Genomic DNA, 72,089 nt, shown 5'->3' with positions numbered 1-72,089 from the left:
TGTTGAGTTTCTTTATGTAGTAGCTAATACTGAGGTTTCCATTGGCCTCAACAATCCTCCATCCTTTCAAAGAAACAGAACTGACCCACACGGAAATATAGATCTTCCCATGACCATGCTTTGGTCAAGCGTGAAAGCCGAGATCTGCACTTGCATCTCCTTGCCCCACAGTTGACAGCCCAAGTAGTCTCCATCCCTGATTTGCTCAATGACACATTAAAGCACATCCCTGGACACATGGATAGACAGCTAATCTTTGCAATTACAAGTTTGCACTAATTTATTGTTAAATTCCTACAGTAAGTTGACAGACTCATAGTGCCAACTCCTAGCTTACCAATTTGCTCGGACTGATGGACTATTAGTCCAGGCTAATAGTAAAATTTACAAAAAACATACCTCCTACACAACCCAGAAAGTGCATATCTAAACCAAAGAAACTGCCAGATAAATATAGTATTCCAGTTCAGGGCAAAAGTCCAGCCGGCAGGAGTAAAGTCTGTAGCCAATTTGTCTGAGATATTTCCCACTGATTGCAAAAATATACCTAAGGAAGAGATAAACATAGTAACAATGAATGTCAATCAATTAACTTCCAAAGCAGATTCGGTTATTATCTGCAAGTTAAATTATACAATATACATGAATGGATTTAGACTCTCCCATGCAAGCCTAGAAAATCAAATACAATAAGTAGGCAGATTTGAGTCAAACACATTGTGTGCAACATACAAACAGATTTAGACACTGGCGGACCGAGTACCATCTTTTAGGGTGGCAAAGGACTTAAAGTTCACCAATCGTGAGGAACAGTAGTATGTCCTATTTAGACATGACCACTGGCCCAGGGGTCATCTATGTACGCTGAAAAGAACTGCAATTATTACAGTTCCCTTCAAGGTACATTATGTTTGGTGGATGGCTGCTGTCGGTTTTGACAACCGAGCTCCAAATTTAAGATTTTTAATTTTTCTCCCAAAATGGAACTTTATTAGTAACAAAAACCAAATGACCCCACACCCTGAGAGTTTTCTTTCATGATGTGGGTGCGGGGGTAACAATTTTTTTCCTGTGCCCCATCGCCAGGTATTCCCTGGCGATGATGGACAAACAAAAGACCCATCACACCGTACACTCTAAACAGAGTGGGATTTGTGATGACTTTAGTCTGACATACTATACTGTAGGGCCACCAGACATATCTTTCAGTCGACAGATTTCCCCCCTCCCCGTAAGGAGCTGACTGTCTCAACATTTAGTGGGGAGGACAAACTGTCAGTTTGGTGGACAGGGTAAGCTGTCATGTTTGCAATGGAGGACCTCCTGTCAAACTCTAAATTACCCACACAGTGCTCTTTCATGATAGTCTAGAAGGCACTGCAAAGAAGCAAAGCGTTTCTTAAAACCTACAAATCCTTTATTCTTCTACACTGGTTAACTGCAAAAGCTTGAATCAAAGTCATGTACAATGACCCATTGGTGTTGCCATCCGAACTGCTTACATTCTTAGGTTAGGATAGCAAACTGTGCTAGTCCTCTGAGACATCTATGGCTGAGGGTATATTGAGGACCACAAGTCCATGAAGCGCATTTTTACTGCTGACAAGTCACCGCGAGCTGCCATTTTAAACTTTTTATGGGTACAGATGAACTTAAGTGAAGGTGGTTTATTACTATTTCTTTTTTGTGTTTAGGCTACATTAGAATACCAGTTCCACATTGTTACAGAACCTGAAGTTTTAATTATTGGTTAGTTAGATGAGCACACTGCCCATCGGCTATGAATGGAAAAGAACGAACCATGAACGCTCACTGACTTCTTGTGGCTCCTTCCATCACTGGAGAATGGGTGCATTTAGTCAAGTTAAACTACGGCATGAACACCATTTTGAAATAGGACAACTAGTGGTTGCTGCTATAAACAGGAAGGCTTGGCAGACTCCCAGATGAGGTTCCAGCAGGTTACAGATGAGGACGTCCTGTAACCTAATGAATTTGCCTCTATGTTTTCTGTCTGCTCGTTGTGCAGCAAAGTCTCCTTACACTGAAAGACCCAATGTTTTGGATGCAGAAGTATCTGGGTGCCACTTTGTGTAACTATTTCAGGCCACGGTTCATGTCTGCATGTCCCATCGAGCAAACGGATTAAATTTGGCCATATGTGTACAATAATTATTTTTAATGGCAAGCAAAATCTAGCTTGCTTATTTTCAATCCTCTAAAATGCCTACAGTTCTCTTGCTGAGCATCACAGGCTGAATGTTCGGGCCCTGGTTGACAGCCTTACCTACAGAGCAGAGAGGTGTGTGTAGAATATTCTGCTCCACACCTAGCATTACCTACATGCGTAAAACATAATGCTCATGGACGTAAGTATTTGAAAATGGTTTGCAAAGTGACATAAAGGCTTATGGTGACTGAGGGTATGTAGTTACTCTTCATATGTCCAAAGATGAGGATCTCTGCAGAGGCCGAAGTCCTCAAACCAGAAGTATATCAGTTTGAAACTCTTTGTAATCTGTCTGCAAGCTGGTTCACCAGTCAGTGAGGAAGTTAAAATCCCCTGAGCCAGGGAACTGTCTAAATGGTAAGGAGAATCTGCAGCTAGACTATGCAAGAAAGAGGCCCCATCAGCACCTCTGTTTCCTGCATCCCTTCATGAAGACAGCTCCTTCTCCGCTCTCATTAGACCATGATAAGATACCCTTTCTCAGCAGTTCAACAGTAAGCGTAAAGGCAAAATAGCAATTGTAAGCCAATCTCCCTTTATTAGCATAAATATGCTGCAGTACATCAAACTAAATAATACAATAATAAATATGCAACCATTAAAAGATATTTAAAAACAAATAGCAGCCCACCCATCCCTTTAAAATACCAGTTTGCATATTTCACACTACATATTCAGCCCCATATAAAGACTGTAAACTACAAAGAGACAAAGTTTTCATTGGTTAGGTGACAAACTATGGGACAATTGTCCTATACTTAGGCCAACAATGCTTTGTTATACCAAAAGAGCAACAACACTGATGATTATACAAAGGAACACCAACAGAAGTAATCGTTAGCTTGACCCTGGGCTATCAAGAACCTTCTTGTAATATAACTGGCCACTGCCATACAGACTGCTGGATTAACCGTTCTGTAGAAAAGTGCAAGTGCTTTAGTCAAGTTACAGTTGAGAACTGCTTAAACAGTGGCACAAGCCATTTGGAGCGTAAGTGCTTGGTTTTAGCGCAAAACAGCAAAAGGTGAGTGTGTCTCCCATTCTTCAAACTTACAATCATAGCAATCGTTCCCAAAACGGTCAATAGCAAACTTGGCCAAATACACTCTGGTAGGTAGGGTACCCAAGCGGAATTTTAAATACCAAGTGCAGCGTGCAACAGTGGCAATTTCAGTTACCTATTTTTCCATGCCTAATGTATGTTTTACTTCTAAATAGTTAAAAGGCAAATGTGAGTACCAGGCCTGTGCAGGGCAAGATTTCAGGTTCCAGCTCATGAAGATGTCGTTTGCCAAGCCAACCACAGCGTGAACTATAAGAACAGGACTGGCCCAAAGATGACAGAGTCCAAGTTCTTCCAGACATCTCTTAACATAGATTAGCCAGGGATTGTACTGGAAATTTCCTAGGGTAGATGCTTCCATGACCAGTCTAAGATATGATGCCCCATGGCAGTTGCGATTTAATATGCAATGGCAGCGTTGTGATTGGTGGGGACACCGCCCGGCCAGGGGATTACAGGGAAGCCATGTTCTCCATGCAGACTGCATTGCAGCCTGCATGGAGAAAGGGCAGAGTGTGCATGACTGGTTTGGGCGGCCCCAGAGGGCCGAACAAACAGTCATGTTGCCCTCAGGAGTGGACACACCACTCCACCCCTTCCCTGGCTGCTCGCAGAGCAGCCCCGCCCGCCGGCAACCAAACATAAAATGGAAATAACGGAAAGTTAGTACCATTTTATGTTTCTGCTTCTCACACTGGAGAAAGCAATGGGGCGACGCTCCTATGCCCTAGTGGATGAGCAGCCCCTGGTCACTGTATCCAAGAGTAGCTGCTGCTGCCGTTTTTTGTCTGTAAACTTGTAAGATAAGGCTCAGGACGTGGCAATCAATTTTTATTTAGTCCAAAAGATTGTGTTTGCTTGATGCTGTAAGACATTGGTTGCTTTTTCAATATGGTCACGCCAGTTCAGTTTGTAATTGAAGCGAATGCCCAAGTAGTCATAGCTCTTAATGATTTTAGCACCTGACCCATTACCCTTGTAGAGTTCCTTCAAGTTATAGGCATTGAAATTGACATTATTTTTCTTTTTTGTGTATTAATGCAAAGATCTTTCTGGCTACAGATGCTCTCAAAGTTCTCCAAAGATTTATCCATTTCGTTTTGTCTACACATCAATAGCATCAATAGAAGGGTTGTATGCAAAAAGAAGGCCAATTTCTTTTTATTGCACAACTTCAGGGCATCCAAGGCTCTCTCTGCAAAGAAATTATTTGCATTCATTTAAAAATAAAACAACAGCGGGGCAAGTAGACAGCCTTGATGTACACCAGAGCAGATTGTAAAATGAGCAGTGTATTCCACAGAGCTTCCATAGTGAACAGAAGCGCTTGTTTCTGTGTGCAGGGTTTTAAGAGCTTGAAGGAGGGTTGTTTTTCCACCCCCATTTTTTCTATTGATTGCCATATTTGGATCTGTTAATCAGATCAAACGCCCATTTTAAATCTATGAATGATAGGTATAGAGGCGATTTGAGCACCCTTCTGTATTTGGCACACACCATATATGGTTTGACAGCTTGATCAATGGCGCTGATGATTTTACAGAATCCAGCCTATGCATCCATCGATTAGTACCTTATTTTTGTCAACCCATTCCTGCAGCCCATTTAAAAAAACATGGCCAAAGATTTTCCAGGTGTTTTCTGATAATGAAATAGGCCTGTAATTACTGGGAAACATCTTACTTCGTTTTTTGAGGAAGGGCACTATGATAGCAGTTTGTCATGAAGAGGGGATGCATTTTTCCCCAAAGCTACATTAAACAACTTAGACAGGACTATTGACCAGACCTTAGGGTCAGAGCGAAAGATGTTCACTGGGATATGATCAGAGCCAGGGGCTTTATTGACCTTTTTCTCTATGATTGCTCTTTCTTCCTCAGGGCGTAAAATGCTTAGTTCTCCAGTTGGTCTATGGTTGGCAAGTTCTCCCAAATGTGTAACGCCACCACTGCTATTATATACTGCCTTTTAGTGGTCCACCTAGGTCTCCATTTTCTGCAGCTTAAATATTCAGAAGATATTCCTCTATGGATGCCATCAGCATGTTCTTGTCTGCTGAGTAGGTATTCGCAATCCATTTTACATCTCTCCTACTGTTATCTAGGACGATGCTAGCGATACAAAATGGAGGACTTTCAAACCCTGTCACTATTCCATCCTTGAAGCACAGAGGGTCGTGATCACTCTTAGGCCACTGAATTACTTGCATTTCCATCACCAGTTTCCATTGGTTGATTGGAAATAGGATACTACTTCTCTTATTGCTTTAGAACATAGGAGCCGCATGGCTATCCGTGGTGGTTCAGCCATTTAGGAAGCTTAGCTTTAGATTGGAGGGGAAGTTAGTGGAGGATGTCCTTTTCCTATGTCTGCTGAATAGATTAGAGCAGGCAATACTAGACAAAGGGATATCCCAGCTTGCTTCCTCTTTGTTCGCTGCCTCGTCCCATATACAATTGGGCGGGTGAATATTAAAATCTCCACAGACTATCAGATAATGCTTGTCGCCGGGGTTCACATTGGCCTTTATTCCATGGATGACTTTGTGTAGTATTGCTAATTGGCCCTCAGGGTTACCACACTGGTTGGGCTTCAAATAGACATTAACAACATCTATTATGGCGTGTCGTTTCTTTGGGGCATTGGTAAGTCTTACATGCAACAAACATAGAGTTGTGGATAAAGAAACCTTTTATACTATATAAGCTAGTTTTGTTGAGATCCAGGAGGAGAACCCCCACCCCCAACACTCTTTTTCAACTGGATCTATTTACTTTTGTGGCAAAATCCATGTAGCCTGGCGGCACCAATTCAGCTACAGTACCAGCCACAGCCCAAGTCTCCTGAAACCAGCAAATCTACTTGGAACTAACAAATGCCATTTAGTCCTCATCCTCAAACGTTGATTGTAGGCCGCCTATTTTCATGGTCATAATGGTTATCCCACTGGTTTTATGCTGTAGAATCTTCTCCAAATCAAGTGGTACAATTTTTTATGGGAAACTGGAAGCCCTTTTAGTTAAAATGACGAGGTACAGGTGAAATACCTTTTATAATCTGCCTTGTTAGGGATGTTCAGAACTGCTGGCAGCCAGTGCCAATTAATGCCACCACCTACTGCAGATTTTAGGCTCCTCTTCTGCTTGATAATAACAGCTCTATTGTTGTTGTCTGCCCTGGTAACTGTCATATTTTTGCCTCCATTAGGACATCTGAAATCAGTTTGTAAAGTGCCTCCATTCTTCTGAGGGGGGACTTGCTTATATTATTGCTCCGAGCTCTCCTGGCTCAACTCCATCTGGCATTTTCGTGAATGCTGTGGTCCAAACCCTACTTTGGGGGACCAAAACTATGCTCCTCACAGGCAGATGATCCATGTTATCATTGATCAGATTCGGAGTAACTGGTGTATAAAATTCAACGTCAATCCTGCAAGGCTATCAGGCTAATGGCATGAATAGCCCGACACACTTTTAGTAGGCACGCTCAAATTAATGGTAGTGCACATACTGGATCAGGGAATAGATCAATAAAAATAAATTTCTCTAGTGCTTGGGGAGACAACACATTGCAATTCTCAAGTATCCCTGGAGGTTTAGTTCCCACTACTGTGCTAGTTGCTTCAGGCAGAAATACCCTCACACATGGGTTTAATGGCACAGAGCTCCTAGCATTTGCACCAATTTGCTCTTCACCATAAATTCCAGTGTTGTTATCTTCGAGTACACTTGAGGGCGTCACTGCCTGGATGGCTGTGTCTCCACAAACATTTCCTGCATCTGCATTGCTCTCCTTATCTTTTTTGTGTGCTTCAGAGCCAATCTAATTTCTTAATTCTCTTAACTTTCTTCTTCTTTTGCTCTTTACTTTTGGTTGGGAGGTGGACTTGGCACACGGCTCTGCAACGAAGGGGTGCATTTGGGGAACCAGGGCTTTTTCCTAAAAATTGGATACAGTTGCATATAGTCTTTGTTGTGTTTCTCTTGCTCTCCAAATAGCTCTCCCACTACTACTGTTGCGCCATTTTGATTTGATGATTTTCCTTCCCTTCTGGCTGGTTTACTTCTACTATGGCTTCCTTTTGTTCCCATGTCAGTGGCCAGCACTGTGCTATTTAGTAATACCTTGTCATTTGCATCAGGCTGTGTGACAATCCCATTTTCTGCTACTACGCTGTTATCCCCATTTAGTGATGTAGGTTTCATTACACCAAGCAGCCGCTACACATACTGCGCAGATGCTGAGTGGTTTCAGTTTAAGGTTGCCAGCACTGGTGGACTTCTCCAGAGTTGCACGCAGCTTATACTCATTTGGTAGCGCAAGTCTGTGGTTGGGGCATCTAATGTTGACAAATCTAGGATGGATTGCAGTGATCCATTGTGTGGGTGCACTGCCCTAAGCAGTGGGGGAGTGATAAGGAGTGGTGCTCCCTGTTTGATAATGGTTATTGGTCAATGGTCCTATCTGTTATTTACAGGCTCTTTCTTGCCCTTGACCATTGTGCAACTACCTTTGGTTTTCCAATCCCCTCCAGCTTGGGTGCTTCAGCCCCTGCTCCATTACGCATTGTTATGAAACTAGGATGGCAATTTACTAGGGCACATTGCCAGCATCACACATTCCTATACACAGATTCTAAGGACACATAACACACGCTTTCTCCATTACAGAAACATAACAAAAGGAACACACATGCGGAACACCTATCATAAAAAAGAAGGGAAAGAAATCTAAAGCTACCACAACCTAAACCTCTAAAACATATTGTAATTCATAAACTTGGCAGAAAGTTCCCTAGCTTTACTTTTAGCCTAACTCCACCATCTCCCAAACCTACTCCTTTTGGACATAGGAACAGAAAGCACCATCATCCGTAAGCAAACATGGCAAGACATTCCCAGGAACAGGGGAAACAGTATCAAATTACTCCTGCCCTCTATACTCAGATATCTTACTCGTATTCCACACATTATACTCTTCAACCTAAACTGCTCATTTTTATTGACTGAGACAGGATTAGACAGTTTAGATTGTGATTTATTATAACTCCTATAATGTCTGCTTCATACATAATTGAAGTAGGTACATTCGATCCGTTAGAAGCTGACTGAGACAATTTCAGACTTTTAACTATAGAAATAGTCTGATGGATTCTTTAACTTTAACAACTTTTCTTGTACTTTTTTGTCTCTGCAATGAGCAACAATCTGATCCCTTATAAGTTGTGACATGAACTGTTCAAACTCATATTCAGATGCAAGAATATGTAAAGCAGCGACATAGGACACAATACTTTCATCTGTTTCTTGTTGTCTAGTAAAAAATGTATGTCTTGCTACAACAAGACTACCTTCTACATCAAATTGTTTCTCTAGCATATTTACCGCTTGATCATACTCATGGAGTGGTTCCTCTCCTTCAGGAACTTCCAAAGGAGGTAAGTGTTCTAAAACTGCTTGTCCCTCTAAGCCTAGGTTGTGTTCTAGAATATATCCTCTTCGTTCTGCACTAAATCTAATATCACCAATAGCTCCTAAATACTTTGTGAATGCTCTATACCAAACCTTCCTCTTCACCGGAGGGTCTCCTGGGAGCTGTAGAAATGGAGGAGGCGCCTGAACACTCTGCATGCTTAAATAAGATTGTACTATAAATTCCGAATCACACAAAATAACAGTGCTAGATAAACACAATCAGCAATGTGGAAAAGGCAAACATAGTGCAAATATGCAGTTAAAAAAAATAGTACAGAGTGAAAGAAAATGTCCACAAAAATCACAATGTCACTGTTTGTAAATAAATAAAGATGGTAAAGATAAATACTCTGACTAAAAATAGTCACATAGTGTGTACTTCCAAAAAGAAACAGATGCCTTGAATCAAAACCACAAGTACCCAAGAACGTAATACATAAATGATAACTCTGAAATACTTGTGTTCCTGTTGTTGACCACTCTCACAATTCTTCTGGAATGATATCAGTCCGTCACCACCTCAGCAGTTTATATTCCCACAAACCTTCCCAGTGCACAGGAGAAAAAAAAAAACTCTGACAGCAACGCTGGATATTGAGCATGAGATTATGAAAATGCTGGTTGCACAGGAAACACAACACACTGCAGGGAGAACGCTGACAGCGCGTCAGACGATGAAGACGCTGGTTGTCAAGAAAACATACTACGCTGCAGGGAGAACGCTGACAACGCATCAGACGATGAAGACGCTGGTTGTCAAGGAAACACACCACGCTGCAGGGAGAACGCTGACAGCGCGTCAGACGATGAAGATGCTGGTTGTCAAGGAAACGCACCATGCTGCCGGAAGAATGCTGACAGCGCGTCAGACGTTGATCACGCACAACAGGCACAACAAAGTCAACAGTTGCCAGTGAAACATTCCACTCGGTATGACACCGGCTACACGTCACGACAATCAACATTCCAAAGCCTCATCATATGGAGCTGGTTGCCGACAGAGAAAGATCTATGCCGGACAGCAAACGGCATACAATCCACAAATATGAAAGAAGAGTACCTCAGCAACGTGCCAAGTTCTCTTCGCTCCTCTTCATGAAAACAGCGCCCAGGACAATAAAGAAGCGCCATACAACAGGATTCAAGACTCTTCTGACACACACAGAGAACGGAGTCTTACGAGGTTTTCACAGCTGCGCAGCACAAATCCACGGATTCACAACAATGAAAAGGGTTCATCTATAGGTCACCAGGATCGACATCCCACTGATGCCTAACAGCAAATGAATGCAAACACAACAATTGATGGACAGAATGCAGAACAATGTCATACATTCACCCCAGTACAGAGATCTGGGCCTAAATCCATCGTTTTTTTGCTCACCATGCCATTCCAGTTTGAACCCAGCCATATGCAAATCAGTCTTGACCCTGTGCCCCATGGGAACAGTCCAGCCCGAACTGCCAAGCCAGGTCCTCCCTGGACTGGAAACAAGCATCCTAGGACCGGTTTCGGGCTTTCAGCCCTCGTCAGCCAGGATAGCTTGATTCCAGTGGCATGGAGAGCAAGGGACTCACGTCTGAGCATACCCTTCCCACTCGGGGTGACAAATGCAAACACAACAATTGATGGACAGAATGCAGAACAATGTCATACATTCACCCCAGTACAGAGATCTGGGCCTAAATCCATCGTTTTTTTGCTCACCATGCCATTCCAGTTTGAACCCAGCCATATGCAAATCAGTCTTGACCCTGTGCCCCATGGGAACAGTCCAGCCCGAACTGCCAAGCCAGGTCCTCCCTGGACTGGAAACAAGCATCCTAGGACCGGTTTCGGGCTTTCAGCCCTCGTCAGCCAGGATAGCTTGATTCCAGTGGCATGGAGAGCAAGGGACTCACGTCTGAGCATACCCTTCCCACTCGGGGTGACAAATGCAAACACAACAATTGATGGACAGAATGCAGAACAATGTCATACATTCACCCCAGTACAGAGATCTGGGCCTAAATCCATCGTTTTTTTGCTCACCATGCCATTCCAGTTTGAACCCAGCCATATGCAAATCAGTCTTGACCCTGTGCCCCATGGGAACAGTCCAGCCCGAACTGCCAAGCCAGGTCCTCCCTGGACTGGAAACAAGCATCCTAGGACCGGTTTCGGGCTTTCAGCCCTCGTCAGCCAGGATAGCTTGATTCCAGTGGCATGGAGAGCAAGGGACTCACGTCTGAGCATACCCTTCCCACTCGGGGTGACAAATGCAAACACAACAATTGATGGACAGAAGTCAGCATTCCGTCCATCATTTGTTTGTTGTAACGCTTTTCGCCCTAAGTGGGATGGGTATTCCCAGACGTGGGACCCGTGCTCACTACGCCACTGGAGTCAAGCTATCCTGGCTGATGACGGCTGATAGCCAGAAACCGGTCCTAGGATGCTTGATTCCGGTCCAGGGAAGACATGGCTTGGCAGTTCGGGCTGGACTGTTCCCATGAGGCACAGGGTCAAGACTGATTTGCATATGGCCATGTCTGAACTGGGGTGGCGTAGTGGGCAAAAGAACGATGGATTTAACCCAGATCTCTTGACTGGGGGAGAATGTCTGCATTGTCAGCATTCCGTCCATCATTTGTTTGTTGTAACGCTTTTCGCCCTAAGTGGGATGGGTATTCCCAGACGTGGGACCCGTGCTCACTACGCCACTGGAGTCAAGCTATCCTGGCTGATGACGGCTGATAGCCAGAAACCGGTCCTAGGATGCTTGATTCCGGTCCAGGGAAGACATGGCTTGGCAGTTCGGGCTGGACTGTTCCCATGAGGCACAGGGTCAAGACTGATTTGCATATGGCCATGTCTGAACTGGGGTGGCGTAGTGGGCAAAAGAACGATGGATTTAACCCAGATCTCTTGACTGGGGGAGAATGTCTGCATTGTCAGCATTCCGTCCATCATTTGTTTGTTGTAACGCTTTTCGCCCTAAGTGGGATGGGTATTCCCAGACGTGGGACCCGTGCTCACTACGCCACTGGAGTCAAGCTATCCTGGCTGATGACGGCTGATAGCCAGAAACCGGTCCTAGGATGCTTGATTCCGGTCCAGGGAAGACATGGCTTGGCAGTTCGGGCTGGACTGTTCCCATGAGGCACAGGGTCAAGACTGATTTGCATATGGCCATGTCTGAACTGGGGTGGCGTAGTGGGCAAAAGAACGATGGATTTAACCCAGATCTCTTGACTGGGGGAGAATGTCTGCATTGTCAGCATTCCGTCCATCATTTGTTTGTTGTAACGCTTTTCGCCCTAAGTGGGATGGGTATTCCCAGACGTGGGACCCGTGCTCACTACGCCACTGGAGTCAAGCTATCCTGGCTGATGACGGCTGATAGCCAGAAACCGGTACTAGGATGCTTGATTCCGGTCCAGGGAAGACATGGCTTGGCAGTTCGGGCTGGACTGTTCCCATGAGGCACAGGGTCAAGACTGATTTGCATATGGCCATGTCTGAACTGGGGTGACGTAGTGGGCAAAAGAACGATGGATTTAACCCAGATCTCTTGACTGGGGGAGAATGTCTGCATTGTCAGCATTCCGTCCATCATTTGTTTGTTGTAACGCTTTTCGCCCTAAGTGGGATGGGTATTCCCAGACGTGGGACCCGTGCTCACTACGCCACTGGAGTCAAGCTATCCTGGCTGATGACGGCTGATAGCCAGAAACCGGTCCTAGGATGCTTGATTCCGGTCCAGGGAAGACATGGCTTGGCAGTTCGGGCTGGACTGTTCCCATGAGGCACAGGGTCAAGACTGATTTGCATATGGCCATGCCTGAACTGGGGTGGCGTAGTGGGCAAAAGAACGATGGATTTAACCCAGATCTCTTGACTGGGGGAGAATGTCTGCATTGTCAGCATTCCGTCCATCATTTGTTTGTTGTAACGCTTTTCGCCCTAAGTGGGATGGGTATTCCCAGACGTGGGACCCGTGCTCACTACGCCACTGGAGTCAAGCTATCCTGGCTGATGACGGCTGATAGCCAGAAACCGGTCCTAGGATGCTTGATTCCGGTCCAGGGAAAACATGGCTTGGCAGTTCGGGCTGGACTGTTCCCATGAGGCACAGGGTCAAGACTGATTTGCATATGGCCATGTCTGAACTGGGGTGGCGTAGTGGGCAAAAGAACGATGGATTTAACCCAGATCTCTTGACTGGGGGAGAATGTCTGCATTGTCAGCATTCCGTCCATCATTTGTTTGTTGTAACAGCAAATGAAGGCACCTCGAATAAGAATAACGAAGAGGCTTCTGAGACGATGATCCTCACACCACCGAATAAAAATGTTGCACCACTGGATCAAACAGGAATGCTGCACATGTGGATGGAGATCTTAAATGGTCAGACCAATTTGTCGCCAAATTTGAAGTAGGTACACACAGACAGGTAAGTGTACAAGCACCAGGTTTAATGACCGTTCGTCTCCACAGCCTCCAGGGAACTGACACAGCAGACCCTGGATTTCAAATATCAACATTCCATAGCTGATGAGATGGCACCACAGCTATGACAGGCAGGTTATCAGATTACTTCAATAATCATACACTCCAGGTATATTCTCAGATGGGTGCCCTCTCTTTCCATCCAAATAAACTATATCTCTCTTTTTAAATTTTTCAAATCTATGTATTACCCCCAAAAATTATCTTCTTGTGTAGGATCCTTGACATTCTCCTTCAACCACCATGGTGCTAGACGAGACCTTGTTTCCATCGCTCTACAATGCAAATGGTGAAACCCATAACGGAATTAAGTGTAGCCATGTGAGCAATGTAGATTGGAATGCTCTATTCCCATTTATTTCACCACTTGCTGCAAGTTGGACAGCTTCCTTAACGACACAAGTGAAATGCTCAACTTGCCCATTGGATAAAGGTGGTAAGAAGTAATCCTTGTATGCTCCCCACCACACCTGACAAGAGAATCTAAAACCCTAATACAGGTCAACCCGTGGCCTATTATCAGTAACCAAGTACTCAGTAACGCCCTCTTTACAAAAGGCATCCTATAAAAATTGATTACAGTGCTCAAAGTCACACTTCCATCAACATTCAACTCTGGACATTTATCATAATAATTTATAACCACAATAACCTAAACCTCCCTCCTTATCAGAGCCTGGAAGGATCCATTCAGATCAATCCCTCATTTCCACCAACACCCTTCAGAAAGATCCACAGGCAAGGACTGAACCACACAAAATGTTGCCAAAATATCACTTCCACCACATAATTTGCCTTGCCTCAGCCAACGATCCACTACTTTATCCACCATTTGCCAGCGAACATATGAAGATTGATACCACAACCATGGTCAGCATAATATCAGGAGGGGAGGGAATTAAATGTGGCCTGCTAAAAGCCCGCTCTTTTGGTGAAACATGCCATTGAACTTAATGTCCGACTGAAATCAAATGAATGGGAGATCCTTATTATCACTGAAACCTGGATTCCCCCCGACTCGGAGGTGGAAATAGGAATAACTTGCTAATCCATCAACCGAGGACTGAGAAGATAGCATGGGGGAATGGCTGTTATCTTTTTTTTAAAAGGGAGTAAAACACCATACAAATGGATAAAATCCAGTAGGTGGAACTAGTGAGCTTCACCCTCAAAAAGAAAGGTGGGACTGGTAGCTATGGGCCTCATTAAGCCCTTGATGGGCAGAGGACCGGCCCACCAGGCCAGCAGAGGTTATGGTTCTCCTCCCTGCCCCCAGAGACGGACCCCCCTTCCCATATTTAGAGATTCTCTCATGACTGGCAAGGATCTCTAAGTCTACAGGGGAGATACCACACAGGTGGCTACACTGTAGGCCGAGGGATATGTTAAGAGGCTGCCATGTTGTTTTGGGGCAGCTCAGAGCCTCTGTTTCTTTTATCATACACAACCTTACACGTGTAAATGTGTTATTGAAGAACAATCAATCATCCTGATGTGCAGGGTTGTCCTCCCTTGTGTGCTGGGTTATAATTTATTTCCCTGCCCAAGGCTGCCCTGCACAGTGATGGACAGTCCGCAAGTCATGGGCTTGTGGCAACAGAGCTAGCTGAGAGGCTGGCAGGTTGGGGCAGAAAAGCAAGTTTGGTTGGGGAGGTAAACTGCCAATTTATGGTAGCTGACTCGCTCTGCCAATCTATAAATGACCACCCCTAAGTCTGCTTCACAGTGTGAAGGGGAACAGAAGTGAGAACGGGCAATGGTGGACAGGAGAGAATGAGAGGGAATATAATGTTATGTTGGTTACTTGTATAGCGCACTTGCCACCCCAAACGTTTGAGGGGTCAGAAGAGGGAAGTATGTGACTTTAAAGGTGAGGGATACTAGGAAAGAAAGAAAGAAAGATAAAATTATTGCCTGAGACAGAGGAGATGGTACAACTTCACTTTAATGCATTGCTGTCTAGGATGCGGGAGATGGCACTACTGCTCAGAAGAAGGGATACCACCACATTAATGCAGTGCTGAAGACGGCACAGGGAAGGCTCTCTATGCCATGAAGATGAATGAACACTGTGTAATGCCTTGTTCACCAAGGACTGGGAGAACCCACACAAATCATTTAATACAGAACACTAAAGATGTCTCATCACCAGTTCAATGGTCTAATGTCCCAGTTTATGGCATACAAACTGCTTAATGCAGTCCTTTCAAGTCACGTTGGTTGCTAGTAACACACACACACACACACTGAAACTTCTATAAGCATTGATCTCAGGAGAGGATAGAGAGCAAAGGGTGAGGGTGTACTACAAAGCAGTTGGTCGCAGGGCAGATCCAGGTCTTAGATAGAAATCAGGGATAGGAGGGATCAGTGGCATAGCTAGCCCTTTCTGCCACCCATGGCGGTCTCTGAGTTTCCCGCCCGGGGGCTGCATGTGTGAGCGGGGGTTGAGTGCTGGCTGGTGAATGCTGCAATGCCCCCAAAACTCGTGACACCCGGGGTGGACAGCCTCTCTCGCCCTCCCCCTTGCTACGCCACTGAGAGGGATCATGGTATGACAGTGAGTTAGAGATAAGTGAGAACAGTGGGTAAGAAAAGCACTTGGACCTGACAAAGATTCCAGGAAAACAGTTGACTCTACTTTTCACGTTCTCTTTGTCAATGTTTGATGGCAGATACAGATCTTACTTCATCTCTACAATCCTAATTGAGACTTTGATGTCCAGAGGAAGCACTTGAAGATTGAGTAGGAAGGAGAACTACGGAGTAGAAGGGCTTCAGAGAGATCAGAGACATCAGGAGTCAAGTCAGATATATTTTCTAGGGGTGGTGAAGGGCAGGCCCTGGCACTCTCCTAGCCCAGGGCTACTGATTGGCGTAAGCTTACAGAGTTTCAAGAATGACCCAAGACAGCCTTAGCAGCTGCTCCGATAGGCGTTATTGGTGTTTAATCTAAGATGACTCGGGTAGTGTTTAGGAACATTCAGGGCCCATGTAAGACTTGGAGCTTATTTCAAACCAGGATTTCAGGAGCATAGTTGGTGATGATGTAAAGCTTCTAATTGCTGAGGACTAGAGCCAAAACAGCCCCAGCTGTGTAAGTGGAGGGAAGAAAAAAGGCTGACTGAACCAAAGTCTTACAGCTGGAGGACAAGAGGCGAAAAATTTGAGTCTGCTTCAAAAGATATATTTTGCCAATCACTGCATATCCCAAGCACCATCTTAAAGAGAACAAGCCCAGCACTCCAGCCCGGCTTACTTTTTTCCCACAGACCCCAAGTTCCAAAATATCTTTTAACTTCATCTCTGAGACCAAGATTCTCCTGAATCTGCATTTGATGGGAGTCTGCCAATACCAACGTCCATAACTGGAGTATAATAGAGTGGGTGGCAAGAGGGGTGGCGGGACGGGTCTGGGGTCTATCCTGTGTGTGTGGAGTTGAAGGTGGTTAAGCACTCCGGGTTGGTGTTTGAGGGCCATGAGATGGGGCTTGGAGCACCTCAGATGGCCATGACACCTGCTAAGGAGTTTATTATCCAAGTGGCACTGGATGCTACAGACTATCGATCAAATTCAGAGATATCAGAGTCTTACAGAATAATGGTTTCTTGTACATCGTTTGTTACATGAAAAAGCTGCTTCAAAGCTCTGAGGAAGACAAGATGGAAGGAACAGGTATGAGAGAGGGTGCCATCAGGAAAGAGGGAAGACGAGAAAACGAGAATCTGCCGTCATGTTGGTTTCTGGAGCAGCTTCTATCACGCCATAAATTTGCCTAAAATCAGTGAGTGGGACAGTTGGGGGAAGGAGGCAAAGTGAGAAAGAAGGGACGACACAGGAGAGCCTTAAGAAGGGTGAGCTGCTGAGTAAATAGAACAGCACTGTTTCACATAGTTTGTGCAAGAAAGTATTGGATGCAAGATATTCGCTTTAAAATATAGCCTCGCTGTTAAGTGTTTGCTTAATCTGAAGTCTTGCAAAAGGTCCAGTAAATGCTGGACCAAATTGGACAGAAAGGCAAGCTTTATTGTCTATCATGCAATGAAGAAGAAATTTAAAACTGAGCTGGGCTAATGACTAGAACTAACCACATGGTGCTCCACTAAGTGGGAAAACATCTATGCAATTAGATATTAAGAAAGGAAGGGATGTTTTAACATTTTTCCTTCAAGTATTAGTTCATTCACCCTCTGCTGTTGTGCCCATTCATACACACGCCACTAAAAAATACATAAATACCTGAATAGTTCAAGGTATGGGTATATTTAATAAAAATGTAAAAGATCACTGCAGTCTGATAATCTGTGAAAATTGCACCTGTCTTGCCACACAACATTTTTATTTTGTGGGCGTTCAATATTGCTGCCTTTAAATCAGATGCCTTTTCCTTTTTAAATAAGACTGACTGCTGACTCTGAAACGGAAGTCACATTCAGTTCTCAATCACTGCTGTTGGTCGTATTGTAATGTACAAGCGTTGAGAAATCAAATGGAACGCCTTTATTATTTATTATTATTAATCGGACTTATAAAGCGCCTGGTTACACTACACAGTGTGTCCCCGCGCTACCGTGCAAGTCGCTCTGGTGATCCCATGGACCTACCCAGGCGGGAATAGATGAGTCTTCAGTTTCTTCCTAAACATGCCCTCAGAGGGTTCCAACCGAAGGCTCTCTGGGAGTTTGTTCCAGAGTTGGGCCACCAAAAAACGGAAGGAGCGACCACCCATCCTGGCTCTCTTTACAGCCTGTACGCAGACCAATCCCCTCCCCTCAGACCTCAGGCGGCGAGTTGGGACGTAAGGGGTAAGGAGGTTCAGCAAGTAGGCAGGCGAAGTCCCCTGAATAATGCGGTGACACACACACAACGCCTTAAACCAGACTCGTTACTGAATAGATAACCAGTGGAGAGAAGCAAGAGCCGGTTTAGAGGCAGTTCTCCTCGGACGCATCAGGATCAAGCTTTAATTAGGTATAAACAATAAACCATCTCCTACTGGTTCAAAAAAGGCCTTCCAAATGTATTTCTTCTCTCATAGACGTGGTTCGGAGGTCATTGTGTATTCAGTTATATTCTTTTATTCCTTTCTGGGGATGCGCTGAGTGAGTATCAGGTTTGTAGATTGCACCAAATAAATAAATAAACAAATAAAACATGTAAGTAAATAACATAATTTGAAGTATAGCCGCGATCCAGAAAAAGGGGTTTCATTTAAGTTAATTGTATACCTCGTGTCTCTGTCCGAGGAATGATTTCCAGTTACCATATATTGTTTGTTTAGGTCTCGCCTGACCCAGCGCATGCGCTGGTCTGGAGAGACTTATTGAGAGGGCTCCAAAAAGTGCTACCAGGCCAGCCTAGAGCTACAGTGCATGTGCGCGGGCGCGCGGGCCACTTTTACCGCGATTACTTTCACTTTCGCGGCCGCACGGCCGCTTTGATGTTTGATCGCGATCACTTTCACTTTTGCGGCTGCACGGCCGCTTGGCATAGCCAATAGGTCTCGCTTTTGGGACCTTATAAGTGTTTAGTTATGCAACCGTTGCATGGCTAAACACTTATAAGGTCCCAAATGCGAGACCTATTGGCTATGCCAATGCTTGTTTAAATTGTATGTTCCAGTCTTCGGTCGTTCACCTTGACAGCCAGCATTCTTATCTGCGGTTTGCCAGGGAGATGGACCGAAGTGGTGTGCTCTATCGATGTCCTTTACTTGGAATGAATCCTTAAATCTTACTTGGATTATGGTGTTCTTTACATAACACAGAGCATATGTTGAAACTGAAAGGTGACCTGTGAGCTCCCCCTCTCCACCCATTCAGAATGTTTACTAAATTGTCGTAGAGACTGGGGTCAAAGTACAGTAATACACCGATTAGTTGATCTCGGAGAAGGCAAAATGCTAACCCTTTTATGGATTTTGCATATCTCCATAGCCTCAGCATAAACCCCTGATGACATCACACCATCTGCACTATGATGTCACAAGGCGCGGGGAACATGAAAACAATTTACTCGAACTGGGAGAACTCCGCTGTAGCAGAAGCAAGGAGAGAACATCGTAAAATCAGCAATCACCTCAGAGACTACACGGCGATCTGTCCACGTTACTGGTTAAATGAATTAAACAGGTAGAACGATTACTTGGCAAGCACAATTGCTGCTGTGATTTTCCGTTTCACCCCCACAGCCTCGAGGCACATGGTCTTTCCCAATCGTGATGAGGAACACATTGTGACATATTCTGGGTGTATATAAGGCTCAGTTTCCAGGGAGCCGTCGCACTGAAGAACCTGACATGGTCACGAGGCAACCTCTGCTGGAGCCTAGGGACCAACGAGAAGAGGGAGTCCATGGCTGAGTTACACGGACTCCCTCAATGGAAGAGCAGAGGGTTACGCTGCCTGCCACAAAGAGAGAATGTGAGTCAGTGAAGCAATAACGCTCAAATAAGACTTGAAACCCGATTTGATAATCCACCTTAACCCCAATTTTCGAAATATTTTCACACACCTATACCCCCTCTAAATCGTTATAGGCAAATCCTCCCTTCTTAAACCACTTCATGGGGCATTCTACACCCGAATTATGCGAAGCCACATATTTTTCTTATAATCTTCTCAATCATGCCCTAATCTGTGTCCATTTCCAAAACCTGCCTTATTACAAATCTGCTTTCCTTGTTCCAATTTACACGTCCCCGACTCCCATACCTTACTCTTCAATCACCATACCTTACTCTCTTTACCTTCAATCACCTCAACTTGTCACACATGCTGCCCAAATCATATTTAAGTCCCTCCCTTAAATCCAGTCTGTTTGATTCCACTCCCCTACATTACGTCAATCAGCCCTATTACTCGTACCCTATTTCTAGAGGATGGAGCCTCAAGGCTAGAGCGGGTGACCTCGGAGCTGGGCAGCCGAGTTCGAGTTTTGGCAATGACGCTCAACATACTGTGATTCTGGGCAAATCACTTAATCTCCCCGCGCCTAACAAAAATGAACGTGTTCATCTGTAACGAAACCGGTGCTCATCATGTAAAGCGCTCTGATACCTGATTTCTTCGGGTGTAGTTTGCGCTATACAAAACTCTATGGGGCAGATTTATATTGGACTTGCGCCACTTTTACGCCGCCGTTGAGTCACTTTTGTGACGCAGCGGCGGCGTAAACCCTGCGCCATGTTGCGCCCCATTTACATCGTGACGCATCTATGGAGATGCGACAAGGTGTAAAGCCCTGCGCCACATGAAACCTGCGTCAGGTTTCATGTGGGCGTTTCAACTCAGGGGGGCGGTCCGTCGCAGGAACGCCCCTGAAAAGTGACTCAGTGAAATCTATAAGATTTCACTGAGTCACTTTCCCAACGCTGATGCGTCAAAACCCTTCGCCTGCTTGAAGCAGGCGTAAGGCTTGACGCACCATGTTAGGGATAGGAAAGGTTGGAACAGTGCTGGAGTTGCGTCGCGCTTGCAACGCAACTTCAGCACTGCGCCAACCTTACGCCGGCAGATGCGTCACGTATCTGCTTGCCCTTGCTCCACGATGTGCCGCATTGTAAAAGCGGCGCATCTGCGGTGGCGCAAGGGCAAACTTGTGTGACGCATCTTCCCTGGCGCATCCATGCTGATTTGCAGGGATGCGCCAGGGAACATAAATCTGCCCCTATTTGTCTCCCATTTTGCACACTCCATCCTCCATTATTTGCCAATCACACCTCGACTCCTTACTTCCAAGCACTTCACTTGTCCCAAACCTTTATGTACCCAAACCTCACTTGAGCCCAATTTTCCACAATTCCACTTCTCCATTATCATTACAAGTGTGGGTTACATCGGATATATTTTTCTTAATGGTTATGTTGTTTATGGAAGTGTTGTATGCTTTTATGGCTTATTGACGAATACAGATGGTTTTGACTGGATGCATCGGGTATTGGGCATAAGCACTGTTTGAGCCTAATCTCGAATTCGGAGTAGTGTGAAATTGCTGCACTTTCGGTTGTCAGGCATAACAGATTGTAAGGAGGAAAAAGTGCAGATTTTGGGTGTGGCAAACCGGCATTTGCACCTCATTTCCTACTCCGACCTCATTTACTCTGAATGCGGAAGTGAAATCGTCGGGGCAAACACTGTTAATCGAGTTACCCTGGGGAGATTTTTACTACGCCGTAATTCTGTGGCATTTGTAACGACGCCATTGATTTCAAACACATTTTTTGATAAAACAGAGACTGTAAAACCCCCGTCACCCAAATGTTGGTCTTACATGAACGTGTCTGCAAAAACATTGCATTTATCCTTTATCGAGCACCAGCGCGATATTATGTCACGTCTGGAGCTCAAACAGTAAATTTACCCACTAATATTGGTAGGGAGTTTGGCTGAATTTAGAGATTAAATACAAATTGAAATTTTTGCAGGGAGATATTTAAGTATGGTCGGGATTAAGCCAATCCATATTATGGAGTTTATCTCTCTGCAAATGATGTTTTTGGAGTTTTTGTTTCCATGCGGAACCACCGTGTGAGAAGAAGGATGGAAAAGCTACTTGGGGAGGATGGAGGGTTGTCTGGTAAAATTGTGGGAGTTCCCTGGAGCCTTGGCTGAAAAAGGTAACCTTATTTCTTCCAGTTTCGAGCCTCTCAATGCTTTGGCTTCTAGTATTGCAGTGAACACCAAGCTAGGTATGCAGGGCACGAGTCGAGGGCACACGCGGGTGGACGGCGTCGACCCATTAATTTCACTGGGTGAACGCCGTCCACCCTGCCAAGAAGTTGGGCCCCACTGAATAATGTGCTGAACTGGTCCCAATGTAATTCCCACACCGGGACACTTTCAGCAGCGCCTGCACATTGTCTGCTTTCCGTCTGCAACAAGCAACAATGTGCAGGCTGGGATAGGGCTTTCATATTTTACACTCCTACTGGTCCCATAACAAAGGCCAATTTTGATGTATCATCTGGCCTCCTTTTGTTCAAGTCTATTGGCTGGGAGCAGTCAATAGTCTCACACCTGATGCAAATGAAGTAGAGGGAAAACAAAGGCTCACACCTTGTTAGCACTGCACACATACTTAAGGGAGGCAGCTTTTCACTTTGTTCACTCTGTTTATGGGATATGCATGCACTGTCAGAATGTTAGATGTGTTGGTCTTTCCCAAGTATTTACTATTTACACAAAACAAATTGTATTTATATAGAGCTTACTTTCCCTGAGGAGGATTTGAAATAATTTAAGTACCACTATTTTTTATAGTATAACCCTACTCATTCCAATGCACATTGTCAGAGCTCTTTACATCAACATGAGCATATTACATGTACAATAAATTATATAAGTTTGTAAATTAATGTACAAAATGTGTTACATAAAACTGGGGGATTGCAAGGTGTAGAAGTCACATATCGTCTTCAATAGCTCACTGTGCTATTATCCTCCCAATGCCCTCAAACGTACACATGATAGACCTGCTAAACATATATGTGAGGGCTTTAGATCTGATGTCACTTCTTGTGATACCACTTCCTGTAAAGTCGCGACTTGTGATGCCACTTTCTATGATGTCCATTCCTGTGATGCCATGTGTGATGTTGCGTGCCGTGATGTTGCGCACCGTGATGTCACTTGCATACTGCCTAAATAGGTTAGCCCCCGACTTCTTTTTTTAGGACTTGTGCCCTGCAGGTATGCCTCCTGTAACTGATTTGTAGTGGGTGCAGCAGGTCTTGACAGAAAGGCAAGCTATATTATCTCCCATGCAATGAAGAAGAAATTTAAGACTGGGCTGGGCTGAATGACTAGAATTAATCACACAGGGTTTGAGTGCTCCACTAAGTAGAAAAACATTCATGCAATTAGATATTACGAAAATAAGCGACGTTTTAACATATTTCCTTCAAATATTAGTTAATGCCCCCCCTGTTGACATGCCCATTCGTACATACGTCACTAGAAAAATACATAAATACCTGAATAGTTCAAGGCATGGGTATATTTAAAGAAAATGTAAAAAGATCACTGCAGTCTGATAATCTGTTAAAATTGCACCTTTCTTGCCACACAGCAATTTTATTTTGTGGGCCTTCAATGTTGCTGCCTTTAAATCAGATGCCTTTCCTTTTTAAATAAGACAGACTGCTGACTCTGAAACAGAAGTCACATTCAGTTCTCGATCACTGCTATTGGTCGTATTGTAATGTACATGCATGGAAAAATCAAATGGAACGCCTTTAATTAGGTATAAACAATAAACCATCTCCTACTGGTTTAAAAAGGCCATCCAAAAGTATTTCTTCTCTCATAGACGTGGTTCGGAGGTCATTGTGTATTCAGTCATATTCTTTTATTCCTTTCCGGGGATGCGCTGAGTGATTATCATATTTTTAAATTGCTCCAAATAAATACATGAATGAAAAATGTAAGTAAATAATATAGTTCGAAGTTTAACTGCGATCCAGAAAAAGCGGTCTCGGAGCATATGTTGAAACTAAAAGGTGATCTGTGACCCTCTCCACCCTTTCCGAATGTTTACTAAATTGTCGTAGAGACTGGGGTCAAAGTACAGGAATACACCGATGAGTTGATCTCGGAGAAGGCAAAATGCTAACCCTATTATGGATTGTGCATATCTCCATAGCATCAGCATAAACCCCTGATGACATCACACCATCTGCACTATGATGCCACAAGGCGCGGGGAACATGAAAACAACTTACTCGAACGGGGACAACTCCGCTGTAGCAGAAGCAAGGCCTGAGCATTGTTAAATCATCAATCACCTCAAAGACTACACGGCGATCTGTCCGCGTTACTGGTTAAATTAGTTAAACAGGTAGAACGATTACTTGGCAAGCACAATTGCTGATGTGATTTTCCGTTTCACCCCCACAGCCACGAGGCACATGGTCTTTCCCAATCGTGATGAGAAACACATTGTGACATATTCTGGGTGTATATAAAGGTCAGTTACTAGGGAGCCGTCGCACTGAAGAGCCCTGACATGGTCACGAGGCAACCTCTGCTGGAGTCTAGGGACCAACGAGAAAACGAGAAGAGGTAGTCCATGGCTGAGTTACACGGACTCCCTCAATGGAAGAGGAGAGGGTTACGCTGCCTGACACAAAGAGAGAATGTGAGTCAGTGAAGCAATAACGCTCAAATCAGACTTGAAACCCGATTTGATAATCCATCTTAACCCCAATTTTTGAAATATCTTCACACCTATACCCCCTCTAAATCATTCTAGACAAGTCCACCCTACTTACACCACTTCATGAGGCCTTCTATACCCCATGCAGGAAGACAACACAAGCTGTATGACAGACAATAAGTATAGGAATATGCGCACCAATGTACGAGATGTGACAAAAAATTGTAACCATATAATCCAGAATCCCGCTGCTAGCCTATACTTGTAGAATTAGATATCATTATTGCTTAGAAACAAATGTAAGTATACATGTGTTAAGAAAAAATGCAATAAAGTTTGTGTTAAAAATGAGGCCTTCTATACCCGAAATCTGCAAAGCCACTTATTTTTCTTCCAATCTTTTCAATCCTTCCCTAATCTGTCCATTTCCAAAATTGCCTTATTACAAATCTGTTTTCCTTGTTCCAATTTATACCTCCCCGACTCCCATACCTTACTCTCTTCAATCACCATACCTTACTCTCGTTACCTTTGATCACCTCAACTTGTCACACATTCTGCCCAAATCATATTTCAGTCCCTCTCTTAAACCTTGTCTGTTTAATTCTACTTCCCTATATTAGTGGCCATCACTCCTATTACTCGAACGCCATTCCTAGAGGATGTAGCCTTAAGGCTAGGAGCTGGCGACCTCGCAGCTGGGGCACCGGGTTCGAGTCTCGGCAACAACGCTCAACATCCTGTGATTCTGGGCAAATAACTTAATCTCCCCGTGTCTAACAAAAATGAATGTGTTCATCTGTACGAAACGGGTGCTATGTAACTCGCTCTAATATCGGATATCTTCGGGTCTAGTTCGCGCTATATAAAACTAAAAAAAAAAAGAAAAATCCTCCTGACTGCCACCCACTTCAATTTGCACACTCCACCCTCCATTATCTGCCAAACATCCACACCCAAATTCATTACTTCCAAGCACTTCACTTGTCCCAAACCTTTACTTGCCCAAACCTCACTTGAGCCCAATTTTCCACAATTCCACTTCTCCATTATCATTACAAGTGTGGGTTACATCGGATATATTTTTCTTAATGGTTATGTTGTTTATGGAAGTGTTGTATGCTTTTATAGCTTATTGACGAATACAGATGGTTTTGACTGGATGCATCGGGTATTGGGCATAAGCACTGTTTGAGCCTAATCTCGAATTCGGAGTAGTGTGAAATTGCTGCACTTTCGGATTGTCAGGCATAACAGACTGTAATGAGGAAAAAGTACAGATTTTGGGTGTGGCAAACCGACATTTGCACCTCATTTCCTACTCCGACCTCATTTACTCTGAATGCGGAAGTGACATCGTCAGGGCAAACACTGTTAATTGAGTTACCCTGGGGAGATTTTTACAATGCCATTGATTTTCCCAAATATGTTTGTAACCCCCAATCAGCCAAATTTTGGTCTTACATGAACGTGTCTACAATAAAATTGTATTTATTCTTTATCGAGCACCAGCGCGGAATATGTCACGTCTGGAGCTCAAACAGTAAATGTACCCACTAAAATTGGTAGGGAGTTTGGCTGAATTTAGAGATTAAATACAAATTGACATTTTTGCAGGGAGATATTTAAGTATGGTCGAGATTAGGCCAATCCATTTTATGGAGTTTATCTCTCTGCAAATTATGTTTTTGGAGTTTTTGTTTCAATGCGGTTCCACCTTTTGAGAAGAAGGATGGAAAAGCTACTTGGGGAGGATGGAGGGTTGTCTGGTAAAATTGTGGGTGTTCTTTATCCCTGGAGCCTCGACTGAAGAGGGTAACATTATTTTTCCTCTCCCAGGTTCGAGCCTCTCAATGCTTTGGCTTCTGGTATTGCAGTGACCACCAAAGATGGACTCTTTTCTGCTAGGTATGATAATCAGCCTTCTGTAACTGATGTGTAGTTGATGCAGCAGGTCTTGAAGATAAAACAGGGCCACTACAAACAATAATGGTTCCCAAGGATATCAACTGCAAACAGAGCAATATTTTTCTAATAGTGCAAAAGTAATTCAACCAATCATCATAGGGCCAATGAAAGTGGTTTCTAACAATAGTAGCTCCACACAATATTCAGGCAGTCTCCATCTTCTTTGTGATAAGTTGGTTGAAAGAATGGTTTCTGTTTAATGCATAAGCAAATGCTTGTTTGAAAACATTTAGAAAATGGGAAATGATTGAATTTATAAATGTAACTAATTATTACATTAGGATATAGTCACTTTCTTGAATAATCACTCTATAATAAATTTCATTTATATTAGAAATTTTCAGTCCTATTTGCTAGGAAGTGGTGGAGCGCAGCGTTAGCCACCTTGGCCTAACGACGCCCTCCAACACTTCCAAAACTCTGGGCTGCACTGTATGTACAAGGATACGGTGTAGCCCTGCATTTCCCCCTGCACTGGTGCTATTTTTTGCTGCCTAGTGCCAACGCAGACACCCTTGCACCATAGTGCAAGGGTGCCTGCGTTATAGGGAAAGACTGTGTATGTGCAGGGAGGTGTCCCTTCCTGCACATGAAGGTGTCCCTTCCAATTTTTTTAATTGAATGTTTATGTGCAGGAAGGGTCACTTTCCTGCACATAAACAATCAGTGGTCTTTTGCTGTTTCTATGTGTGCTGCACAACGCAGCACACATAGAAACAGCAAAAACGAGGAGAAATGAAAAATTTCTCCTTGGTGTGCCTGTTTAAGACCAGGTTTTCCCTGGTCTTAATTTTGGTGCTGTCCCATATTTACGCTGCCCTTGTAAATAACGGGCAGCGTCAAAACCAATGGCTGTTGCGGAGGAACACCCACCACAACACCCATTGCCCGCCCCTTTCATGCTAAGTATAGTGTGAAATGGAGCTAATTTACAAGACAGCATTAAGACACGTTAAGTGGCTTAACGATGCCTTGTAACTAAGGCGAAGTCGATATAGCCACAGGAACGTCACTAAAAGTGGCGTTTCTGTGGCGATAGGGGCTTGTAAATATGCCCCATAGATTATTGAGTGTTTAAAGACTGGTGAAAAATTACAAAATACTTTGGGGGTTATTCAGTGCTTGGTGGATGTGGGACATCTGCAAATAACTAATGGATTACTGTCAATACTGGTTAGAGTTTAATCCTGGAAATGCTCTCTTAATAGTGCACAGAGAACATTCATTTTTTGGTAGATCTCCCACATCCACCAAACTCTAAATAATCCCTTTTGCCATGTTTCTAATTTTACATGGAAGCCAACTGAGCTAATCCTTTGCTTAAAATGGTGGGGAATGTATGTCTGCCCATAAATTTGTTTTTTATTTGACCTCATCTTATCCAGTTTAAAATGGGGTGTGACCGGTCCATTGGGGCTGAGGGGCCCCGCCCCTCATGAACAGTGTCTGTCAGGCTGCACAAAGGTCACCTGACTGACACTGTTCACTTTCAGTTCAAGATGCCAGGAGCCAGACATGCGCATTTAGCGCAGGCTCCTGGCTGCCTGAGCTGAAATTTGCTGGGCTGAGGAAGTCACAGCTCCTGTGGGTCTGACGTCCTCAGCTTAGCAAAGGTCCCTGAGGCCCTCCCCTCAGTGAAGAGGGGCAGTGTCACTGATTGCCTCACACCTGGGCGCTTCAGTTTTAAGCGCCAAAGTGACCAGGGTCGGTTGTCAATCAGTGACACTTCATCACAGAGTAGGGTGGGGTCAGCAGTCTCACTGACCCCATCCCACTCTGTGATGATGTTGGGACTGGTGCCTTCCCTCATTGGCTGACCTTAATGAGGGAAGGCAGCAGTCCCAAGCCTTCTGGAACCTCCGAGGCAGAGCTGGCTGCAGGTAAGTGTTTGTTTTAGTTTTAAACTGTTTGGTGCTTGCGTGCGTGTGTGTATGTATGTATGAATGTTTGGTGAAGAGTGTTGTGAATGAATGTCAATATGCTCTGCTATATTGTTTTATTTTCTTCATTTTTATCTATAGATTCAATTGCTTTGTACTTTTATGGTTGTTTGTCTTCAACCGAATAAAGTTTGATTTGATTTGATTTGATTTGAATGTGTTTGTGTGTGCGTGTGTGTGGGCGAATACATTGCTTTAATTGTTCTGTGTATGTGTGCATGAGAGGGTGTCCCGTCCACCCCCTCCATCCAAAACGTAGCTCAAAAATAAGATTTAAGCACACCATGAAACAGAGACTAGACAATCTGTTCCTTATAACTTCCATAGTAATCTCTTGTGTGAAGAATCGAATCAACTGCTGACATTTATTTTTATTTTTTCCCCTGCAGAAACGCTGGAGCTGTGCTCCCATCTTGTAAAACATGAATATATTCATCTCATGGACTGCCTTATGCTTTACCCTCACTTGACAGACTTCAGGACAAAGGTGTAAATGTCCATTTCAGGTAACACCGCATTTGATGCCTCTTTCGTGGGGTTTCAAACTGAGGTCCATGAAAAAAAGGACACCCGCTCCAGAGGTTTTCATATGTGTCCGTGAGTGTGATACTTGCAACTTATCTACAACATCAAGAATTAAGCTGAAGTGTTGAAGAACAGTCGAGAGAATGAAGTCCATGGATCCCAGGAATCCTCACTAATGTGGGGAGTGATGAGCTGAGATGAGGGGCCTTGTGCAGTTTTCTTAAAGAGCAGCTAGAATTTGGCAAGTGAGCATTGCATGCGGAAATTATGTAAGCAGTTAGGCTCTAAACAAGAAGATCTCAAAAGCAGCAAAAGATGGAGGTACAGTCCATCAAAGCATAAAGTGCCTAGAAGGAAGAGCATAGTGCTGGTGCAACCCTCAAGAAAGAACTGATCCACAATGGAAAATCAGAACGTCTGAACAGAGTAGAACAATCAAAGTACATATTTCCAGAACCTGATTAACTGAAATCAACTTCGCCTGAATAGACTAGGGTGCAAACTAGAACTGTATTCTCTCCCCCAAGAAAACACCAACCCATTCCAAATGTACTGCCTTAGAAGTTGAACCTTCTTACCCAAAATCTCTACTATTAGATCATCCTTTGCTATTCTAAGTGGTTTGGTTTAAGCAGTTACAATGTAAAATTCCACCCTAACAACAGATTACACCCTCATAATGCTTGCCGTCACCATACACCTATCATCGTTGCCTTTCAGACATTCATCCCTTTCATGCCACATACCTTTGCACTCATTTTAATTTTGGTTCCTTGTTTGAGTTACTTACACCCACAATTGTACTAATATATGCCACTCCACTTTACGCCACTCCACTCTAAGCCACTCCACACCACTCCACACAATTGAATTCTACCGCACTCTACACCACTCCACTCCAGACAACCCCACTCCGTGCCACTCTACTCTACAGCACAACACTCTTTACCACTCTACTCTAACCCACTCTACACCACTCCTCTACCCCATTCCACTCTTCTCCATGCCACTCTACGCCACTCCATTCTATACCACGCCACTCTACACCACTCCATTCCACTCTACTCCGCATCAGTTCACTGTATGCCACTCTATGCAATCCTACTCTACTTCACCCAACTGTACACCATTCTACTCTACAGCACTCCACTCTACTCTATGCCACTCTACTGCACACCACTCCATTTAACGCTACACAAGTCTATGCCACTCTACTCTACACCTCTCCACTCATTGCTACTCCACTCGACTTTAACCACTCCACTCTATGCCACTCCACTCCATTCATTCAACTCCACTCCAATCTATGCCACTATACTCTACCACTTCACTCTACATCCACTCTACACTATGCCACACCACTCCTCTCCACTCAACACCACTCCACTCTACTCAACGTCACTCCACTCTAAGGCATGCCACTCTATGCCATGCCACTAACTTTTAGCCATGCTGAACAACTGCCATGCCGCTGATCAATATGGCTGAAAGACTGGCAAAACCAACAGGTCTTGCATAGGCAAGAGCTATTGACTTTGTCCATGGTTGTTTGTGACTGCTGCTGCCTCAGAGCTTTTCAGGTGCATCCTGCTTGGGCAGCAGTGTCAGCCTCATTTAGCTACTGATTAGTTTTTGTGCCATTCACATTTCACTTCCACCTTGCACATTATACAACACAGGGCAGTGGGACAGCCCATTTCAACTACTGATCAGTTAGCCAGCTATTCATGTTTTTGCTTGCCCACAGTATTTAGGACAACACTAAAGTATACAAAACTGTGATGGATAGAATTCTTGAATTAATCTCAGCCACTGGTAATTACTCATGCCGCATCCCAATCCATTATTTTGCACACCATGCCATCTTAGTTTGGACCTAGCCATATGAAAATCTGTTCTGACCCTGCTCCAATGGAAACAGTCCAACTTGAACTACCAGGCCAGGTCCTTCATGAGATGAAGTAGGTTTAGTGCCATCAATGTGTTCTCGGATCTTCTGCATTTTTTTCACTGAAGAAGAGGTTGATGGCATTGCACTTTTCTGTGGAGTGAGAAATAGGTGAATCTGGCAGGAGGGATGCAGTTCTTGATTGTCTTGAAGAACGTTCTGCTGGTTCTTTTGGTGGATTTATTGATCGTGATTGTATAGTACTGTACTTAGCCTGATGTGGTGACCTGTCTGCATGTTGCACTGAGGACCTTCACTATCAAGAGCTCCTCAGGAGTTCTGTTTTTCTTACCTGTATCATATGGATTGTATATTGTCAGGAATGTTTTTAGAATGCAAGGGCGCTAAAGGCTTTGGCTTGCACTTGCATTTTGTAATTTGGGTGTGGGTGTTTGTAGGAAGCTGGCTCTGTATATACTGTACCAAAAAGAGGTATAGTGTGCACAGAGTCCAGTGAGTCCCCAAAGGTATGGCAGAGGTTAATGTAGATAATACCTTACTCTCAATTTGGTGGTAACTGGGCTGAGAAGCTAGGCTTTTCAGAGGGTAGTGTTAAGCATTTATTGTACACTCTCAGGCAAGAACTTATGTCTCACACTCAAAGACTGAATCCAGACCAATGAGTTGTACAAAAAGTTGTTACTTTGTAGTTTTATTTCTCAAACTAAGAATCATTTACTGTAGGTAGGTTTCACAGTGGTTTAAAAGTAGCAATACTTTTCAAGAATGCAGTAATGTTTTCTAAATGCAGTTATATACTTTACAGTATTAAGAATGTTTTCAGTAGATGTCAATCAAGTACAGTTGTATGCTTTTGCAGTGATAAAGTTTGACAGTTCAATGCAATAGATAGAACTACAATGTAAATCTATGGAGGAAAACAATGTTAAAGTTTGCAGGTAAGTACTAAAATTACTTCCCCAGGCTTTGGGGGTTTAGGACAACACAAGGCAAGGTTCAAGACCAGGTAGGTACTGCACCACGAGCGACACTGGGGCGGCAGAGTGCAGAGGTCACTGGGTCCAATGTTATCCAATTGAGCCCTGGGGTACTTCGAAGAGGCACGGGTTGCAGGTAGGTACCCATGGTCCTAGGGCAAATGCCCTGGGGGATGAAGTGGACAAAGGAAGGGGCCACAATGCAGCACCAAAGCTACACCACCAGCGACACAGGGCAGTCACATGCAGGGTGCAAATCAGCATCTGAAGCCCAATGTTCTCCAATGGAGGTTGTCGGTTTCGGAAAGAGGCTGCAGCCTTGGAACATGAAGCTGCACGAAGGCGATCAACGACTGGGAAGGTAAGTTGGATAGCTGGGGGACACCTGGGCACCGTCAGCTGAGCTCTCAAAAGTAGGCGACAGAGGGTGCAGGGGTGCCTTTTGGTGTCAGGGTTTTCTCATCTGGTTCTTGATCCGATCGGGGGGACCCTTCGAACAGGAGCCAGTTGCTGATAGCAGCAGGGGTAGAAAAAAAGGCAGATGGTCCTTTAAGCTTCCCCTTCGTGGATCCTGCCCATCCGCGGGGAGCAGGCAAGACACCTCTGCCCAGGATGTTCTTTGTTTCAGGACCCAGAGAACAGAGGCTCTCTACGCAAGGGCCAAAAACCTGTCTAGAGGTGGTAGGTGGTGGATAGCCATTCAGGAACCATGCAAGGGGCTTGTCGTTTTCCAGGGGGCATCTCTAAGAAGCCCTATGAGTGCATTTTACAGTAAATCCAACACTATCATCAGTCTGGGTTTAATGTGCTGAGAGGTTTGGTATCAAACTTCTCAGTCTTCAGTAAAGCCATCATGGAGCTGTGGTGTTCGCTCTGACAAACTACCAGCCTATTTACTCAAAATGGCTTCACTGCACTTACATTGTCTGTGAATGGCACAGGCACTGTAGGGGCATATTGCCCATGCAGCTATGCCCTCACCTGTGGTATGGTATACCTGCCTTTAGGGCTGTAATGCCTGCTAGAGGGGTGACTTACCCATGCTGCAGGCAGTGTGGGTGGGCATTACACACAGTGATGTGGGCCATGTCAACTCTTTAGTTTGGTGTGCACCAAAACATGCAGCCTACAGTAGCAGTGTGTGGGTGTTAAGGTGAGGGGCCTCCAAGGGTGGTATGCCCTCAGAGGCCCTCTCTGGTCACAAGGCATTTGGTACCTGGGTTACCGTTTACAAGGTACTTGCATGTGGCCCAGAGGTGTGCCAATTGAGGAGACAAAGGTACCGTTTTGGGAAAGAACACAGGCCCTGTAAGCCCGATTGGCAGGTACCCTGGGCACACTCAGTCAAGTTGGCATCATGTATCTGGCAAAAAGGTAAGGGGGTAACCATGCAAAAGGGGCACTCACAGACTGAATTCAGACCATTAGGTTGTACAAAACGTTGTTATTTTATTTCTAGAACCAAAAATCACTTAGCTCAGGTAAGTTTCACAGTGGTTTAAAAGTAGCAATACTTTTCAAGAATGCAGTAATGTTTTGTAAATGCAGTTATATACTTTATCATATTAAGAATGTTTTCTGTAGATGTCAATCAAGTATAGTTGTATGCTTTTGCAGTGATAAGGTTTGACAGTTCAATGCAATAGATAGAATTACAATGCAAATCTATTGAGGAAAACAGTGTTAAACAGTTTGCAGGTAAGTACCTAAACTTATTTCCCCAGGCTTTGGGGTTTTAGGACAACACAAGGCAAGGTTTAAGACCAGATAGGTACTGAACTAACAGCGGCACTGGGGCTGCTGATTGCAGAGGTCACTGGGTCTAATGTTATCCAATTTAGCCGGGGGGTACCTTGAAGAGGCACGGTTTGAAGGTAGGTACCCACAATGTTAAACAGTTTGCAGGTAAGTACTCAACATACTTCCCCAGGCTTTGGGGGTTTAGGACAATACAAGGCAAGGTTTAAGACCAGGTAGATACTGAACTAACAGCAGCCCTTGGGCATCTGAGTGCAGAGGTCACTGGGCCTTATATTATCCAATGGAGCCAGGGGGTACCTCGAAGAGGCACAGTTTGAAAGTAAGTACCCACAATGTTAAACAGTTTGCACGTAAGTACTCAACTTACTTCCCCAGGCTTTGGGGATTTAGGACAACACAGGGTAAGGTTCAAGACCAGGTAGGTACTGCACCAACAGCAGCACTAGGGTGGCCGGATGCAGAGGTCGCTGAGCACAATGTTATCCAATAGAGCCTGGAGGTACTTTCGAAGAGGCACGGTTTGCAGGTAGGTACCCACGGTATTAGGGCAAATGCCCCGGGGAATAAAGTGAGCACAGGGTGGCCACAAAGCAGCACCAAAGCTATGCCACCAGCGGCACAGGGGTGGCTGGGTGTAGGGTTCAAATCAGTGTCGGGCAACCAATGCTTTTCAACGGAGGTTGTCATTTTTGGGAAGAGGCTGCAGGCTTGGACCAGGAGGCTGGACGAAGGCAACCTATAGCTATGGAGGTAGGTTGGATAGCTGGGGGACACCATCAACTGGGCTTCATAAAGTCAGGGGGCCGAAGATGCTGGGGTGCCTTTTGGTAATGAGGTTTTGCAACTGGTTCCAGTCGTAGTCAGGCTGCAGTCATCGAGGGGGAGAGATGTTCCTGCATAGGTCAGCCACTGATACAGACGAGGTCAGGATTGCCAGGGAGACTTCACAGGATAGGTGAGCCACTCAAAACCGGGCCGTGGGTGTCTGGTGCAGAGTGTGCTGGGGACACGGATCTGCCTGTATCGGGAGTCCTTGAAGTTGGAGTTTCTTTGTTGGACAATTTGTGTCCTCGGAAGATGAGTCTTTTTGGAAGGCAGGACAGGTCTCCAGGGTTCTTGGAAGCTGCTTAGCTGCAGGACTTGCTGGTTTGAGCTCACAGGTTATCTGAAGCAGAAGACAGGCCGGTAGTGATGGGGCCAAAGCAGTTGTTGTTGTCATCTTCACTGTAGCACGGCTCTTTGGTTCTTCTTCTTAGGTTTTCGTATCTAAGGGTTAAGCTTCAGGGGTGCCCCTAAATACCTAGATTTATGGGTGTTACAGGGGGGTGAAGGTTGGGACCAATGGGTCCCTTACCTGGGGTCACTTCTCCTCCTCTTATGCCACCCTCCAGTGGGGAGGGCATATGCCTCTTCCTCATTGGGGGAGTCCCCTCATCTTTCACACCTCCCTTTCTCTGTAGGTTTTTCCGCCGATTCTCCTGCCCCAAGAGGGGTCAGAACCGGCGGGAGCCAACTCCTGATAGCAGCAGAGGCTTGGGGCTAGCTAACAAAGGCAGCAAGCCTTTGAAGCTTCCCGTTCGTGGAACCTGCCCATCCTGGGGGAGGAGGCATGACACCTCTGCCCACGATGTGCTTTGTTTCAAGACCCAGAGAGGTGGCAGATGGCGAGTAGCCATTCAGGAACCACTCCAGGGATGGTAGTTTTCCAGCAGGCCTCTCTAAGATGCCCTCTTAGTGCATTTTACATTAAATGCAACACTGGCATCAGTGTGGGTTTAATGTGCTGTGAAGTTTGGTACCAAACTTCTCAGTCTTCAGTAAAGCCATGATGGAGTAGGGGAGTTTGTGCTGACAAACTCCCAGCCCATGTGCTCAATAGGGCTTCACTGCACTTAAAATATCTGTGAATGGCACGGACACTGTAGGGGCATATTGTTCATGCAGCTATGCCCTCTCCTGGGGTATGGTGCACCCTGCCTTTAGGGCTGTAATGCCTGCTAGAGGGGTGACTTCCCCATGCCACAGGCAGTGTGGGTGGGCATTGCACATAGGGATGTGGGCCATGTCGACTCTTTAGTTGGGCTGTACCAAAACACACAGCCTGCAGTGGCAGTGTATGGGTGATAAGGTGAGGGGTCTCGGAGAGTGGCATGCCCTCAGAGTCCCTCTCTGGTTACAAGGCCCTATGTACCAGGGGTACCATTTACAAGGGACTTGCATGTGGCCCAGAGGTGTGCCAGTTGTGGATTCAAAGGTACAGTTTTGAGAAAGAATATAGGCCGGGTAAACCTGATTGACAGGGACCCAGGGCACGCTCAGTCAAGTTGGCATAATGTATCTGACAAAAAGGTAAGGAGTAACCATGTAAAAAGGGGCACTCAAAGACTGAATTCAGACCATTAGGTTTACAAAACGTTGTTATTTTGTTATTTTATTTCTAGAACCAAGAATCACTTAGTGCAGGTAAGTTTCACAGTGGTTTAAAAGTAGCAATACTTTTCAAGAATGCACTAATGGTTTGTCAATGCAGTTATATGCTTTACAGTATTAATAATGTTTTCTGTAGATGTCAATCAAGTACAGTTGTATGCTTTTGCAGTGATAAGGCTAGGCAGTTCAGTGCACTAGGTAAAACTACAATGCAATCCTACAGAGGAAAACAATGTTAAACAGTTTGCAGGTAAGTACTCAACTTACTTACCTAGGCTTTGAGGGTTTAGGACAACACAGGGCAAGGTTCAAGACCAGGTAGGTACTGCACCACCAGTGACAGTAGGGGCAGCCGGATGCAGAGGTAACTGGGCACAATGTTATCCAATAGAGCCTGGGGGTACCTTGAAGAGGCACAGGTTGCAGGTAGGTACCCGCGGTCTTATGGCAAATGCCCTGGGGGTTGAAGTGAGCACAGGGAGGGGCCACAATGCAGCACCAAAGCTACACCACCAGCGGGTCAGGGAAGTTGGTTGCAGGGTGAAAATCAGCGTCTGACATCCACTATTTTCCGCTGGAGGTCATCGGTTTCAGAAAGAGGCTGCAGCCTTGGACCATGAAGCTGCACGAAGGCGATCAACGGCTGGGCAGGTAAGTTGGATAGCTGCGGGACACCTTGGCACAGTCAGCTGTGGTCTCCAAAGTTGGGGACGGAGGATGCAGGGGTGCCTTTTGGTGTCGGGGTTTTCTCCTCTGGTTCTTGCGCGGTCAGGGGGAACCTTCGAACAGAGGCTGCAGGCGTTGTGGGGTGTCCTGGATTGGTCATCCACTGATGCAGACGAGGTCAGGATTAACCCTGGGCGTAGTTCGCGAAGTAGCACTACGCGAAGCTACGCAAAGTGCAGTTCGCACTACGCGAGCTACGCGTAGCACTTCGCGAACTGCGTAGTACCCTGTTCGCACTGTGCAAGATGTCGTTTTCAATGATTGCACAGTGCGGACAAGCAACCAGCACTGTGCAATCATTGAAAACAGCATCTTGCACAGTGCGAGCTGTAGTTTTCTGCCGCTAGATTTTTACTCGAGCGGCAGCTTTCTCAACGCGAACTGGTAGTTTCTCATCGCGAGCAGTCACGAGCATACGCGACCACTCGCAATGAGAAACCTGACCTTCTCGCGTTGAGAATCTCGCTGGGAGGTTTATTTTCCACGCTCGCGATCGCCAACTTGATGTTGCTGATCGCGAACGAGGAAAAAGTCTCACCGGGATGTCATTTTGCTTGCTCGCGGTCGCCAACTTGACGTTGAGGACCGCGAGCAAGCAAAAAATGACCGCTGCTCTACGCAACACTACGCTACGCGTGTTTGCACTGTGCTACGTGCAATTTGCATAGTGCGAAGTAGCGCAAACTTCGCGAGCGTAGCATAGTGCTTTGCCCAGGCTTAGTCAGGATTGCCGTGGAGACTTCACAGGATAGGTGAGTCATTCGAATTCGGGCAGTGGGCGTTGAGTGCAGTGTGCTGGGGACGCGGATCCGCCTGGATCCAGAGTCCTTGATTTTGGACTTTCTTTGTTGGACAATCAATGTCCTCGAAAGACAAGATTCTTTTTCGAAGGCATGGCAGGTCTCCAGGGTTCTTGGAGGCTGCTTAGCTGCAGGACTTGCTGGTTTTAGCTCACAGGTTCTCTGAAGCAGAAGACAGGCTGGTAGGGATGGGGCCAAAGCAGTTGTTGTCGTCATCATTACTGCAGTACGGCTCTTTGGTTCTTCTTCTTAGGTTTTCGTATCTACGGATTAAGGTTCAGGGGTGCCCCTAAATACCTAGATTGAGGGGTGTTACAGGGGGTGAAGGTTGGGACCAATGGGTCCCTTACCTGGGGTCTCTTCTCCCCCTCTTATGCCACCCTCCAGTGGGGGGGCATATGCCTCTTCCTCAGTGGGTGAGTCCCCTCATCTTTCAAGATGGAGGGGACTGAGATGTGTGCTTCACTTCGCCTCCCTCACCTGAGGGTTAGGGTTGGCAAAGATGGGTACACCTCCCTTTCTATGTAGGTTTTTCTGCTGATTCTCCTGCTCCAAGAGGGGTCAGAACTGGCGGGAGCCAACTCCTGATAGCAGCAGAGGCTTGGGTCTAGCTAACAAAGGCAGCAAGCCTTTGAAGCTTTCCGTTTGGGGAACCTGCCCATCGTGGTGGAGGAGGCATGACACCTCTGCCCAGGATGTGCTTTGTTTCAGGACCCAGAGAGGTGGCAGATGGCGGGTAGCCATTCAGGAACCACTCCAGGGATGGTAGTTTTCCAGCAGGCATCTCTAAGATGCCCTCTTAGTGCATTTTACATTAAATGCAACACTGGCATCAGTGTGGTTTAATGTGCTGTGAAGTTTGGTACCAAACTTCTCAGTCTTCAGTAAAGCCATCATGGAGTAGTGGAGTTTGTGCTGACAAACTCCCAGCCCATGTGCTCAAAAGGGCTTCACTGCACTTACAATATCTGTGAATGGCACGGACACTGTAGGGGCATATTGTTCATGCAGCTATGCCCTCCCCTGTGTTACGGTGCACCCTGCCTTTCGGGCTGTAATGCCTGCTAGAGGGGTGACTTACCCATGCCACAGGCAGTGTGGGTGGGCATTGCTCACAGGGATGTGGGCCATGTCGACTCTTTAGTTTGGGCTGTACCAAAACACGCAGCCTGCACTGGCAGTGTGTGGGTGTTTAGGTGAGTGGTCTCCGAGAGTGGCATGCCCTCAGAGGCCCTCTCTGGTTATAAGGCCCTATGTACCAGGGGTACCATTTACAAGGGACTTGCATTTGTCCCAGAGGTGTGCCAGTTGTAGATTCAAAGGTACAATTTTGGGAAAGAATATAGGCCCAGTAAGCCTGATTGGCAGGGACCCAGTTGGCATCATGTATCTGGCAAAAAGGTAATTAGTAACCATGCAAAAAGGGGCACTCAAAGACTGAATTCAGACCATTAGGTTGTACAAAACATTATTTTGTTAATTTATTTCTAGAACCAAAAATCACTTAGTGCAGGTAAGTTTCACAGTGGTTTAAAAGTAGCAATACTTTTCAAGAATGCACTAATGGTTTTTTTAATGCAGTTATTTACTTTACAGTATTAAGAATGTTTTCTGTAGATGTCAATCAAGTACAGTTGTGTGCTTTTGCAGTGATAAGGTTAGACAGTTCAGTGCAATAGATAAAACTACAATGCAATCCTACAGAGGAAAACAATGTTAAACAGTTTGCAGGTAAGTACTCAAATTACTTCCCCAGGCTTTGGGGGTTTAGGACAACATAGGGCAAGGTTCAAGACCAGGTAGGTACTGCATCACCAGTGACACTAGGGGCGGCCGGATGCAGAGGTAACTGGGCACAATGTTATCCAATAGAGCCTGGGGGTACCCCGAAGAGGCACAGGTTTGCAGGTAGGTACCCGTGGTCTTATGGCAAATGCCCTGGGGGTTGAATTGAGCACAGAGAGGGGCCACAATGCAGCACCAAAGCTACACCACCAGCGGGACAGGGCAGTTGGTTGCAGGGTGCAAATCAGCGTCTGACGTTAACTATGTTTCACTGGAGGTCGTCGGTTTCGGAAAGAGGCTGCAGCCTTGGACCATAGCTGCGGGACACCTTGGCACAGTCAGCTGTGGTCTCCAAAGTCGGGGATGGAGGATGCAGGGGTGCCTTTTGGTGTCAGGGTTTTCTCATCTGGCTCTTGTAGCAGTCAGGGGGAACCTTCTAATAGAATCTGCAGACCTTAAGGAGGGTCCTGGATACGTCCGCCACTGATGCAGACAGGGTCAGGATCACCGCATAGACTTCACAGGATAGGTGAGTCACTTGAATTCGGACAGTGAGAATCGAGTGCAGTGTGCTGGGGACGCGGATTAGCCTGGATCCAGAGTCCTTGAAGTTGAACTTTCTTTGTTGGTCAATCCATGTCCTCGGAAGACAAGAGTCTTTTTCGAAGGCATGGCAGGTCTCCAGGGTTCTTGGGGGCTGCTTAGCTGCAGGACCTGCTGGTTTCAGCTCGCAGGATATCTTAAGCCGAAGACAGGATGGTAGGGATGGGGCCAAAGCAGTTGTCGTCGTCATCTTCTCTGCAGCACAGCTCTTCAATTCTTCTTCTTCTTAGGTTGTCGTATCTAAGGAGCAAGGTTCAGGGGTGCCCCTAAATACCTACATTTAGCGCTGTTACAGGGGGGTGCAGGTTAGGACTAATGGGTCCCTTCCTTGGGGTGTCTAAGACGCCCCCTCTTCTGCTACCCTCCAGTGGGGAGGGGGCATATGCCTCGTCCTCATTGTGGGAGTCCTCCCATCTTCAAGATGGAGGGGACAGAGATGTGTGCGTCACTTCGTCTCCCACATCTGAGTGGAGGGGTTGGCAAAGGTGGGCACACCTCCCTTTCTCTCTAGGTTTTCCCGCCAATTCTCCTGCCCAAAGTGGGAGTCAGAACCGAACCGGTGGGAGCCAGCTGCCGATAGCAGCAGAGGCTGGGGTTAGTTAACAAAGGCAGCAAGCCTTTGAACCTTCCCCTTCATAGAACCTGCCCATCCTGGGAGTGGAGGGCATGACACCCCTGCCCTGGATGTGCTTTGTTGCAGGAACCAGAGAGGTGGCAGATGGTGGGTAGCCATTCAGGAACCACTCCAGGGATCCTGGTTTTTCCAGGGCGAATCTCAAAGATGTTCTATGAGTGCATTATTACATTATTGAGAGGTTTGGAGCCGAACTTCTCAGTCTTCAGTAAAGCCATCATGGAGTTGTGGAGATCGTGCTCACAAACACGCAGCCCATGTGCTCAAAATGGCTTTACTGCACTTACAATGTCTGTGAATGGCACAAACACCGTAGGGGCATATTGCTCATGCAGCTATGCCCTCACCTGTGGTAAAGTGCACCCTGCCTTTAGGGCTGTAATGTCTGCTAGAGGGGTGACTTACCCATGCTGCAGGCAGTGTGGGTGGGCATTGCACACAGGGATGTGGGCCATGTCAACTCTTTAGTTTGGTATGCACCAAAACACACAGCCTGCAGTGGCAGTGTGTGGGTGTTAAGGCGAGGGGTCTCCGAGGGTGGTATGCCCTCAGAGGCCCTAACTGGTCACAAGGCCCTTGGTACCAGGGATACCGTTTAGAAGGGACTTGCATGTGGCCCAGAGGTGTGCCAATTTGGGAGACAATGGTACATGGCAGGGACCCAGAACACACTCAGTCAAGTTGGCATCATGTATCTGGCAACACCCAGACTTTCAAGAATCTAGAACAACATCCTAGATAAACTAAACCCCTTTGTCTCTGGTTATATTTAGAGACTACTCAACAAAAGAACCACAAAAGAAACACACTCTTCTTACAACTGCTTGTTGACCGTATGCTAAACATTACATATTCCATTCAATAACACAGCAATCCTCTTGACTGCATACAGATCTCTCAGCACATCACCCACTCTCAAATCTCCTTGTGTTTATCCTCCTTTGCATCTGCTTGTTCCTCACAGTACCTCCACCCAGTAATCATCTAATTCACCCATCTCCAGACATCCCTGAATCACCACAACACAGTGCACAACAATCTCATTATTTCACCTGATCCCAACTCCTTCAGTAACCTCACAACATACTACACTTGACATTATAATCACACTTCCCTTTGTGAACTATGACGTTACAAGCACACTACCCTGGGTCTTTCCTGGCATTGAATCTTTAAAAACTAAAGAGCGATCCCAGATGCGCCGCTGGAAAAAATATTAAAGTTATGAAATCTTAAAAACACCTGCTTTTTGCCCGTAACACTGCTCACCTAAAATATAATCATACTACTTCTGGAATCTCATTTTCATTCCCGCCTTATCAAAACCTTTATCTCTTACCTTAACATTACTGCTCCCTAACTACACGTATCTGTCACACCCTCTGCACTTTTTGCTAGTGAAGCAGTTGAATAATTTCACTCAAAAATGTGCATGACGTCCACACTGCTACATTCAACAATCTACTTCACCCTGAGATGAGCCAGTCACCAGCTTTTTGATCAATTCTCTTCAAACAAAATCAACCTGTCATAGTTATTCTTATATTTCTCTTGACTTCTTTATGTGGGATACTTTACTGCACTCGTGCCCACACATCCCTTTCCTCCAATACCTAACCACATAGACATAATTTTGCAGGCAGCCTCTCTATCTTTTAGTGACTTAAACGGGATAAACCAGTAATAGTATGTATTGATATTCCACCTAAATCCAAACATATTTTTCACAAGACATACCCGGGGGTAAGGATATCCAAAGCTAACTTCAACCATTATTTCCCAATAACTTCTGTTAGCGACAAAGGTGGTCGACTTACAGTTTTTACCGCCATTACTGGCACATGCACAGCACTCTTTCAATTTTTATTTTATTTGTGTGATGAAATCAGAATCATTGGCTCATGCTCCTGTAAGCCATACAACACTAAGGATGCCTTTACAGTTGCACTTTTTATAACCAAAGCAATCAATACACATAAAAGTATTGTTTTATGATGTCATGATGAATTTTATGGGTACTGGACGGAAGTCCTCCAAATATTTTGTCATTTACTTTTGCTACTGTTATTGATAAATAAAGCTATTTGTAAGTGCTTTTGTTTTTACTCTTGGTGTAATCATGTATTATTATTTTATTGTCAACTACTTTTATGGTTGTTTACATACCGAATAAAGTTTTTGAGTCGAATCACCTTTACAGTATTATTCAGTTTCTTACGACTAGAAGTGGTACAATCGGCGTCCTCTTCAGAAGTTTACTCTCATGCAAACATAAAACAGAAACTTCTTCGCTTCTGGGAATTGATCTCCATCAGTAAATCTATTCACTAATTTATTTTTTATGTAATTCATGAAGGGTCCTTCTTTATCATTTCATCTCATTTTCCATTACTCTGGACTAGTCCCTCTCCCACCATCATGACCAACTGTTACTCTGTTTTTGTCCTCCATTGTATCTCCTCCTTGGATGCTCAGGAAACACAATAGGCAGTAAGCTACTAAATGTTGCAAACTTTTCACTTATTGTACCTCAAAAGTATACTCCATGATCCACACTTGGATTTCTGGGAGCTACACATCCATCAAATACTCAAAGATATATGAAAAAGGTTTGTGGTCAGCTTAGCTTTAAATTGAGTGACTGACACAGTAATATTCAAATACCTCCATCTCCACTGCAGAATACTGTAAGTCACTACTTGCCCCCTTAGTGACAAATGCAACATTTCTTTTATTCTTCCATTATTGTACACATATATGGGGATGATGCACAAATCGTCTCTTTACCCTCTTTCACCATAAAGGTAAATTCCTACATCTCTACCTTTTACTAACCTGTTTCCTAACTATCTGCTACTATGTCACCATTGACTTTCTTCTACTTAATGCTATAAAATCGGAAATCTCCACCACCCTTCTCATCTCCTTCCTATCTCAGAGACCATCATTCCGTCCTGCACAAGGAGAAATGAGGGATTGATTATTGAGGATATTGATTCACAATTGAGGAATCATCTCTTCCACAAGATAGGGACAGAGCATCAGCTCCCAAGCATTAGAAAATCCAGCATCACCTCCCTTTCCATCCCACTACAAATCTCCTTTGTACATCTGTCATAAGTAATCTAGATTACTGCAACAGCTTGTTCATGGAACTCAACAAGTATGCATTCTCTCCCATTGACAATGTTATAAGCTTTTCAACCTAACATTCTTCTCCTTTTCACTTAAAAAACATTTCACCTACTAAAAATTGAATATGAGATGGCAGATACTGAGTCTTTTCGTTACCTGCATCTGCACCATGCCCTAAAACATTTGTGGGCCTTGAGAATGAGGCATATGACACTTCCCTATAAAGTATTATAGCCTTATAGCCCACCGTAGCGGGCTATACCAGCTATTAAAGGCCCGCTCCAGCGTTAAACAAGCGTTTAACAAGGGAGCTGGGTTTTAATAGCCGGTATAGCTCGCTACAGCAGGCTATAAGGCTATTAGAACATTCTGCCACTAGAGGGCAGAATGTTCTAACAAATAAAACAAAGGCGTCTCGGAGCCTGAGGGGGTTAAAATGCCCTTGAGCTTCGAGAGGCCTTTGTTCACAGCAAAAGCTGTGAACAAAAGAAACATTGGAATGTTGCTCTGCGGGCCTTTACCGGCCCGTAGAAGCACGGGGCACTCCATTGTCTGCAATGGAGCTCCCAACGTTCCAATGTTCCTCCCAATGTTCTAAAAAGTGTTAAATTCATCTTTTCATACAAAATGGTATTCATGATCTACACACCTCTGTACAACAACCATGTAGTATGAAATGTCTCCAGGCTCGATGGCTGGCGATCTAGGTCATATTGAGAAAGCTGTTGAGGAATAAATGATGTAACCTAAAGAGGTGAGGAATCGCCAAGCTTCAGGCAGGTACAATATAAAATTTGACATAGAGGCCCTTATTACGAGTAATTGGTGCAACATTTATTCCTCCAAATAAAATCCAACTCCACTGAGTTGCAATTTGTTGTGTAACAAAAATACCACCCAATTATGAGTCTTTCCCCGATAATAGGGAATAATATGCAGATTTAGTCTTTACTACATCAAAATCAGCATGTTATGGTATTTACCAGGATTCACCCCCTTCCAAGTGATATTCACAGTTTTGACCTGCTGAAATGTATCCAGAGAATGTGATTTTTATTTCACTACTTAATACTACTGCTACATATCTGTGCAGGATTTGGAGTTACTGTAAATATTGAAATTTTAAGGCCAGCTCATAATGAGGACCTGTAGCTACTATACTCAAATACAGATGTTATGGTTTGGTAAAACTAATAACCATACATGTTTGAGAGGACGCAGCCAACCACATACTTTTTTCCTTATTTGGAATGCCATAGTTACGCGTGTTTTGGAAGGAGGTTGTGGAATGCCTCAGTAGCGTCATTGACGTCTCTGTGCCTTTACATACTGGGGTAATGTTGTTTGGGATGTCGAATGCTTAGAATCCTGCCTTGATATATGTCAAGCCTCTACTTCTTTACACTAATCGCCACAGGATATCACAGGCTCTTGTTTTTGATCTCTGCAATGCCTCGAGCATCCGATGTGGACCGTGCAAAGGGAATTTGCTGATTTCCCTCTATTCCCTGCCACTGTAGGAGAAGACGTGGGAGGGGGGCTCCACTCTATGAGCATGGCAGTGCTGAGAAAAGATAGATGGTCTCTCTGAGGCCCTTGTAAAAGAGTCTTGTTGGGTGACAGAAGGCTCTAAGCTGCCACGGGCTACTGCTACTTTTTTTTGGACCCTTACCAACCCATACCCCTATCGACCGATAAACCTTAAAGACACCCTTACCATTCAATACCCTCACCCACTCCTAAACCCTAAAATCACCTTTACCACCTAGTAATCCTACCCACCCCTAAACCCTAAAAACACTCTTACCACCCACCAGCCTTACCCGCCCCTAAACCCTAAACTCACCCTTTGCCTCTATACCCCTGCCCACCCCTAAACCCTAAAAACACCCTTACCACCCAATAACCTTACCTACTCCTAAACCCTAAAACACCCAATACCGCTCTCCACCCCAACCCATACATTATATATCTATATATATATACACACACACACACACATATAATACATCGTTATAGTTAGGTCGGATTTTCCATAGGAAGAGTGTCTAATATTTTCCAAATAACTTTTGTGCCATTAGATGGGTCTTCAACAACCTCAACTCCTTCCTGGAAAGTTTCAGGGTGAACCATCAAGCTGCAGCTGAGAAAGACAATTTGCCCATGTAATTGCCAATTAGATAATTAGACAACGATACTGAAAAAGAAGCTGAACCAAATTAAGCCAAATTGTGTTTTATAAATCTCTTTATTGATTTTAATTAAAAACATTTAAAAAAATTACAAAATCATCAAAAGTTGTGTTGTAAATACATTTTGAGTTCAGTGTCAGCATCTCACCATGACTCTCTGCCCCCCCACATCTCCAATGAATAAAACCTCTCCTCCAATCTAATCATAATGAAGTCAAAAATATTTAATTACATTTTAAAAGACTGGGAACATCACATAGAATAATACAAATTCATTCAGCGATTGGAAGGCATCTGATATACATATATGTCTAAGAGACAATATGTAAAACAAATCTTCAGTACTCTCAGGGGCCGCTGTCTGCACTAATCCACTGACTCCACCCCAGCGTCGTTCAATGGGTTATGCAGAAGCAAATAACTATGCAGTGGATCCCAATTCTCGAGGTCTACACGTGGGAGGCAACACTTCAGTGTATAAGGACAATTGTTCATTACAATAAGTAAGGTCAGATAGCCAATCCTCGAATTCCTGCGCCCTCCCACACCCCAATCGACAGGAGACTCTACGCTTTGCCAATAAAAGAGCCAGGGCCATATATTTCCTGAACTTAACTCTGATCTCACCTGTATGACTCAAGCGAATTATGCCAAATTTAGCAGAAAACTAGATCTTTACCCAGAAAGCATGCATTTGGTGTAAATCCCTTCAGTAAGTTGGGGAGAAATTAAGGTTTGAAAAATTGAGGTATGCTGAAAGTTGGTCCTTGGGATAGTCCCTGAGAAGTCCTATGGGGCTGGGAATTAAAACAAATAAAGGGCCACATGAAGAAACCTTTTTGCCGATTGCAAACGAGTCAATTCACAGAATCGGCCCGTTTGCGAAGGCAAAAAGGCTTTTAAGCATGTATGGAGCCCAAATGGCGATTTGGTAACTTGTTACTGAATGGCAATTTGGGTTTTGCAATTCAGTATTAGGAAGGGCCTTGTTAAGGGTATCCCTTCCTACTAGCAACTCGCGGTGCCATGTACAAATGGTTTGGGACCGAAATGCAGTCACAAAACATTTGCTATTTTACTACCAAATTGATGTTGATGGTAACTCATTCGCAAACAGGAAGGGGTCCCCAGCGGACCCCTTCCCCTTTGTGAATGTATGTGGAAAAATATTTCAGGAGCAGACAGTGGTCCCACGGACCACTGCCTACTTTAAAAAAATGAAACTGAAACATTTCATTTTTCTTTTTTAAATGCATCCCATTCATTTTCCTTTAAGGAAAACCACCAGCATTAAGAAAAAAATGTTGCTTTATTTAAAAGCAAATACAGACATGGTGGTCTGCTGTGCCCAGCAGGTCACCATCTCTGTGTTTTTAGCTATTCCAGTGGGTTGCAAATTGTGACTTACCTCATGAATATTATTGAGTTAGGTCTATTTGCGACACACTGGGAATCGCACATGAAATTCAATAGAGTTTCATACATTTGAAATTGCGATTGCCTAATTGTGATTCGCATGGAATCGCAATGAGGAACTAACAATTTCCAATGTACGTACATGTGGCCCAAAGTTTTGTGTTTGCCAGAGGAGGTTCCTTCTAATGTTGGTCATTTACTCAGTAGAACATAGATTGGTTGTGTGGGAGAAAGCTCTCATATTGGTGGACTGCAACATCTGTGCTCATTATGCTTTTCTGGGGAACCTCATAGATAGCATCACTCAAAAATATTTTAATGGCGTAATTGATGACATCACTGATAACATCTCAAGTGTCATTAATAATGACAACACTTGCTATGGTAGGGGCACAAGTTCTAGGTACCTCTGTAAACTATAACTGGTGAATTTCAGTATTTATTTTAGTTTAAAATGTTAAGTTTTAACCGACATTTTCACCTACCCAACTATAACGTTACATAACCTTTGGTTTAGATATATATATATTTATATATATAATATTTACATTCTGGCAGTCTACAGGAAGGATGTTTTTTATTTTGCTATCGCCTTTGCCACAGACAAATCTGCATGAAATTGTCCAAAAGAATTGAGCTTGGCTCTTTCAATTAAAGTTTTGTGCTGATATGTCAGGCACGGGTCAAGAAAAAAGTGGGGTTTTACACGGGAAAAAAACAGTTTTATGCAGAATTACCCCACATTTGGTGGCAAGTTATAACTTTGGGCGTAAATCGTGTCTTTTGTGATTTTTTTGTAAGTTCGCTCAGCTGGTTTTGAGAAATTAGCATTTTAAGAGGATCTCAGTTGGTCATAAAGGGGTTAAAAAGCTATGTGTTAGTAAATAATTGGTACTGCAGAGCCCCATGATCCTGAAAATGACTAAAATAGTTTCTTCTGATTAGCTGATGGAGCTTTTTCTAGTCTGTCATTTTAGTGCTGTGGTGCCTTGGTAGTGAGTAATTTCATTGGCTGACCTCAAGTCTGAAAATAATGCTACAGCCGCCATTAAATGATTCAGGTACTCTGTCCCTGTGTCCTGAAAAAGTTTTTTAAAAAGAGCATAAGGCGCAGGGTAAGGGCACTCTGATCCCAAAACCCATGTGTGGGGGCACAGAAGAACCCTCTCAGAGGATAAAATAAAAATACATTTTGGGCAATGGGAACCATGGTACTTACTTACTGTAAGGAATTATGGTACCTCTTTGGGAGCCGCTATACAAGCTTTCACCCCATAACACAGAGGCACAATACAAGTTCTCTCAGGGAAGCTTCTATGGTATTGTGGTACCATGGGGTGGAATCTTGTAGGGTTGGGACCATAGGAGTACGGCAACACATTAAAAAATGTAAATTAAAAAAGAAGTAAATGTGGGTTTGGTGCCCATAGGGTTTTGGGAAAAGCAGCCAGCGGTTTGCCACCCACGGGGGTTTGACACTTGTTGCATGGTTGGGTGCAGGACCTTGTTGGGAGACCAAGCTCTGCAGTCAACTCCCGGCTGCAAATTTCTGAAAGCTGTGCACATCGGGGGGTTTGGACGGCACAGTGGGGTTTATGCTGCAGTGCTACATGCATTTAAATAAATATGGTAAGATCATGTGGTGAGCATTGACTCCACGTTGCTTTAATTGACTCCATATTGAATGTACAACATAAGTTTGTGCTCTTGCATGATTTCATTTGGTGCTTTCTTGCAGCCTCGGAGAGGGGTGTTTTTCTTTATTCACAGCACATAGCAAAACAGCCTTGCTTGGAACAGAACATGTGGGATGTGCATTTGAAAGCGTGAGAGAGGAATGTACTTCTCTGCCTCTGAGTCATAACACTGAGGCTTGGCCACCTTCCGTCTTGACCTCGACACAGACCAGTACGGTCAGCTGTGGTTTTGCAATAGATGAAGGAAGGGGGAATTTCTAGAAATCTCTCTCAATGCTAGTAAAAGGAATTAAAGACGGAAAATCTTGGCGCTCAGAAAGAAGCTCACTTGTGAGGTGGATGCGCCGTCACAGGGACATTTTTGGTGTTTCCTGATTGAGACTTCTGAATGACTGAAAATGACTTCCTAGTTAAGCTGACCAGAATTATGTGTTCATCTCAATATGTGATGCTTTCTGCCCCCTTGGGGGGCAGATTGGGGGTAATAACCCCCATCTACCTCTGGGGGGGCAGAAAGACCGGCCCTTTTGTGTTGGGGGTCATGGCATTAGCATGCCCATTGTAGGCAGCCCCCCCCATTGTAAAAAAAACCCCAATAATCATGGGTGCATAGTGGGATTTCTCCCCCACAAGGGAGCAGATCGGGGACTATTGCCCCCATCTGTGCCCCAGGGGGGCAGACAGACTGTACCAATTTTTGGGAGGGTTGGGGGCATTATAATGCCCATTTAGGGCATCCCCCAACCCTTTACACAAAAAAAGAATCTCATGTGTCTAATGTGCTTTCCGCCCTACCCCTGGGGGCAGATGGGGGCCACAGCCCCCATCTGCCCCTGGGGGGGGGGGGCAGAAAGACTGAATATTGCCAAATTATTATCGGGGGAGCAAAGGCCTTTGCCCAAGGGGCCGCTCCCCCTCCCTGGTGTCTAGTAGAGGATCCCTGCTTGGAGATCATCTTCCTGCAGCAATCCCTAAGCAAGGATCGACTAGGGAGATTCTCCCCTTTCCAATGATACCACTCCCATCTGCCTACGTGATCGGGGGCTGAGATAGCCCCAGGAGCATGTAGGCAGTGAAAGTGAAATAAGCCATTTAGCTCATTTCACTTTCAGTGAAGTGATGTTGGCGCGCCATGCACGCCGGTCGTCACTACACAGAAAAAAAAATGCCTCAGGCAGCTGGGGAAGCTCTTCCCCAGCTCCGGAGGTTGAACAAAAAAAGGAAATACCTCTGGTGTTTGCAGCAGTGGGTTTTCTAAAGAGTGTGCCTTGGATTTAGCGCTTAGGTCCTTGGCACCGGAGCACGACAGCCTTGGATGTAGCTGTTACATCCAAGGCATGGAAGGAGTTAAAAGGAAGTACACTTGTTTGGTGGAGATTCAACTCTTTGTCTGTAGTCTCATAGTTTTCTCTATACGAGGATTCATTTTGTCACTGATTTCTGTATGAAGTCGCTCGAAAAACAATCACATACCCAAAATTGCATGTACATTTAAGGAAATGCCTCTTTTTGCATGTTCACCCCCACTACTGGCAAGTTCTGATTTCCTTATAAGTCCCTGGTGGGAAATAGCCTTCACAACGAGGTTTTTACCTCATTGTGCCTTTACCATGCATTTTTATGTGCGCATGTTGTTACAGCGAATATGTATTTAAAATGCATGCCAATACCACACATTTAAGGTAAGTTAGAGGGGGTGGGGGGTTCCCCTCACAAATACATTGTTTTTAAACAATGCGTGGTATTGGCATGCATTTTAAATACATATTTGTGGTAAAAACATGCGAGCCAAAAAATGTGTGTTAAAGACATGCAAAGTAATTGCCTGCATTGTACCGGTGTACAACCGTCCCTGGTATATGTTACCCAAGGTAACTACGGCATGTAAGGCAGAGTGTCCACACCAGTGTTGCAGCACTGATTTTGCAACCCTGAGTGTGTCAAGGGTACACAATTGTCACCAGACTGCCACTGCAGACTGGAAGGGCAGTGTCACACTGCTAGTTAGACTTTGCCATTAAAACCAATGGTAAAGTCACCCCTTCCCTTAACATTATAGGTAATTCTCCCCTAAGGAAAGCCTGTACAGCACTATGGCAGAAAGCTGTATATTATTAAGTAAGACATATAAACGTATGCATCTTAACTGCAAAACCCCCAAATTGACCTTTCGCTGGGGTAAAATTAGTAGCCTCATTGGCCAATGCAGGGTTACCTATTGGTACCCCAGCCTGACTATCTTCTGAATTGGACTACCTAACTGGGTACCGCGAGGTATCAAATTAATCATGGCATTACACCCTAACTGATGCCCAGGTTGAATTTAATGTCTCTTTCAAAGTTAAGTAACGTTTAGGAAAGTGCCACTCTGTGCCCCAATGGTCCACTAACCTCACATGGGTTTGGACCCACAGACAGCTTTTTGTCTGCTTGGGGAGTAGTGTGAATGACTCCCAGGCTTAGGATCAAACACAGATTGCTGCAGGGTGTTACCTTCGCCTTGCGGGAAGCCACTCGGGTGTGAGCCCAAAAGGCGAACTTTAAAGGGGAAGCCACCTTTAATGTGCAAATGGTGATAACACTCTCAAGTGGCTGCCCATTGTTTAGGCAGACAAGCTGGAGACAGGGGCAGAGAGGGAAGACCAGTGCCCAAACCGGTTTTCATGGGGCCATGTAGCCGCCAGATAGCAACACCTCTATGGTGGGCTACCAAGCTCTTTACATCCAAAGAAGGGTTCCAGCATCTTGAGAGTGGGCAGAATGGTGCACTCTGGGGTTGCCAGATGCCACACATCACTGGAAAGTCATTTCCAAAAGGGAGGGGACCCGGTAGCCCATTGGCTAGTGACCACATGGTCCCCTCAGTGCAATTAAGCAGGATAAATAGGGCATCCCTGGCACCCTGGTCTTTTAGATCACACTAGATTTGGAAAGAGGATCAAAAAAGGTCTGCCCTGCTGCCCTTGAAATCACACATAAAGGGGCTGCACTGTCTGTTGGACTGCAACTTCTGTACCTTGGGCTAGAAAAGTTTGGACTTTGCCGGTGGCTCCCAGATCAGGGAAACATTGACCCTCAGTTCCAGACCAAAGCAGTGACTCAAAGAATCAGTCTGCTTATCTCTTGGAACCAGCTCTGTAACAAAAGAACTGAAGTAGCCCAAACCAGCAAAGTTTTAGGCACTGGAGAAGATTTGCTACCAGCTGCCACTGGGAACCTCAAGACACCAATCTTCGTTGGTTAAAAGTACACCACATCTGCTGGACTAAGGAATGTTGTCAAAGTCTGGATTGGTCACTCCAGAGGGATACTAGCCCCCACTAAAAGATTTTGACCCAGAGGTCCAGTCCCTGCTGCCCTTCTACTGCTGGAAAGAGGAATTCATGGGACCTTGACCATTATGGTCAAAGTTACCCAGATCACTGGTGGACCGAGAAATCACCATGAAGGCACTCCCATTGGCCACATCACAACTGGCACGTCCTTAAGCATCCTTTCATCCTGAATCCCCAGTATCAGGACCACTCCATTATTGTCTTTGGCAGTCATGCTATAAAGACTAGAACTGGACTGAAAAATGCTCTAGGGGCCAGGTAACTGTCCAAACATACTCCATTGTCCCCCTATACCACCATCCTGTCAGAGTTGGTTGCCCAAGTGTAGTGGTAAGTGGATATCGCGCGAGTAGCGTGCGATGCCTGATGAATATATCTGCTCTGTGTATTGGTTTGAAATGTGGCTCACGCATGGAGGGTTCCCTCAGTGGAGGTTCGAACGGTGTTAGTCTGTTGCCGTTCGTGCTTCTATTTTGAAGGATGCTCTGTGCGTTGGGTGAAGTTGTTCATCAATAAACTCCTTATCTTCAAGACTACTTTGGAGTACCTGTGATTCATTCTACATTTGGCGATGATCGGGGAGTCACTCCACTCACACATCCACGCCGAAGATTACCTCGATTTCCGAATTCACGCCGTCTCCATCAACCCTTCTTCTTTCAATCGCCATCTCTATAAATCCGGTGAGCTTTGATGTTCTCCCGTCAGATTTGGGAAGCGATAATATTCAGGGTGAGACCCGGCAAAGGTACGTGAATTTTGTTTTTCAACTGAGCTCCTATTGGCCTGCGCTCTGCCTTGCGGGAATTTAATTGGCTTGAGCGCATAGTCTTCATGCACTGATGCTTCTACGTTACACAGCGCCATCTTAGTGAAGTCATTTTCCTATGGAAACACTATTTGTTTACATTTGAGAAGCACCGCACGCGCTGGCGTCTTCACGTTACACAGCGCCATCTTTGTTTAACGCAGTCACAATTGGATACATTGTATCAGTTTTACTCTACACGGCGCCACCTTTGTTCTTTTTCACTGATTGATAAATTGTTTGACCACGTGTTAAGCTTTCCGTCAGTGACATGCACGCTAAACAAATACTTACTTTAAACAGTGTGTCTGTTTTCAGCGATGCGCACGCTATAGTTAATTCCAGTTTCAGAAGATTGGTTTTTATTAACATTAAATTTGTTGCATCAGTTTCAACCGGCATAGTTATTACAGAGGATCTGTTTCCATTGGATTATTCTACAAGGAAGCATTGCGTGTCCTTTCATTGAATCTTCTGCGGCACACACACTTTTATTTTAAATTTTACCCTTTTTGTTTATTAAATCCTTATGGATAATGTTCAACAGATAACAAAACTTCCCCCATTTCTAAGTAAACCTGGAAATCATGAAATTATTTGGTCAGAATGGTACAGACTATTTGAAAATCACCTAGTTGCTATCGATGCTGTAAACTATTCACCCGCTCGTAAGTTTGTTTGGATGACTGGGCCAGGCTGCTAAAAGGATTTTCGATTGTATTGTGCCCATCCCACCTCTGGCACCTCATTCTGGTGATGGTCAGTGGAATGTCTATTTGGAAGCAGTCGCATGCCTTAAAAAACTGTTTTCCGAGGAACCTAATATCATGCTGGAACGGCATCATTTTTATAAAAGAAAACAAAAAGAGGAGGAGAGGGTAGAAGAGTATATATCTGCGCTCAGAGTTTTAGCAACTACATGTGGTTTTGGACCATTAGCTGACAATTACATAAGGGATCAGTTTGTCTTTATTTGTGCATCACGTAAGATCAAAGAAAGGATCTTAGGGTGCAAGAACCCTTCTTTGCCTGAGGTGATTGAACTGGCACTGAGTATCGAACGTTCCACTATCTCCAGCAAAGCCATACAGGAAAACCCTAAAACCGGGGTTAATCTCATTTCATCACCGGAAAATGATCAAGATAATTCCATATGTGCTATGAATGTCAGAAAAAAAATGTTACATTTGTTCAAAAGAAACAAACTTTGTTTTGTTACAGGTGTGGGTCCAAAAACCACATTGGCAATTCTCCAAGTTGTCCCGCCATTAACAAACGCTGTGTAATTTCTAAGAAGATAGGACATTTTCAGGGAGTATGCAGAAATGTTAAAAGATCTTTTAATGTGAACAGTATTGATTCAGATGTAGAAACATGTAGTAACTCTCTTAGTAATGTAATCGTAACTCTTGACTGTGATGGTGAAACAAATTCCATAAAAGGTCATTTGTGTTCTGCTACAGTGACAATATTTCTCTCCAGGTGATGGCTGACTCTGGTTCGCCTATAACGATTCTGAGAGATACTACCTTTGATGAATTGTGGAACAATAGGGTAAAACTGTTGCGTTCTGATGTAAATCCAAAGGCATTTGGTGAAAAAGACATAAATATGATTGTATATTTTACTGGTTTAGTACAATGCCTTGGTAGAGAAACAATAACAAAATTTACATAGCAGAAAAAGGAAAGAATATCATCGGATGGAAAGACCTTGTTCGTGTGGGTTTATACTTAGTGCCTGGGGATGAGAATCCAATTAAAGTTGGAGAACTTCCAGTGTGTAACATTGAATGCAACATGTCAGAAACAGATTCTAATGTACTAAAGGAAAAAATCTCTGAATTTAAACCTGTGTTCAGTGAAACAGTGGGTCTTGTTAACGGTATTGAACATCACATCAGATTAGTACCTGGGGCCCAGCCAGATTCACACAAAGTACGTTCTGTACCGTTAAGTGTGAGAAGCGAATTGGGAAAAACTTAAAAAAATTAGTGTGATCAAGGCATTATAAAAACGACTGATTCTTCTCAGTGGGTGGCGCCCATCGTCGTCGCACGCAAAAAGTCTGGCAAAATTAAGCTTTGCACAGACTTGCGCGCCTTGAACAAAAATATATTTGTGGATTGCCACCCACTACCTAAGATTCATGAGTTATTGCCAAATCTGGGAGGGGCCAAGTGGTTTTCTCTTATTGACTTAAGGTCGGCTTATCATCAAGTCGCTTTGACTACAGATTCACAAGAATTAACAACTTCCAGAAACTCATGGATACACTGTTTCACGAGGTTAAAGGTGTTCAGGCATATTTGGACGATATTTTAATATATGCAAAATCATTAGAGGAACATAATGTAATATTGAAACAAGTACTTTCGATTTTGAAGTCTAGGGAAATGACTGTACGAGACAACAAATGTAAGTTTGCAGTCCAGGAACTGGAATATTTAGGGCACACAGTATCTAAACACGGGATCAAACCTAAGTTTTCTGTCATTAGGGCAATTGAGGATGCTAAACCACCTACTGATAAGGAATCTTTACTACGCTCAGGTGGTTGAGCCGTTACGCATGCTTCTTAGGAAAGGTCAGAATTTTAACTGGACTGTGGATTTAGACAAAGTATTTGGGGACATTAAGAAAATGATTGTGTCTGCACAAGCTTTACATGTTTTCAGGGATGACTGCACATCTATCATAACAGTAGATGCAAGTGTTTCAGGTCTCGGTGCTGTACTTACTCAAAGAGTCAAAGGTCACGAACAAATCATGGCCTTCGTCTCGAGATCACTCAAATCATTTGAACAACAGTACAGTACTGTTGAAAGAGAGGCTTTGGCATGTGTGTGGACAGTGCATAAATTTAAAATGTATATTTGGGGATGAAAGTTTGAACTGGTGACCGATCACAAACCTTTGGTTTACATTTTTGATAGAGTAAACTCTTCCAATATGTCAGTCAGGTTGATGAGGTTAGTATCTAAACTACAAGAGTTTAATTTTGATGTAAAACACATTCAGGGCGGAAAGAATTTCCGTGCGGACTGCCTTTCAAGGTTATCAATGCACAAAGATGATGATGAGGAAATTTCTACAGAAGACATTGAATGTGTGGCGGTTGTGGATGCAGTTAATGAATATGATACAGTATTGTCTGAAGGGGATTGGAAATCTGCTTGTGAGGGCAATGTAGTTCTGCAAAAAGTAATGGATTATACCACTCGTTGTTGTCCTGAGTCAAGACGTTTAGATGGTGATTTACGTGTATTTGCTCAAGTTTCTGACAAACTTTCGGTGGAGAGCAATATCGTTCGCAGGCGGGACAAATTCGTTCCTCCATTAAGTTTGCGTCCTTTTATTGTGGACAAAGCACATCAGACACATTTGGGAGTCACTAAAACCATTATGAAAATAAAGCAACATTACTGGTGGCCTTCTTTAGACGCTCAGGTTAGGAAGACAGTTTATATTTGTCCAGAATGCCTTTTATCAGATAAGCATTGGCCTACAGTGAAGGTTCCATTATACCCCACAGAGTTTCCGCATGCTCAGTGGGAAAAAATTGGTCTTGATTGTTCGGGCCCTTATTCCATACTGGATCAAGATAGAAAATATTTTATCTTAATTGTTGACTACTTCTCCAAATGGGTGTACCATGGTTTTGTGGAAGCGCCTGATACTGAGTCAACAATATAGTTTTCAAGTAAGGTATTCCATTTAGAAGGTTCACCTAAAGTCATTGTTACTGATAACGGTACCCATTTTGTGTCAGAGAAGATGTGTAAATTTTTAAAGGAGTTAGACATTAAACAACTTAAAGTTGCTTTGTATTCCCCATCATCGAACAGTTTTGTGGAAAGAGGAAATAAAGTGATCAAAGAAGGGATACAAACAGCTTTGGCTTCCAATCTCAACGTAGAAGAGTTTATTAAGCAAAAGGTTTGGAACTATAACACTGCACCACACTGTACTACAGGATTTTCACCTTTTACTTTGTTGAGAAGTAGAGAGGCACATACTATTTTATTTCCAATATGGTTACGAGATATATCTGGGGTAAGTAAGATCAATTTTAAGGAAGTATCTGAAAGAGTGAATGCGAAACAAGTTCAAATGAAAATTAATTTTGATAAAAAATTCAGTTCTCCTAGTGTGGATGCCCTGGTGAGGGACTGGGTTTTGATTAAGAAAACAATCAAAGTAAGGAAAGGTGAATCAAAGTTTTTAGATCCAGTTCAAGTACTAAAGGTCAGCAAGGAAGCTGCTTTTATTGACAAGAAAGGGTGGTAGAACAAGAGACAACTTGTTAAGGTGTCTCCACAGCAGGTGGAAATTTTGCGGTATAGACGGGGGGAAGATCGAAGAAGATCTTGATTGGAGTCATTGGTTAGATTCAGCAAGGAAAGATGCAGAACCACCCCTGTCACCATCTACTTCCTCTACATATTCTATCTCAGGTGACCATGTCTCTTCAGATGGAAATTTGAATCCCTGAAATGTAAATGCAAGTTCTTCTTGGGGTCGTGCTATTAAAACCCCAAAGAAATTTGATGGTTTTATTAGATATTAAGTTGTTGTTCTTAAGACTATGTATTATTATACTCACATATGTTCTGTAATTTTTTGTTTTTCATTTTTGTGTAAGGGGGAAGGTGGTGTAGTGGTAAGTGTTAAATCATTGAGGACATTGTTCCGAGTTGGAGGTGGAAAAACTCACCTACTCAACGGGGAGATAGAAAGATTTAGAGTAGAATAGGAAATGAGAGAAGAGCGAAAAAGATAGAGGCAGAGGTTTATCCCCGGTATCAAGGATCCAGTCCAGAAGGGGAGGGCCAAGTCTTACCTCTTAGTTGCCCTCACACACCCCGAAGGATGTCATGCTTCATCATCGGGCTTTTGCTCCTCGTCGGGCCGGCGCTGCAATGCCCGACGGTCCCCCGAAGGGTCACTTTCGCTGAGATCTTTTAAAGAGAAAAGCTGTTAGGTGAGTGCGTGTGTGTGGCCAAGGTGAACAGTCCGGTGTTCTGTCTGGTGCGCGCTACACCCCAGGAGGAGTCAAGGATACTGGCGGACTCCGTGGGTGCAGCACGCCACCAGTACTAGACACGCTGTGCCCGCCACTCCATCTTAGCTGCATTGTCGTTAACGATTCTTTGATTAATACAGGGATGTAACTACCGCAATCCTCCAGTCATTTCACTCATCCTGCACTATAAAAATTAATACAAAAATAAACTCTATTTTTATAAATTAATCTTTTGTGTTTTGTGGCTTTCTTATTTTGTTATTTGGTATTGTTAAATGCTTTACACTAAGATCCATTGTTGAAGCCTTGCTGCTCGAAAGCAATACATATCCAGGGTTGAGCTTAAGGTTGCTCAAACGAGCCTGACTGGAACAATAAAGGTTTCGGAGGGGAATTTCATGATTAGTCCTTACAGCCATATCATATAATACACCCAAATCCTAACAGTACACGAGGTTGCTTGAGATAAAACCTCATGGTCCTTTATGCCGGTATGGTGTAGAAAAAGCACTAGACATTAACCCAACGAGGCAGCACCTTCTTATTAACCAGCAGAAAGTACTCCAGTTGGGTAGACATTTTGTGCAAAACAGTGGACTCTTCTTCGATAAATAAACAGGGAAGGTTCCATTCTTGCCCTGATGCTCATTTCACAGAAATTAAAACCCAAATGGAAGCACTTACAAATCTAAACATAGCAGGTGTCCTAATTGAAGCTCCACTTCTGTAAAGAACAAATCATCCTAGCTTCTTGCGCTTGGCCAAGGCAAAGCAAGTGTATTTTCTGTGCAATTCCACATTGCAAAACAATCTGAAATCCTTGATGGAGGTCAATGAATCACTGATTTACAGTAGGGATATCTCTTCTGTAGTGACTGTTCAAGACTAGTGGGTTCTTTCTTGGGATCTCCTGGTCGGAGAGCAGAATCCATGGTTCTACCTTTTAAATATCGCTGAGTACTGCAAATGTGCAAAATCACCTACAAGCTCCATCCGTTCGGACCTGCCTCTTCCACGACAGTGGAATGCAATGGTGTCCCTGCCATTTTTCAGGCTGATGGACAACTTACCAAAGTGACCCGTGAGTGTTTCCCGCCGATTTTGATGGTGCATTTTTGATGCAGAGGCATATGAGGACATCTCCAACAAATAAGGAAGCACTTACTTCATATAATTAAGTGGAAGTAACCGTTGTTTGGTGGAAATTCAACTCTTTGTAGTATTGTTGTCTTCCCTATAAGAGGGTTCATTTTGTCTCTGATTTCTGTAGGAAGAGATTGAGGAACAATCACATTGCCAAAATTACATGTATACAAGGCCTCTGTAAACATTACCTTGTGGTCCTTCGGACAGCTGTAGTGTAGAGGATGCACTAGACAAAACCAAAGGTTATAGTTAGGTGTGATAAAAAGATCTGTTTTTGTTTAAAAAAAACTTTTGAAATTCACTGAAAACAACAAAGGTAAAGTAACGTTACAGTTGAATATGTCAGTGACAACATTGAACTAAAAAAAACAGAAATCCACCACTTATAGTTAGCAGAGCTAATTTGAGATGTCATTAGTGATGTCATAAATGGTGTCACAGAACATGTCATGAATTATGTAATGAATATGTGAGGTCATAAGCACCAGCCATGCACTGCTTATGAACTCATATATTACATCACTCTTGACATGTTTTATGACATAATTTATGACGTCACTGATGACATCTCAAATGGCATCTCAAATGACATAACTTATGATATAACTGATGACAGCATACAAAATTCTTTTGTACACATTACTTTATAAACTAGTATGGCCTTAGAGGCCTGAAAGTAAGTACAAAATAGCTCCTAATTATATGAAGTAGCATTACTGTCATCACAGATACAACTTCCTTAGGAGCAGCAAGCATGTTTTGTGTGCAACATTGACCTTATACCATATACTTCATGGGTAGCCTAGCTCACATTAACAATCAACCACAGTTATATGGGAAACCCTCATTGAACACAGTGTTCAATATGTATACAACTGTTCAGAGAAAGCGAAGTTCCTCAAGATGCTCAACGTCTGGTCCAAATTTAATGCCCAAACACAGACAGTTTTTATCTCTATCAAACCCCTCATTATCACCAAACTTACATTCAGAAATTAAGTTGATAAGAGTAGAACAGCAGGTACTGTAAACAATGTTTGCCCCATGGAGAGAATGTACTCTGCACCACCCTGTTTGCAGACAGTGAAACTACCATGAGAAATACACCACAGAGTATTAAAAATTATCTACTAAGAACAATTTATACTCTATGCAACATCTGTGAATAAAGACAGTATTCACTTAAAATAGCCAAGGTCTGAAGGTGCTAAAGAATATACTATCTGAAGCCTTCATACTGTGGTAAAAACTTTACAGTTCTATCTAATAACTCAAGGCTGCTTACAATACTTAACATCAACTACATAAAATCTTTGTTCTGTTGTTCAAAAAGCTTGTGTGGAACATACTGGACACACTTCATCAACTCTTATCTGCACACAGAGTTACTCTTCAATACAAAGATTGATAGCATGTCCAATACCTCTACACACCTATGATGCATTAGGAGTATGTGTTTTATTAACACTTACACCAATTAGCTGGACATAGGCTAAGCAAAATTTGGTAGAGATGTAATATGGTAGTTATCGACAACTATATAAACTATAAAGCAAACTAACATACTCAATGGATGATATCATCAGTGAGGTCCTCAATGATGTCATATGAGATGTCATCAGTGGTGTCATAAATTATGTCGGGGAGCAAGTCATAGCTAGATCTGCTATCTACAACTGGTGAATTTATGTGTTTTTCTTGTTTAAAAAGTTAGTGTTGCCTCTTCCATATTCACTTAACTATAACATCACGTTACCCTTTATTTTTTGTGTGAATATATATTATTTATTTATGGGTATATATATATATGTATTTATATATTTTTAAACCAAGGGTGCCCAAAGCATTGAAAGCGCACACAACTTACAGAGGAAAACCTTCTGGTTTTATTTACATGAAGAACAGGCATCTGCTTTCAAGTTCGTTTGTCCCGACGCGTTTCCATCTCCCTGCCTCTTAGTCATGGGTAATTTAGCAAATGCAGCAGATAACACCGATATTTCTTTTACCAGCAAACTCATTTAAATACCCCCAGTGGGCTTTGCGCAGTGCATTAGTGTTTCCTTGTAATGCTGGGACTTGTAGTCCATAATCAGAGTCATTTTTAACTTTAAAGCCCCCAGTGGGCTCCGCTGTTATGTGCTTAAATTTAATCCTTTGTTGCCCTTCAGTGGGCTTTGAAGATGACGCCAGTTCGAATTAATCTCCCCTGAAGTGCTGATGAATCTGGCACAGTTCCGATTCCAGCCTCCCAAAGTTCGAGGGATGGTGCAGCTTTCCACGGCAGGGCTGCCGTGTGAATAGTTTTAAACCAAGGGTGCCCAAAGCATTGAAAAGCTGCACCATCTCTCGAACTTTGGGAGGCTGGAATCGGAACTGTGCCAGATTCATCAGCACTTCAGGGGAGATTAATTCGAACTGGCGTCATCTTCAAAGCCCACTGAAGGGCAACAAAGGATTAAATTTAAGCACATAACAGCGGAGCCCACTGGGGGTTTTAAAGTTAAAAATGACTCTGATTATGGACTACAAGTCCCAGCATTACAAGGAGACACTAATGCACTGCACAAAGCCCACTGGGGGTATTTAAATGAGTTTGCTGGTAAAAGAAATATCGGCGCCATCAGCTGCATTTGCTAAATTACCCATGACTAAGAGGCAGGGAGCCTCGAAACGCGTCGGGACAAACGAACTTGGAAGCAGATGCCTGTTCTTCATGTAAATAAAACCGGAAGGTTTTCCTCTGTAAGTTGTGTGCGCTTTCAATGCTTTGGGCACCCTTGGTTTAAAAAAATGTATTTATATATATACATTTATATACATCTATTTATATACATACATGAGTATATATATATATATATATATATATATTATGTAATGGCGGTCGCCAGTAGATAGTTATAGTTAGGATCTATTTTCCATAGGAAATCCGCAACATTCTATTGGGAATTTCTTTGGCGCCGATTGACGAATCTTCGCGAAATTCTCCAAACTTTTGGCCATTTCCGCTCCGCTCCTACCCTGAAAGTTTCGTGGTGATTCGTGGTGATTCGTCAAGCGGGGGCCGAGAAAAAAGGGGGGTTCCAAAACACGTTTTCCCCATGCAATTTCCCATAGGATCTGTTGTCGCAGCTACAGCCCAAACCGCTGAACGGAATGACACCAAATTTGGCAAAGAGGTAGTCCTCAATTCGGATTCATGCCTTTTGCATATTTGGTGTGAATCTGTTCAGTAGTTCCTGAGAAAATGAGCGTAAAAACGTTAGTGATATCTATGGCCGCGGAGGATCCGCGGACCGTACCCACACCGTAAGCGAACCCTCCCCGAACGCAGCGAGCAACCTCCCGATCGCGCGCTGAATGCTAATTGGCTGCTGAGCGTCTCTCTACATTCGTAACCAGGAACTGTTGGCGGCCATTTTCTGCCTCGGTAGAAGCGAGGCTGAAGAAGCAAGGGGAATAAGTGCGTAAAACATATAAAGGGGGCAGAGTGGAAATACTCTGACCCTCTAGAGGTGCTTAGGGGGTCCCAGAAGGACCCCCTAGGGCCCCCCTTTTTTGAAAAAAAAAAGCGGCGAAATGCGCGCACGGTGCGTGCATCCTATCACGTTGGATGCACGGATACTCTCGCGGTGGGTGCGCGGATCCACGGCAACGTTTTTTGAAAAACGAAAAGAAATCATTGGTTGTATAACAACTTTCTACACTGAAAGGTAGGGTGTATATTTTTGTTTTTTAAAGGTATGATTGTTATTGGTTAACAAAAACAGATTGTAAGGAACATTATATATGATAAGCTGATATGTTGAAAAGTCAAGCACACTGCCTGTCTTGTGTAGGAACATTGTGTGCTGAACTTGTGACCTGTGAGCTCAGTGCAGTGTTCCATGACCTGTTTCTATGGTAACAGGCAGAAGGCAGATTGGGAGAAGGGTTGAAATGTATTTCAGTTGGAAAGGGTTGAAATGTTTAACCAATAGAAATGTGTGTTTGCTTTTGAGTTTATGTGCGAAGGATTGTCATTTGATGTTTACATGTATATGTGTGGAAAATGAAAGGGAAACTTTTTTATTCTTTGCTTTTGCTGAGAGGTGCACAGTGCAGAGATTCTGTACAAGAAAATATGGTGAGTGATTGATATACTCCTTAATCTACAAAAGAACTTGAAAGATGAGTTATTTAATTGTGAGGGGATGTATGTAGACTATTTTAATCAGACTAATGTATTTTTCCTGCTAAAGTGTAGGGAGTACTTTTTTTCTCTACAATGTGTGTGCATGTAGAAACCATTCTGTGATAGGCATTTGTGTTTTTCATGTGTTTGTAGACAGATAACTGTGCAGTTTTTATATTTTGGTAGAATTAGAAACCAGTCATTGTTTATGAATTTGTGAAATGAGTTATGTTCTATTTCTGTACTTAAATGTAGTACTACTTGTAGATGAAGAAATGTGTTTTGATATAGTGCAAGGGATAGTGTTGTTTGCTAGAATCACACAGTGAGTCTGTGTGCATTTGGGAACCACTGTGAGAGAAGCATTTGGTAACATCGTGTATTTGCTGACAGATAACTGTTTTAAAACATGTTATGTTGTCAAGTTTTAGTAGCATTAGAAGACAGTTATGGCTTATGCTTTCATTAAATGAGTCAGGCTTTGACATAAAAGTGCAGTCCTGAAATATGTAGATTGTGTGCAGTTCCCTTACCACTTGCACTGTAGTGGATGAGTTTTGGTAAACTGATAGGGATAGTGGTGCTTGTCTAGAATCACACTGTGAGTTAGTGTGTATTTGGGATCAGTGTGAGAGAATCATTTGGTAAAATCATGTACTTGCTGACAGATAACTGTTTTAAAATCTGTCATGTTGTGAAGTTTTAGTAGCATTAGAATCCAGTCTTTGCTTATATGTTGATTAAATGAGTCATGCCTTGACACTGATGTGCTGTACTTAAATATGTAGATTGTGTGCAGTCCCCTTGCCCCTTCCCCAGTAGTGAATGATTTTTGGTAAAGTCCTAGGATAGTGTTGATTGTCTAAAATCACACTGTGAGTCTGTGTGCATTTGGGTAAGGATTGTGAGAGAAGCATTTGGTTAACATCGTGTATTAACTGACATAGTAATGAGTTTTGGTAAACTCCTAGGGATAGTGTTGTTTGTCTAGAATCACACTGTGAGTCTGTGTGTATTTGGGAACCACTGTGAGAGAAGTGTTTGGTAAGATCGTGTATTTGCTGACAGATAAGTGTTATAAAACATGTCATGTTGTCAAGTTTTAGTAGCATTAGAAGACAGTTATGGCTTATGCTTTCATTATATGAGTCAGGCATTGACAGTAAATTGCAGTTGTGAAATATGTAGATTGTGTGCAGTTCGCTTATCACTTGCATTGTAGTGAATGAGTTTTGGTAAACTCATAGGGAGAGTGGTGCTTGTCTAGAATCACACTGTGAGTTAGTGTGTATTTGGGATCACTGTGAGAGAAGCATTTGGTAACATCATGTATTTGCTGACAGATAACTGTTTTAAAACCTGTCATGTTGTGAAGTTTTAGTAGGATTAGAATCCAGTCTTTGCTTATGCGTTGATTAAATGAGTCATGCTTTGACACTGATGTGGTGTACTTAAATATGTAGATTGTGTGCAGTACCATTAACTCTTCCAGAGTAGTGAATGCGTTTTGGTAGACTCCTAGGATAGTGTTGCTTGTCTAAAATCACACTTTGAGTCTGTGTGCATTTGGGTAAGGATTGTGAGAGAAGCATTTGGTAACATCGTGTATTTGCTGACAGATAACTGTTTTAAAACCTGTATTGTTGTGAAGTTTTAGTAGCATTAGAAGCCAGTCTTTGCTTATGCGTTGATTAAATTAGTCAGGGATTGACATTAAAGTGTAGTCATGAAATATGTAGATTGTATGCAGTTCCTTTACCACTTCCACTGTAGTGAAAGAGTTTTGGTAAACTCCTAGGGATAGTGTTGTTTGTCTAGAATCACACTGTGAGTCTGTGTGCATTTGGGAACCACTGTGAGAGAAGTGTTTGGTAACATCGTGTATTTGCTGACAGTTAAGTGTTGTAAAACATGTTATGTTGTCAAGTTTTAGTAGCATTAGAAGACAGTTATGGCTTATGCTTTCATTATATGAGTCAGGCATTGACAGTAAATTGCAATTGTGAAATATGTAGATTGTGTGCAGTTCCCTTACCACGTGCACTGTAGTGAATGAGTTTTGGTAAACTCATAGGGATAGTGGTGCTTGTCTAGAATCACACTGTGAGTTAGTGTGTATTTGGTATCACTGTGAGAGAAGCATTTGGTAACATCATGTATTTGCTGACAGATAACTGTTTTAAAACCTGTCATGTTGTGAAGTTTTAGTAGGATTAGAATCCAGTCTTTGCCTATGCGTTGATTAAATGAGTCATGCTTTGACACTGATGTGGTGTACTTAAATATGTAGATTGTGTGCAGTACCATTAACTCTTCCAGAGTAGTGAATAAGTTTTGGTAAACTCCTAGGATAGTGTTGCTTGTCTAAAATCACACTGTGAGTCTGTGTGCATTTGGGTAAGGATTGTGAGAGAAGCATTTGGTAACATCGTGTATTTGCTCACATATACCTGTTTTAAAACCGGTCATGTTGTGAAGTTTTAGTAGAATTAGAAGCCAGTCTTTGCTTATGCTTTGAATATATGAGTCAGGCTTTGACATAAAAGTGCAGTCCTGAAATATAAAGATTGTGTGCAGTTCGCTTACCACTTCCACAGTAGTGAATGATTTTTGGTAAACTTCTAAGTATAGTGGTTGTTGTGTAGAATCACACTGTGAGTCTGTGTGCATTTGAGAACCAATGTGAGAGAGGCATTTGGTAACATCGTGTATTTGCTGACAGATAACTAATTTAAAACCTGTTATGTTGTCAAGTTTTATTAGCATTAGAAGCTAGTCTTTGCTTATGCATTGATAATATGAGTCAGGGTTTGACACTAAGGTGTAGTACCATGTACTATTCTGTTCACTGTGGCAGAACTGAAAATTTAAAAGTTTTACCTAAGCAGTGTTCTAGAAGTAGACTGATTATTGAGTCAGAATCTAAGTACCAAATAGACTGCTTCAAATGTCTATGCAGTATGCATGTAGTGTTCTAACATACTATACACTTGTCTTTTACACCTTCAATTCCCTAGTCAGTATCCATACACTTCCAGGAAACATCCTGTCACTTCCTTTGCAGTCCTCTAGAGACCCATTCAACAGCATGTACTAATCCATTCACTGTGCCAAAATCCAAACACTTATAAATTCACCCAGACACTCTCTTTCCAGTACTCTAATCATTCAGTCACTGCCTAAGTATTCAAGCACAGAGCCAGGTATTTGCATATGGACTTCTTCAAACCCCTATCCACTATGCATGCAGTCCTCTAAGCACCTACACACTTGTCATTCACACCTTCAATTCCCCAGTCAGTATCCGTTCACTTCCAGCAAACACCCTGTCACTCCATTTGCACTCTTCTAGTGACCCATTCAGCATAATGTACGAATCCATTCACTGTGCCAAACCCTAATAAATTCACCCAGGCACTCTCCTTGCAGTACTCTAATCATTCAGTCAGTACCCAAGTACTCATTCAGTGACCCAGGCCTTAGTACTTAGTATATGGACTGCTTCAAACCGTTATCCACTATACATGCAGTCCTCTAACCACCTACACAATTGTCTTTCTCCCCTTCAATTCCCTTTGCAGTCCTCTAGTGACCCATTCAGCACCATGTACTAATCCATTCACTGTGCTAAAACCCAAACACTTATAAATTCACCAAGATACTATCTTTGCAGTACTCTAATCATTCAGTCAGTGCCTAAGTATTCATACACTGAGCCAGGCCTTAGCACATGGACTGCTTAAAACCCCTATGCACTATGCATGCAGTCTTCTAACCACCTAGATACTTGTCTTTCACACTTTCAATTTCCTAGTCAGTATCCACACAGCCCAGCCTTTGCACTCCTCTAGTGAGTCATTCAGTACCAAGTACTAATCCATTCCCTGTGCGAAAAGCCTAGCACTAATAAATTCACCTAGGCACTCTCTTTGTTGTAGTCTAATCATTCAGTCAGTACCCAAGTAGTCATGCAGTGAGCCAGGCCTTAGCACATGGACTGCTTTAAATGCCTATGCAGTATTGATGCAGTCCTCTAATCACCTACACAGTTGTGTTTCACACCTTGAATTCCCTAGTTAGTATTCAACTCTTCTAGCAAACACCCTGTCACTCACCCAGTGTGTCTCCTTATAGTACTGTAATCATTTAGTCAGTTAGCATGTAGTCTTTTAGTGAGGTAGGCTTTAGGGCATGAACTGCTTCAAAGTAGTATGCACTATGCATGTAGTGTTTTAACGATCGTCCCACTTGTGGTTCAGGGCTATAGTTTCTTAGTCAGTTTGTATATAAAATGTATTTGTATAGTAATGGAATAGTATAAATTTGAAAGTTATTAATATACATTTATTTGTGATTCTTTTTTACAGATACAGAATAGGAGTGTTTCTCATCCGTTTGCACTCTTCTCGTGCAAGATTGTTTGGATGAAGGGTCCTTCGGTGTTTCATCATACTTGCCGTGCCGTACGAGTATTTCTTGTTAGGATCCCCTCGCAACAGAACTCTTTTGCAAATCTTGCACATGACCAAGGTGGCATTGATCTTTGTTTGCCCCTTGGGAAAAGTAAAAAATGTCCACACCACTGAAGGAAAACGTTGTGGGCGTGGTGCCTTCTGCAAAAAAAAATCCTCAGATTCGGTAATTATTTTAAAACGGCAACAATTACAGTTTTTGTAAGTTAAACTTATAAAATTGTGTTTGCTGTATACATTTTATATATCTGTGATTTGTTTCTTATGGTATTTTGTTAAGAATACCATGTTGTTTTTTTTTTAACAATCTTTTTGATTTTGCAGGTTTGTCATCGACATCCGTGGTTCCCACAGGAGTGTTCCACTTTGTTGATTTGTATTATGGTTGTTACATTTTGTTTATTAGTTTATTGTTTATATTTATGTTAATAAAAATATAAAGTTTGAAAATAATTTAACGTTTAAATATTTATTATTATAAAAAATAAAGTTTGAAAAAAAAATTAATAATGTTTTTGGTTGTTCTCTTAAGTGCTGTGTGACTCTTTCTTATTCTTATTACTGTTATTTGATGGAGTCCACCATGGTGTTAAATTTTGGGGCACTTATCGCTGGAATACTAATGATATCTGCAGTTTGCACCAACTTCTGAATAGTGTGTTAGATTTTTCTGAACTTTACTTCCGTTAAAGTGCTGATAATGAAATAGAGAGTAGCCGTTCCCGTGCAAAAAGACATGAGGTGCACATTTGCGATTTATTCTAAATACTAAAATCCTGTATTGTATTGCACTTAGGTATTGGCTGCACTTACAGTGTACACACAAAATCTATTAAGAAATATCATTGTATTTATATTGATTGGGAATAGTGCGTCAGGTGCTGGATCTTGACGAGATACACTGCTCAGTTCGTATATTGTTCTGCACACGAAAAAAATCACATCACAACTTTCACAGCAATTGCAATGCGAAACAAATTCTGGTGATAAGACACGTTAGCACCAGGGATTTTACACCTGCTTTCTGCTGGTGTTAAGCAGGACAACTACCTGCACCATGAAAGGGAACACAGCCAAGAGCCACACCAGAACACCCACAGGTGCCATAGAGTCAATGAGCATGATACAGGGATACCCATGAGGGCCAGAAGACTCATTGCAACAACTCCAGGACCACCAATGCCCCCAAACCCATATCTTAGTAAGTGTGTCCAATCACAAAGATGCTTTTCCACGAAACGAATGTGCACCCTACTTTTAAAAAAGAATGCTTTTCATGATATCTTTAGAGATAAGTTAAAGATATGAATTAGCATTTAAAAAACCTTTGAAATTCACTGAAAAAACCATAGGATTCATGCATGTTATAGTTAGGAATTGGCATTTAAAAAACCTTTGAAATTCACTGAAAAAACCATAGGTTTCAGGGGCGTTATAGTTAGGAATTGGCATTTAAAAAACCTTAGAAATTCACTGAAAAAACCAAAGGTTTCAGGGGCGTTATAGTTAGCTGGACATTTCCCTCGTACAAAACCCTAGAAATTCCCCTGTTATAGTTAGTTCAGTTAACTATAACTCGCGCCCCCGCAATGCACTGCTGATGACGTCACATATTACATCACTCATGACATGGTCAGTGACATCACTGATGACATCACTGATGACATCTCAAATGACATCACTGATGACATCACTGATGACGTCATCCATGTGATAAATTACCGCATCTTCTCACACCCATATATAACCTTTGATACACCGACTCAAAATTTCAGACTTCCATTCTCAAAACCATAGATTCTCAAAAACCAATATCTACATACCCACTCATTAACTCTTAGGTCTACATACACCCCCACTCATTCACCTGTACAGTCACTCATACTTACAGTCACTCCGTACAAGACTATCATATGCATTTATACACCTACATAGACACTCACACACCACCAATCATCCATAGAGGTACTCTCACACCTAGTCAGTCATGCAAATAATTGATTACACTCCCATTTACTCACCTATGAGTTATACACACTCAAGTTCACTTACTCATAAAAATAGTACCACATTCTTACGCTCTTAAACAATCATTGGTACAAGCACACACTTATCCATACAGCCACTCTCACAATCACACACTTACATATACCCACTTATATACTCTTACACGCATATATACTGCCTTTAACATATGTAGTTAGTCACAAATGTACCACTGAGATATACATTCAATCCCTAACACACCCATACATACACTCACTCAACTATACAGTTCATCACAGATGCACTCTTAAAACCATGCACCCATAGAATCACCCACTCACACATCTATGCACAGAGTCACAAACAGCCTACGCACACAAACACTCAGGCACCCATACAGATACTCAGACAACCAATCAATAACCCATGTAGACACTCATATAGCTATTCACAAAACGATGCAGCCACTTATACACCAACACACAGACACATACAGACATTCACACAGTTTAGTCACTAGTCTGCAGTACGATACATTTAATGACTCACTCATAGAGTCAGTTACGCACCTAGAAAATCATCCATTCACACACTTGTACACCCACTCATTCTTCAACAGGCCTTTCAATATATATATCAAACATATTAAAACTTTACGGAAACACAGACTCACTAAATGACGTCATCAGTGATGTAATTTCAGATGTCATCAGTGATGTCATCAGTGATGTCACTGACCATGTCATGAGTGATGTAATATGTGACGTCATCAGCAGTGCATTGCAGGGGCGCGAGTTATAGTTAGCTGAACTAACTATAACAGGGGAATTTCTAGGGTTTTGTACGAGGGAAATGTCCAGCTAACTATAACGCCCCTGAAACCTATGTTTTTTTCAGTGAATATATATATATATTGCACCCGATGCACCCTCTCCTTCTAAGGGAAACCCGCCGTCGGGGTCTACAATAGTGGTGACAGCGTCGCAATTTTCTCTGGACTCCTCCTCCTCCCGGCAGGGTGCATGTTGTAGCGTTCGCGCACTCTTGAGGAAGGTCTCCATAAGTTTATCAAATCCTTCCAAGTGCCCTGCGTTATGCTTAACGGCCCTTTTATTCCCCATCTGGGTGCTACCGGGGCCTGCCACCACCAGATCTGGGTCACTGAACACCCCAGGGATGCTTTTCGCCAGCTTATCAACCTGATCCCTAAGAGGAGCCAGCGCCCTAGAAATAGCCAGAGAGAGGGCTTGGTCCACTGCTGGAGGGAGAAGTTGGGGGCCATTCCTCCTCCACTTCCTGGTAGGAGGAGTAAAAATGGTCTTCTGGAGAAGACATGATAGCAGAGGGTGGGAGCACAGAACAAATGCCCTTAAAATCCTTAAGACAGCCCCCTCACCGGTGATCCAACAGCTGGGCTTTCCCCAAAGCTGTTATAAGAATAGACTGAGGCGCAATTCCAACTAACATGGCCGTGTGGGGAAATCACCATGTAGCGGTGTCAAAATTAGGCTTGGGTTGGTCGGGCATCAAGCGGACACTAAAGGAGTGACCGGATTCCCAAACGTGCGTAAAGACCAGCGGGAGCGCTCGACAGAGCTGCCTCGCTCGGACCAGATGCGCGTGACAGGATCTCACCACGCGCAGAGCACACAGCGCACAGCGGGAGAAACTGCGAGGGGGAGAACACTCTCGGGCAAGAGCCTACTGCGCAGGGAATATGAGACAATACCAAGGCAATAATGCTAATAACGTGCACAAGAAACCGCTATACAAACAGCAACAACGTCAGATTAAGCTAAGAATGTAAGGAATGCACTTAAGTGACAAGCAGTGAAGAAAGAGGAAGCGGAAGGGATGTCACGATATTATATACGATGGACTATGATATGATTGGACTATAGTTACCTTGGAGACTACCCCCCTAATGGTTTAATGATTGTTGTGTTACGTTTTTTTAACTGCTATACAAATAAAGTGAGGAAAGATATGCATAATCCTCACCTCTGTCCTGCCATAGAATTCATTAAACTTTATTCAATCTGATTTAGAAACATAGATCATAAAAGTGTACATAAATACAGTAAATCCTCTTTCCTAATACAATACAGTGAGAACCAGTGGGTAAAAACGGGTGTTACAAAGCCCGGTTCAGAGCAACTTCAGGTTAACAGAATCGTAAAGTTCAATGTTTTGCAGGATCAATCTCATGTACTTCGTGCAAAAAACCCAAT

This window comes from Triturus cristatus, chromosome 7, assembly GCF_964204655.1.
Source record: "Triturus cristatus chromosome 7, aTriCri1.1, whole genome shotgun sequence".
Taxonomy (NCBI): domain Eukaryota; kingdom Metazoa; phylum Chordata; class Amphibia; order Caudata; family Salamandridae; genus Triturus; species Triturus cristatus.
The sequence above is the reverse complement of the archived record's forward strand: the minus strand, read 5'-3'. Positions refer to the sequence as shown.